The 72,089-nt window shown below is 37.0% G+C and overlaps 1 protein-coding gene across 1 annotated transcript; it reads right to left on the minus strand.

Moving 5' to 3' along the window:
• Positions 1-8,464: 8,464 nt before the first annotated feature.
• FERD3L (Fer3 like bHLH transcription factor) lies at positions 8,465-12,537 on the minus strand. The gene has a single exon (XM_089917702.1). It carries the CDS (start codon positions 11,340-11,342, stop codon positions 10,851-10,853), a length of 492 nt encoding a protein of 163 aa, XP_089773828.1. The 5' UTR covers positions 11,343-12,537; the 3' UTR covers positions 8,465-10,850.
• Positions 12,538-72,089: the final 59,552 nt, after the last annotated feature.

Genomic DNA, 72,089 nt, shown 5'->3' on the forward strand with positions numbered 1-72,089 from the left:
CTTCAACTATTCATCTGTTGATGGAAATTTGTTTGTTTCCATGTCTTGGCTATTGTGAATAATGCTGCAATGAACATGGGGGATGCAAATACCCGTTCCAGATAATGATTTCGTTTCCTTCAGATATATTCCCAGAAGTGGGATTACTGGATCATATTGTAGTTTGATTTTTATTTTTTGGAGGAAACTTCATACTGTCTTCCATAGTGGCCGCACCAATTTACATTTCTACCAACAGTGCATGAGGGTTCCCTTTTCTCCACAACCTTGTCAACACTTGCCATTTAACAGGTGGGAGGTGATAACTCATTATGGTTTTGATTTGCATTTCCCTGATGATTAGTGATGTTAACCACCTTTTCATGTACCTGTTGGCCATCCGTGTGTCTTCTTGGAAAAATATCTATTCAGGTCTTTTGCCCATTTTTAAATTGGATTATTTGTGTTTTTGCTAATGAGTTGTATGAGTTCCTTATATAGTTTGGATATTAACCCTTTACAGACAGATAGTTTGCAAATATTTTCTCCCATTCCATGGATTGCCTTTTCATTTTGTTGATTGTTTCTTTTGTTTTATGTATTCATACTTGTTTTAAAATAATTTTGTTGTTTTTCTGTCTACAAAAGGATGATAGAAAGCTGGAAAAATACAAACAAGTACAAAAATGACCAGTTCTTTTATAGCATGTATAAAAAGAACATTTATATTTATAGATAAAAGTATGCTACATACAGCTTATATATTTACACACATTCCCATATGAAACAGAAATGAAATCATGTCTCGCATATTACTTTCTTTATAAAATACTTTTCTACTTATTTATGTTAATAATCTTTCTATGGCACAAACTATTTTGTACATCATCCTTTTAATGACTGCAACAATTTAAAATAAGTACTCACATTTTTAGACATCTAGGCTGTTTTCTATATTTTGACATCAAAAACAATACTGAGATGCATATTTGGTAGTCTAATCTTTGTACATAATTTTGATTATTTCCTTAGGCTAAATTCCTACCAGTGAAATTTCTGTAAGCAAGCCATAAGAATCCACAAAATGTCCTAATGTTGTAAAATATGGCTTAGATCTTCCTAACCAAGGAGCCAAGGTTCAGAGAGCATTCTTGAATCCTTTCTAACTCCTTTCTTGATATGGTAAATTACCTGAACTTCAGATACTCTTGAATCACTCCAAGAGGAAGTAGCTCTGCTTCCAGGGAAAATTCTGTTTTTCTCATTGAGTCAATGACCCTCATCTAATCAATGAATGTTCAGTAGGTTTGCTGAATGGCAATTCCAGACACTTTGTTTTCTACAATTGGCTGGCAGCTGGTCTTGGTAATTATATTCAGGCCTGATATTCCTACGTGGGGCCAATGCTCAGTCAAAACCTGGAGTAATTCTTGGGCTTGTTTTCAATATATGCAAAGACACTGATACTTAAATACCTGTTTTAGTGACAAGTGATGGAAACATTAAACAATCATTAATATTACAACATACGAAGTATTCAAGAAAGCGATGCCAGTTAGTAAAAAAAGAGCAAATCTACCAGCGTATGGAGGAAAAGAAAGAAAAATAAAACCTTTTTAGAGGTTTGATCTGGGAGTAAAAAATTTTTACATATATACCATCCATTCTAATATACACGTGAAGGTATTCTGATGGAAGTAATTTTGTATGTATGCATGTTCATATGTATGTGAATCATACAATGGAGAGAGGGGTTATAGGTACAGAAGTAGAAACTTTGAGGCTGTCCAGGGTAAGGTCCCTGAGGTATGGTATATATTTTCATGTGGATGTAATTTGGGAAGATTTTTATTGCGTTTTGTTGTGTAATGCTTTGAGTTCTGGGCATTTTTCAGCCTGCTTCATGTTAACTGTAGAAGTAGTTGATTGAATTTGATGAAATATAGTACACTAAAGTTTAATTTGTAGTTGTGTCATCTTGAAACAAAGTGGCACCCAATATATATATTTTAACTGAGCTCATCTGCTCTAATTTTAATGGGCTTCAGTGAGATTAGGCAAATGAATAGTGATGAAAGAAATGGTGTGGCATGTTCAATAAGATCTACAATTAACAAAACCACTACTTGTCAAATGCTTGTTAACTACAGTCACCACATTTTTTCTGGTCAAAAATATGAACCCATGGTGAGAATATTTGAAACTGGGTATGTTTCCCAAGTCGGAAAAGTTTTAGTAAAGTTCAGAGGGCCCTTCAAATAAGACTCTTGAAGTTGAATCAAAGCATTTAAAAGGAACAAGATATTTAATAATTATCCTTTTAACTTTCTATGCAAGGAGGCAAATTTTTCATATAAAATAGTAGATATAAAAAAAAGTTACCTATTTTTAAATGTTGAGAAATTATGTGCAAGTTAAGGCCAACTTTATCTTTTCAAAAACTGATGTTTAAACTGCAAGTAAATCTAGGCCAAAGCTTTTCAGAGATTTTATATAGCTCCACTAGTGTCAGAGTGAAAAGGAACCCGTGTGAATATAGAAGATAAGTCCAGGTGCCAAATTTTCAAAGACTGTAAATGGCAGAAGTAACACAGGATGTCCAAGGATGCATTTTGGAACCCGACATCCCCCTCTGCTGCTCCAAATAGGGGTCTTTTCTGTTTTCTTCCTGACTCCTCTCTGTTGCAGGTGGCAGCCACTTAACCTTCCTGGGTGCACAAGGACTCCTATGTCCCTCAGAAAACCTAACACAAAGTGTGGCCATGCTACCTCATTCCAGTTGACTAGGCTGAGTGAGTCCCAGGTTTTCGGATTTCACATCAGCCATCATCAGGCATGCATAAATGCTTCGTACATGAGGCAGTCCTACTTCTCAATTACTTTCACAAATACAGCAGCTTTCAAGATGAATTTGCTCAGAAAAAAAATTACTAGAGGATTTACCAACTGAGCTATCGCTTTTTCATATGAAAGCTTTTTATGCAAAATTCAGAGATTATTTTAGGAATGTAGGATTTACAGTGACCTTCCTGGCAGACCAAAGATTATAATTATGTATGTCATGGACCAGAAGCCTTACCCTTAAATTTTTATGCTTTTAAAACAAAACTAAACAAAAACACTTTATTAGGGCAACAAATTGGGCACAAAATACCATGCTAAAAGACTAAGTCTGAAAGACTTTGATTCATTTAGGAGAGACAGGACAACTATTTAATGTTGCTTTTATATGTGTTCTCATGAGTCCTTCTTAAAAGGCTGAATTGTCATTTTGCTCTGCATACACATTCAGCATTGAAAGGGCATAAACAACAATTACAATTTTGGCTAAATATTTATTTTGCATGAGGCACGGTACTAAGCACTTTACATGATCTCTTATGATACTTTTAATAATGTGTTAATTATTTCCACTTTACAAATCAAAGTATTAAAGCCCAGGAATTTTAAGTGAGTTATCTAAGTTAGTAAGTAGCACAATTAGGATGACAATTAGGATGTGAAGCTCCTCACTACTATAAATCCATACCTGAGAATGTAATCTGGCCAAGAATGTCAACATGGACCAAGGGACATAGAATCAGATACTCAGTTCTTGACTATGACCTTTAGGGGTACAGTACTGATTTTTATTCCAGGACCCACACAGTACCATGCACAAACTTGGTTTCACTTTATGGAATACTTAAAGAAAAATTGTAGAGCATTATGTGTATCAAGTGTATGTGAATGTCTCCCTGAAATTAATGATAATTTACATTTATAAGGTGCTTTATAGGTTCAAAGTAATGTCAAAATAATTATCTATTTTTTCACTTTTTATTTTGAATTATGTACTTATAGACTCACAGGCCATTACAAAGATGGTGCACAGAGGTTCTGTGTACCCTTCACTCAGTTTCCTCCATTAGTTAGATTGTATATAACTAGAGTACAATATCAAAACCAGGAAATTGACATTGGTATGAAATAATACAGTTCTATTTCAGTATCACATGTGTATTAGTGTAACCACCATTGCAATTAAGATACAGAACTATTCCATCAGGAATCAGCTGATTTGAATAAATCCACACTGATTTGGAAAGCATATATTTAATATAATGTCTGGGCTGCTGACAAAATAGAACTCCTTTGAATGAATTTAGTTCATTTTTTTCAGATTTAAAGTCACTTCCTTTTTATATATGTTCTATTACAGTAGCAGATTAAATTAGGAAGTTTTGGAGGTATATTGAGGGTTTACTGCTCCACTTTGAAGGATACATAGACTAGGACTAAATGCTGACAATTAAATATTCCAGGAATAAGAAATTTGGGACGATAAAAAAATTCATTTCATTTTTTTCAGATTATTTTAAAGCATTATACAATGACCGCTGCTCTTTATATATTTTATGCTTTCATGTATTACCATTGGTGGTGAAGTTGATGTCTTATTCTTTGAGTTTTCATTGTCATAGAATTGGAAGGGATATAATAATAATTATAGTGATGATGACGTGTATTTTAATAGTAGTTACCATTTACTGAGTGCTCACCCTGCACCATTTAGTCTGTATACATATTTCAGTCAACTCTCATAAAAGCCCTATGAGACGAGTGTTATTATCTTTAAAGATGAAGAAACCGAGGGTCAACAAGGTTAAGTAAGTTGTACTAGCTTTCACAGCATTATGCTATGTACTTGTGATTCAAACCCACCTCTGTCACATTCCAAAGCTTGTGTTTATGTTCATCAAAAGATTTTTTCTCTTCTCTTCTGGCAGGATTGCACTGAAGCCACCTGAGGAAAGTCGTGGCTTTAAAATATCCATAGAAGATTAGTTCAGAGACTCTTCAAAAAATTCCATCGGTAGCCCACCTTCCCCATTCCACTGCAGCGATTAAATCCCTCCGCATGATATGCCCATGCCTACATTTCTGATCATCAGTAAAGATGAAGAACATTTACTAATTTTTACCACACTATTTCTACTTAAATACAACAATCATACAATCGTTCAGAAATAAACTCAGCCCCTGAGAGTTTGGTCTCTGAAATCCTTGACTGTGTGTAAATCTTGGCTTCACTATTTATTAGCTGATTAACTTTGGAAAGTTATTTAACTTCTTTATTCCAAAGTGATTTCATCACTAACAGAGTAATAATCATGTCTATAGCCTAAAATTATTGTGAGAACTTTAATAGTTATCAACATGTGCTGTCATGTAAGTACAGTAATTAAAGTACATGCAATACAGTAATTATAGACATTACTAATTATTATAGATATTACTAATTATTATAGATATTATTACTCCATTCAGACCTAATAATCCAATTATTCTCTTGTTCTCCTTTAGACCATTTCTAGTTTCTCCAACATTTCACTAAACTATGGGATTAAATGTAGCCAACATTTTACTAAACTCTAGGACTAAATACAGTCAATCAGTTTAAGATCTGACCAGTAACAAATACAGCCTGTGCAGTTTTGAAGAAGTTACAAAATTATCTGCAGTAAAATAATTGTGTAATCACATTCATCATTCATTCATTCAAATATGTTTACATGACAATGTTGTCTTCTATTGTTCGCCAACTGTTTGTTCTATTTCCATATTCTCATAGATATTTTCCTCCTTTTTGAAGACTGGAAATCATAAAAAGCTGTCCATAACAGCTGCTTTGAGATCATCTACATTTGCTGGCTGCAGGTGGAAATCTCCTTCACAGAGCCTTAAATAGAAGGTTGTAAAATGTGGCCTTTGAGGGAGCCAGACTGTACCAGCCTTTTGTATAATTTATCATCCACAGAGTGTGTTAAGGTGCTTTTGATCTTGAAGGCAATATCTTTCAAAGAAATGTGTTGCTTACATGTGACCATTGGCCCTTTATAGGAATCTCAGTATCATGCTGATTTCCATAGGTGAATGAATTTTTAAGATGGTAAACTGATGCCTCAATTTACTTGAGAGACTCTAGATCTTGTTGAAATCCATTCAGAGGGTCAAATGAAAGAAAGTATGCGAAGGGTGCTTTGAAAACAATAATGTGCTAAGTAAACATTTTATTATGATAATTATGACATTTTATTATGATAATTCGCAGCATATTTGTCAAACTCTTGACTTCACTGAATATTAAAAGTTCTTTGCCTTCTGCAAAACTGAGTGGAATTCTACCAAATATTAGCTGTAAAGAATGTTTAAAAATACATTCATACTATTCTTTGCATTTCCTTACACGTCCTTACGGAATGTGTTTTAGGCACGGAACTAAAATTTGGTATCACAGAGAACATTGTGGAAATTTATAGGCTTTGGTTTATAGACACTTGAAGAAGTTTTTCCATCTTCCTGGTATTTTATTCCTGTCAGTTTGCATTGCTTCTTTCCTTTCTTTCTCTTCCTTCGCCAGGTTTGGTTTTAAGCTTTGGATTCAAAGAAACCCCAAAGTCAAAACAAAATGGTCAGAACTGCTGACTCTTGTTTTGTAACCTTTTTTAGTCAGGCCTTCACAGGAAGAGAGGGCGCTGACCAGAAACTGGGACTAACTTCACCCAAAATGTTGGGAAAGTTCAGGAACCTTTAACTGAACTTGGGCCAAGATATAGATATATACCAACACTTTTCTAACACATTTAAACTATAATTTAATCAAGTAATATCACCCAATAAGTAAAGTTAGTACTTAAAGTTCAATATTAATCTGCCAGCTATTTTTGATAAAAATAAATCTAAATAAAAATAATCTAATTTATATTTTGTATTAAATAGAATCTCTTGGTTTTTAAAGTTGCAGGTACATTTGGGAACCTCACACGTGAAGTATACCTAAGTGTCTTCATTAACTTTGAAATTTTCTTTGAAGATTTATAATTACAAAAAAAGTTATGCTAAACTGTGCTTTATCAAGTTTCATTTCAAATTTTTGAAGCTGTTATAAACCTTTCACAATAGTGTTTTTATAATGGAAATGCTGACAAATGCAATAATAAACACAAATCCCAGGGTCTTAATTTATGTTCATGCAGGAATTATGCATAATAGCATCAAATTTGGTTCAGTTTCCAGTGCTAATTTTGCCAAAATCTGTTTTCACATTGGGTAACTGTAAAAGATGATCAGCCTGAATGGCTGCCTGTTGATGGCAAAGGCTTTTGATTATTTTTACTTTCCTTGGAAAGCCTGATTATCTTTCAAATATGATTTCATTTAGATCTTTTTTTTGGTTTACATATCTGAATACTAATAGTAACCTGATAGTTATGGGGAACTTAGTTTGAGACCAAAAGGCAGTTTTCAGTCAGTAAAGAGTGTATAAATAAATCGCCTCCAAGCAATGTCTAAAATGGTATTTACATTCCAAACGTCCAAATTACTTTAAGATTTCAAAAACCAATTATTACAATTTTCCAGAAGTAATTGATACCCTTAGGATTTTTTTAACTGTTGGAAGGTATTGAAAAAACTATGTCTGCTAATATTTCTACCAGTGTTGGTTTAGGAGGTAATAAAGAATAAGACAATTTTAACATAGGATGTGTTAAATACTAAAATCACTTGTATTAAAGAGTGCACTGAATTTATGGATCTAACATGGGAAAACTAAAATTATCACGTTGCTTAGAAAAGTTGAGTGTCAAGACATCGAGGTGTGTGGATTCATGTTAGAAATGCAGATAATTTTGCTTTATCTCTATGGATGATTTGGTATAAGGAATAAGTCAATCCATTTTTTTCTGTATTTTTTTTTTTTTTTTTGTCACTCCGTGCAGCATGCGGGATCATAGTTCCCTGACCAGGGATCGAACCCATGCCCCCTGCACTGGGGGTGTGAAGTTAACCACTGGACTGCCAGGGAAGTCCCCATTTCTCTGTATTTCTGATCCTTATTTGGTTTCAAATTACTCAGTTAGTACAATGATTAAGAAATCTTAAGAGACTTTACATTTCAGAGCAGCTTCTAAGCATATAAAAAAACAAAGAACGAAGCATTTATGAGCTGTAACAGTTTTAAGAATCATGGACATAATTCTAATAATAATGGGAAAAACCTTTTTATTTAGAGCTTCTTTGGGTATTATTTACTATACTGAATAAGAAGTATTCACTGTAGGATACCATGAGATTACTAAGAATATAACAGAATGGTTCAGAATATGAGGGAGAGCATTAAGGATGATGGATGGTTGTATTTACTCTTCAGGACCCGATGATTTTGAGGTCCTTTGTCTATGCAGTTTTTAAAAATTTCTTATTTTCAAAATTGGCTCTTTCAACAAAATATTAATGATTCCTAAAGTTGAATCTTTTTAGAAAAACTTATTTATCACTTGCAGATTTAAAAAAATGATGTTTAATTCTCAGGAGAACTTTAAGTGGGAGAAGGAAGGGAGCTTCTATAACCTCTTTCAATTTTGAACCCATTCACCCTATATGTAAAACGTCAACACACCTTTTTAATTGAATGAATAAATAACTGGATAAACATGAGGGATTGATGGAGCCACTTGCACTACAGAAGAAGTTGGGGAGCAGAATACTGTTTGATGATGAGTTGAGAAATAGTTATTTTTCTTTGACACATTAAAATGAGTAATTTTAAATGTGTCTTTAAAAATACACATATGCTAGTCTGAGCAGTCAAAAAGTTGTCTAGAAAAAGAGGAGAAAATGAGTAATTTTATTTTATAAAACTGATACAGAGGTCATTGTCCAAACTTCAGTTTATTTTAGTAAAGGTGCTAGAGAATTAAAGAAAAAAATACACTCCCTGGTTTTGTTGTTGTTTGGTTTAGTTGGTTACTTTTTTTTCTTTTACCTGTTTATCCTGATGTTCTTATGGTAGAGGTGGAAACAGTCCTGGTGAAAAGATACTCAAAATAAGAAATCATCTTTGCGAGGGTAGTCATTTCAGAGCTAATTCAGTTCCTATAGATAGGAGAACTAGGAAAAGTTTTAAATGAAGGTGTATGAGAGACAAGAAAATCGCTGTAATTCTGGTGGGAGGGAGTGTGAACTGGCAGATCTGCTTGGAAGGCAATCTGGCCATTTGTAGCCACAAACTTAAATGTTCACTTGATGAAAAAATTTCACTTCTAGTTACCTAATATCCGGAAATTATCAAAGGCAGAGAAGACATTTATAAGAATGCTCTTGCATCATCATTTATTTTTTTAAATAAGAAGATATCTTAGCTATCCACTTGTAAAGGATTGGAGTTAGGTTGTGATACACGGATATAACAATAAAATACAATGATTAGAATTACGTTTGAATAATATTTAAAGTCAAGGGAAAAGTGCTCATTCTATAAGTCTGAGTGGAAAAAGATACATTCCAAAACTATCCCAAATTTGTTAAACACATTGAATTTATTTCTGTATAAAAAAAGACTGGAAGGAAATAGATAAAAATGCTAACTGTGAGGTAATGAGGAGTGATTTAAATTTTATTTCTTTTTTAAACTTTTATTTTCCAAACTTTTTGGGATGAGTATATATTACTTCTTAATAAAATGAATTATATTTCTAAAAGTATGATAGGGAGATTTGTGTGTGTCTGTGTGCCTCCGCGCAAGGATGTGAGAAGTGAGAGCAAAATAAAGTGTTGGAATAACAGGATTTATTTTTAGGATTACGGACTTTACAGTTAGATGGGCATTATTCATTCCGCTTTCTCTCCTCACTTACCTACTCCTGTCTGAAGAACCCCAGTTCAGGTGTTAGCAGGTTGCCCAGAAGGAAGAACTGTGGAATGGTAGACCGTCCAAACTCGAGGGAGCCCCTCAGCATGGTCCTGCTTCAACCTCATCTCCATCGCACACATTTTGGCAAAGTGGAAGAATGCAACTCCTCCTCTGACGTTTTGTCTCTCCTGTCCCTAGATGCGAATAGAATAATAGCTATCTTTCCCTACCTTCAGCTAAAAATTTGAAAGTGCGCACTCAGGTGTCGCTGCCCCTGGGAGGACCCAGCCCTTTTCCCCCTATAGTAGGCGACAGGGGAAAGCACCCGCAGGCGGTAAAGGCTCGGGGCGCCCAAGACACCCTGTAAACCCAGGTGCACCTCCAGCTCGTGGGCCGGAGCAGTCACCTCTGGGTTCAAGCGTCCATAACAGGGTTGCTGTTCTGAGCCTAAGGGGAGGGAAAGGGAGGGGGAGGGAAGGAAGGGGGGGATAATGTTCCTTTTTAGAGGTCGCCCGTCCCTTCGACTCCCCTTCCTTTCTCATCTCCTTCATTCTGCCTGTCGACAAGCCTAAGAGGACCGGAGGAGAGATCCGGAGCCCCTTGGCCTCTCAGAAGACCCAGTACCGCACTCCTCGCGGGTTTCTGGTCCAAGGCCTCCCTAAGAGCACGGCCGGAGCGCAGTGCCTGCCTGGGATGGCTGAGCACCGATTCTTGAGGCTTAAAAAAAAAAAAAAGTAGGAATGCCTCTTTTATATTTACATTAAAACACACACACACACACACACACACACACACACACACACACACGTAAGAAGGAGGGAGATATGGGACTCCATAGAAGCCCCCGAAGTCTTCCTTTTCGGAGAGGATTAGCGTCCCACCCGCCTGACAAAAGCTGCTTTGGGGCGTGGGCCTCGACTGCCCCAACTCCTTCTTAACCAGTCCTAACTTGCCCCGCCCGCTCCTGCCCCATACTCCGCTGACAGCGATCGCGTATATATTAACTCTACGGCTTCCACGCTTCTCGAGGGCTGTGGGAATTTTATAATCCAGAACCAAGCTCCCGAAGGCCAGACGTTCTGTCTTGGAGCGTCCCTCCTGGCCTTTCAGCCACACCCACTGCCGGGTCCCGAAACACCCCAAACCCGCGCGCGCCCAGGCGAGGAGGGGGCAGACACTTTCATCCCACACTGGCTCAGCCGGTTTCCTTCTCGAAGCTCTCCAAGAGCTCGGTCATGAAGGAAATGTAGACGATGGCCAGGCGTAGGGTCTCGATCCGAGACAGCCTCTTCTCGTAAGCAAAAGTGGGTACCTTCCTCCGCAGCTGGTCGAAGGCCTCGTTGAGGTTGAACATCCGCTTCCTCTCTCGGATGTTGGCGGCTTGGCGCTGGGCGTACGTGATCACTCTTTTCCTCTTGGGGCGGCCCAGCAGGGAGGCGCCTCTCCCGTGCTCCTCTTCCTCCTCGTTTCCCCCCTCTTCTACCTCACCCTCCTCTTCTTCTGGATCGTCCTCAAAACGCGCCAGACTCCTGGGTCCTTCCTCTCGGAGCACAAGGTCCTGGTGGTCTCCATAGGGGACCCCGGGTGCGAAGTCGCAGAGAAGAGGGTGCCCCGGGGAGGCTAGGGACAGGTCTGCGACGAAGTCCAGCACGGTGGCGTCCACGCAGCTCTCGGGATAGGCTGCCATCGCGTCGGCTTGGCCCTGCGTCTCATCGGTTTCTCGAAGGGAGGGGCGAGGTTGATGATGGGCTTCCTAATAGCCCTGAATCTGATGGGTCACCATCACCGAAGGACCAGGGGACATTAATATTTATAACCAAGCTGATAACAGGATTAGTTGCACCGACAGGGAAGGCTCTGACAACGTCGCTCCTCTCGAAACTGATGGAAGAAGACAAGCTTGAGCACGCATGGAAGACTCAAAGGGACAGGCCTCCAATTCTGCGATCCTTTTTGCTGTGCCACCTGGGACAGTTCCTTCTTGGCAACAACTCCCAGCCCTTACCTGCTGTGCTTTTTGTGTCTCTCCACACCCCCGCAGCCAACTAATATTCTTCAGGCTCCTTATCTCACGTAGTTCTTTAATTTAGCTTTGGATTTTCAAAGCAAGGATGTTTTCCACCGCTCTGGCTTCTCCTTGGCTTCAGAGTAGGAGTTCTGAATCTTGCCACCCTAGGCTGCCAGTGGGTGTGAAACAACTGCATGTGCTTTTAATGATGTCCTGAAGAGGGGCCCTGTCTGCCAGGGGTCGAGGGGAGCTGTTTGTCTGGTATCCCAGTGCAGCGGCTACTGAAAGGCAAGATCTTCCATTAGCTTAAGTAAGCACGGTAGGGGGGCCGAGAGTGCATTCCCCAGAGTCGCTGTTGGAACCGGCTTTCTCTTTCCACTGGGTCGTAAACAGCTCTCCTTTCGCTTTGCCAACCCTGACTTCTAAAATCTGTTTTGCTGTAATCGGTCTAACAATTGAGGTACTTGACTTTCCTTTCCTAACCCTATCTCCCACCCAGGTAAATGATTTTACTTAGAGGGCAAAAGTTATGACAATAAAACGAAAAAGGGAAGCTCAGAATATTTCCACCCAGTGTGCTTTACTGTATAATCCCAGCATGGGAGGCAAAGTAAACTCTCCCCCCCAAATAAAACAACTTCAGTCTCTTTTCAAAACTGCGATTCACCCTTTGATAAACCAATTGGTCGATCAGCTCACCCTCTGTTGAGAAGTCTTTCAAATTTTAAATTGCTGATCAGTATTCGTGAACAAAGAATAATCCTGACACTTCTATCTGGTTTGTTTCCCTCATTACCAGCCTACAGGATTTAAGAGTGGAAACTATACTTTACTGCATTTTATTTAAGAGAGATTTTGGTTATCTTTTTTTTTTTTTGAGATGAAAAAAGACTTAAAATTTGGATAGCGAAAATAAAATTTTACTGATTTCATATTATATATATCTATATATATCTAACAAAGAAGGGTTCATTTTTCCTTCTTCTTCCTTTTTTTTTTTTTTTTTTTTGCCAGTAGCTATCTTTATTTAATTATTCTGTGTAGGGATTTTTAAGAAGACATGGTGGGGCAGCAGAACAACATGGTAGAAAATCATTTTAAAGATGTGTTAAAAGAAATAGCCTAAAAAGATGAGTACAGAGATGCCTTGGTTCAAGGGAGAAATACCTAGGACATCAATTCCTATTAACAAGGTAAGTTGTGACTATGATGGTTAAGTTAGTACATTGGACAGCTCCCAGAAGCCGCTTATTTCTAACAGGTAAGTACAATTCCTTTTCTTTTTCCTAGCCTTCCGGTGAGTACTCCCAGATACTATTAAAGCAATATCATCTTGTAGTCTTCTTTTTGCTTTCTTCTTCTTCTTCTTTTTTTTTTTAACCCATTTGTGTCTAGGTTCTCCCTTGCTCTTTTGTCCTTTAATTAGTTTTCTTTTCTCTTGCTTGTGTTTACTCTTCACTCTCCAATTTGCATTGCGATAACTCAGGCAGAAAAGAAACAAAATTAATGTTCCTGAAAGACGTAATGAGAATGAGATCTTTGATTATGATTACCTATTTGGTTTTTACTAAACTTCTCTCAAAGAGAAGACTGAAAAATTTAAAAAGAATTGGAATTTCAACAGTGGCTAAGGAAAAAGTAAGCGGGAAGATTAATTTTTGTTTTGACAAGCAGTAACATTCTTTCTAACTCTTGTTTAACTTAATGCATTGTTAAGCATTTGGATAAATTTTATAGTTGATTTGCAGTTGTTGAATGTTTCTCATGACTTATTTTTTCCTTTTAAATGCATACATAAGCGGAATAAATACCTCACCTAGTGAGAATCTAGTGCTACATCAAACATACATTAGGACATTTAATGAAGGGAAATATGGTAGAAATTTAAATTTAAAATTTAATAAAATAAATGTCAGAAGCTATCATGAGACTCTAAGAGACACTTTTCTTGGACTAAAATTCTTTATGATTTTATCTAAGGGAATGAATTTTTCAACAATCACATCACAAAAGAAACTGTAGAAAAATTAAAGGAACCAATACACAGGATTGGGTTGAAACTGGGTTGAGATTCTCTATTAAAATATTAGAGAATTTATTAAAATGTCTAATAGGCATGCATATAGCAACTATTTAAAAATACTTTCTCTTCAATTTTATCACAAAATCCCAAGATAAACATTTCTGTTTGTACCACAATAATTTGTTTATCTTACAAGGTTCTAATGGTGACATAATCAGAGAAAAATGTTAAAATCTAAGTTATCATGATTGAATCTACTTTTTGTTTATAAGTATAATTAATTATAGAACAGAAATAAGTGAAATTGCTTTCTCTGCTTATTTTGAAACATCCACATTATTAAAAAAAAAAGGTTTTTGTGGATATTTGGTTCCACAGCAAATATAAATAGTAAATGCAGTAAACTTGTAAAGTACGATATGGTTTAAAACAGTTCATTTCACTGGAAGGAACTATTATTTTCATTCCTAGATTTGAAAGAAGAGAGAAACATTTTTTAAAAACCCAACTGAGGATTAAAGGACATTAAATTCAAACTTGATTCTTTTGGGTTCCAGGCTTATAGATGTTTTATAATTATTCAGTGACCTACATGGAGGCTTTTGGAAAGAGTTTGATAAGCCCTCAACAAATTTTGATCAAGATGTTTCAGGAAATGATTACGAAATGACAGTTTTGCTTAGTTTATTACCTGCTTTATCTCTGTTGGCCATCCCACTTAAACATTAAACATTTTGTGTGTACAGATGGTCCCTGATTTACCGTGGTTCGACTTCAATGGTTTTTTTGACTACTATGGTGCAAAAGCAATACACATTCAGTAGGAACTGTACTTCAAATTTTGAATTTTGATCTTTTCTCTGGCTAGTGATACGCTGTATGATATGGCTCTTGCAATACTGGGCAGTGGATGCAAGCCACAGCTCCAAGTCAGCCATGCTATGGCAAGGGTATACAACCCATACACATAAAACCACTCTGTACTCATACAGCCATTCTGTTTTTCACTTTCAGGACAGTATTCAATAAATTACATGATATTCAATACTTTATTATAAAGTGAGCTTCGTGTTAGATGATTTTGCTCAACTGTAGGCTAATGTAAGTATTCTGAGCATGTTTAAGGTAGGCTAGGCTAAACTATGATGTTCAGTAGGTTAGGTGTATTGAACACACTTTGACTTTCAATATTTTCAATTTATGATGGGTTTATCTGGATGTAAGCCCATCATAAGTTGAAGAAGAGCTGACTATTATCTTGTATTCAGAATCAAAGCAGAAAAAAACAAATGACCAGGAATAACCTGAGCAGTAACTGCTAAGGGGGCTGGAGCATGGGATTAAGAGTGTTAAGGAGAGAAAAGTAGATAAAAAAGTATCCAGCGAGTAAAGCAAATACCTAACTCTCCCAAATTTATTAAAACTCTTCCCTTCCTTCCCTTCTTCGTGCCCCTTCTCTTATTCTTACAGATCATTAAGCAATTTTCGGGAAAATGATAAAATAAAACAAAGGTAAATGTTTGTCATGATTGCAGGGAGAAAAGTCTAAGAAACACTTCCTTAGCTGACATAGAGACAGGGGCCTGCATTCTCTTCTTAATCCATTTCAAATTATGCATGGTTTATGGCCTTGGCTGATTTTAGAGTTAGGAGAATGTATATGCATCTCTTTTATTTTTCTATTTTAGGTAAACTATTTTTTTTAAGTTTAATACATATACTTAAAAATTCACCAGTCATATATGTGCAGCTTAATGAATTTTCATAAAGTAAGCATACTCATGAAACCTCTGCCCAAATTGAGGAGTAGAATGAACCACTGAAGTTAGAGATTATGTAAAAACAGGTAAATATTAAGTATATGGCTTGAGACTATTTCAACCTCTCCCACAACATCGTACCTATATCGTGTCACAGAACACTCTCCAAAGTATTATTCTTGACTTCCAAGATTAATTTTGCCAATTTTTGAGCATTATATAAAAATAAACTATGTGTACTCTTTCATGTCTTTCATTCAACATTTAAAAATGGGATTCATGTATATTATTCTCATTGCTGAATAGTATTTCATTGTGTGACTATATCTTCTACTGTCTATGGGCATTTGGGTAGTTTCCAGTTTTTATCTATTACAAATAGCAGTGCTATGGCTATCTCTGTACATAACTTAGGTGAGAACATTTAGGCATTCCTGTTTTTGTATACACCTAAAGTAGGTTATGTATATGTTCAGCTTTAGTAGTTATTGATAAATTATTTTCCAAAATGGTTGTAACAATTTATACTGTCACCAGTGATGTACTAGAATTCTAGTTTCTTCACATCCTTGTCAACAGCTGGCATTTTCAAGCTTTTCTGAAGATGTGCATGTGTATCACATTGTGGGTTTGACTTGCATTTCCCTCATGAAAAATGAAATTGAAAACCATTTCTTATTGGCTAATTGGGTACTGGCTCCTTAGTAAAGTGTCTGCTCAACTGTTTTGCTAATTTTTATAATTATTTATTTATTTATATATCTATTCAGCTATGACTCCTATGTCATATATATGTATTACAAATATATTCTCCCTACTCTGTGGCCTTTTTTTTCACTCTTAATGATTGTCTTTTGATGAAAAAAAATTTTTATTTATTTTTATTAAGACAAATTTTTTAGAGCAAAGTCCATAGTTCTATCTTAGGATTCACTTTTGATGCTGTACATTTTATGGGCTTGGATAAATGTATAACAACATATATCAAACATTATAACACAGAGTATTTTCACTGCCCTAGAAATTCTCTGCGTTCTGCCCATTTATCCCCCATTACCCCCCAGCAATCACTGATCTTTTTATTATCTCCATAGTTTTGTCTTTTCCAGAATGCTATATAGTTGGCATCACACAGTATATAGCTTTTTCATATTGGCTTCTTTCACTTTGTAATATATATTTGTTTTCTCCATGTCTTTCATGGCTTTATAGCTCATTTCTTTTTTGCACTGAGTAATATTCCCTTGTCTGGGTATTTATTTATCCATTAACCTACTGAAGGACATCTTGGCTGCCTCCAAGTCTTGGTAATTATGAATATAGCTGCTACAAACATGCATGTGCAGGTTTTTGTGTGGAGCTAAGTTTTCAGCTTCTTTGGATAAATGACAAGGAGCATGACTATTGGACTGTATGCTAAAAGTATATTTAGTTTTATAAGAAACTACTAAACTGTCTTCCTAAGTGGCTGTACCATTTTGCATTCCCAAAAACAATGAATGAAAGTCCCTGTTGCTCCATATCCTCACCAGCATTTGGTGGTGTCAGTATTCTGGATTTTGGTCAGAAGTTTTTAGATTGAATATAGTCCAAATTATCATTTTTTTTCTTCATAGTACTCTTTATGTCATGTTTAAGAAATCTTAACCTATTCCAAAGTGATGAAGACATTCTTTTTTGTTTTCATCTAAAAGCTTTTTTTTTCTCCCTCTCACATTTAGAACTCTAATCAACCTAGAAGTGATTTTTCTATGGTATGAGTAACAGAGGTGGTGGCCAAGATTTATTTGGTTTTCAATTGGATATCCAATTAACACAGCAACATTATTGGAAAGCCCATCCTTTCCACATTAAACTTATTCATTATATGAAAATATTTCCAAATAAAATGAGCGCCTTTTCTGTCTTTAGAAGCTCTAGGAAAAAATTCAAGAAATGTAAAAGAAAATCAATTCTATGATTTGAATACATTTAGAGTTAAGAAATTCTTACTTACATTCAAATTAACACCTTTAACTAATATTCTAATTAAAATCCTGAGTTCAAATGAAAGTAAGGGCTCCCCAGAATGCCATAGTTCAGAAATTGGCAAACTTTCTTGTTAATGGAAAAAATAATAAACAATTTAGGCTTTTTATAGGTCATACAGTCTCTGTTGAACTAGTCAACTTTGCCTTTCTAGTATAAAAGTAGTCATAGACAATACGCAAATGAATAAGAATGGTTGTGTTCTCTAAAACTTTGTTTACAATATTTGGCAGTGGGCTGGATTTAGCCCTTGGACTTTAGTTTGCCGATCCTCACTCTGGTTAATGAGCCTATCTCCACATTCCCTGTGACTCCTAATATGGAGACTTGCTAAGATAAGGCACTCAGAAATATAAGTGAATATAAAATTGGTGAGCATATATCTTGTTTATGTGTGTATATGTGTGTGTCAGGGAGTGTAAAAATGCTCCTGAAGCAATTCAATCTGTAACTAGTGTCTTTGAAATTATACTGAGGTGCTATAGAGTAACAAGAAGAGGCTGGATGGGAAGCATACATACCAGGTTAAAGTTACCACTGCAGAGATTAAAGACTTATCTCTAGTCACTGAAAACAAATGCTCTGCTGATGATCTGCTCTTTAAAATATTAGTATTGCTAGGCCGTGGGTGAAATACATTTAACTAGGAATAAGTAAGGAAGAGATAAAGTTCCTGGACAGAGCAGGCTTCTACTTTGTGAATCGCTTCTCATTGTCAAAATTCATTCATTCAATGAAGAGGGCAGCTGTTTCAAGAGGCTTAAGCTTTCCATCCTTATTTCCATCTACATACCCTCTTTTTGCCATAGATAACTTGTGGCAGAAATTGCTCATTGTTCTCCAGTATCTACTTAACCATTTTCCTTTTAGTAATAGACCCACCCACACATATTTTAGCTGAGCCCCACTAAAATTATGCCAATGGGTTAAATCAGAAGTGATATATGCAAGTTCAAGTTGGTCTCTTGAAACCTTTGCATTCTACTTTGTCCTTTGCCTTCTTCCCACAGCCTAGAATGTGGGTGCTTTGGTGGTGAGCTAGCGTTGACCATATAGACAAGGACATCACCCTATGGCAGGGGTTGGAAAACTTTTTCTGCAGAAGGCCAGATAGTACATATTTTAGGTTTTGCTGATCTCTGTCACAACTACTCAACTCTACCATTATAGTGTGAAAACAACCATAGATAATACACAAATGAATGGGTGCAGCTGAATTTCAGCAGAATTTTATTTACAAAAGTAGATGCCAGGCAGAATTTGATTCTCAGGCTGTAGTTCGCTGACTCCTGCCCTAGAGGATGGCAAAGCAACAGGAAACTGGGACTTGAAATGATTCAATGAAGCAGAGCTGAACCTCTCAAATACAGATTAACATGTGAGAAAAAAATATATTTTCAGTGTATCTCAGCTCTCTTTTTTATAGTGGTATTTTCTGCTGGCACCTAAAAAACTAGACCATGATTTGAAAGATTAGACAGATATGTTACTTTATATCTATTTTTAAAGTATCATACATAAAAACTGCTTAAAATTGGTTATTAGTTTTTTTGCCCCAGGTTTTCCCTCTTCATAGGAAATAATTCCATTTCAGTTAGCCATTGGAATAAATGTATTTTCCAGATTTTTGAATATATTAGTTCTTAAATTAGTTGTCATTTGAACGCTCTCCAAATTCTTAACTTCTTTTTGAAAAACGTGGAAAATTAGAGAGGTGTGAAGGCAAAAATATCCCTCAGGATGTTATAAAATACTACCCCTAAATAAATTCCTTTCTTTCCTCATTTCCTATACTATATTTTTGCATGTCATTTATTTATTTATTTTTTTGCGGTACGTGGGCCTCTCACTGTTGTGGCCTCTCCCGTTGCGGAGCTCAGGCTCTGGACGCGCAGGCTCAGCGGCCATGGCTCATGGGCCTAGCCGCTCCGCGGCATGTGGGATCCTCCCGGACCGGGGCACGAACCCGTGTCCCCTGCATCGGCAGGCGGACTCTCAACCACTGTGCCACCAGGGAAGCCCTGCATGTTATTTTAATAGTAACTTTCCTTTGTAATAAATGTTAGGAGTTTGACACTCATCCTTAAGTCCATAAGTTCTCTGTATATTTGGAGATTAATACTATATGTGTAGTTTTGCAATTTAGTAATTTTTCAGTTTTTGCCATTATACTATTCATTTATGATATGGGGAAAATATTAGTATTTATTAGTATTAAATTGAAACATATGTAACTGCCAAAAATCAAACAATACTCTAACCTAAGAAACTGAGCAATTTAAGTTGGTTCCATGTAATATATTCAGACTCCTACTTAATAAGAAAATGAAATTAAATATATTAATATAATGAATGTACTAATCACATCAATACAAATTATAATCTGTTATTCTATTGCATACTAAACTTTATTGCACACCAAATTAATTAAATTAATTAATTAATTTATTTGGCCATGCTGGGTCTTTGTTGCTTCATGTGGGCTGCAACTAGAGGTTGCAGCGAGTGAGGGCTACTCTCGGTTGCGGTGCGCGGGCGTGTCATTGTGGTGGCTTGTCTTGTTGTGGAGCAGGGGCTCTAGGCATGAGGGCTTCAGTAGTGGCAGCACGCGGGCTCAGTAGTTGTGGCACGCGGGCCCCAGAGTACGTGGGCCTCAGTAGTTGTGGACTAGGGGCTTAGTTGCCCTGCGGCATGTGGGATCTTCCTGGGCCAGGGATCAAACCCATGTCCCCTGCACTGGCAGGTGGATTCTTAACCACTGGACCACCAGGGAAGTCCCAACTGCACACTAAATTTATATATAATGTTTTTCAACAAATTCTTATTGAATGCCTATGATGTGCCTGATCCTTGCAGCACTAATCTAAGGGTTTGGAATACATCAGTGAACAAGATAGGAAACACAAAAAATTCTTTATTGTGTTGAGGGTGGTAAGTGCTATGGAAACAAACTGCTTAGTGTAAGTGGAATCATGAGTGCTGAAAGTTGGGGACAGGTTGCTCTTTTAAACACGGTTATCATGTAAAAGTCTGATTGGAAGGTGATATTTGAATAAATACTTGAAGGTACTAGGGAGATAGTTAAGTGCACGTCAAGTGAGAGAACTGACATTTCAGAGAAGATAGGCTAGAAGAATGCCTGGGATATTGGAGGAACATCACAGAGGCCATTAGCCAGAATTGAGGGAAGGAAGAAAATTAGGAGATGAGGTCAGTGTGGTAGTATGAGGCAGGGTTTAAGGACCCTTGGCTTCTACTATTTAAGGACCTTGGTTTCTACTTTGAGTAAGATGGGTATCCGTTGGAGCCTTTCGAAGATTTACTTACTGTTTAAAAGAATCCCTTTGGATAATGTGTTGAGGATAAATTCTACAGGGAACAAGAGGGAGATAGGGAGACCTGACCAGAGATTCTTACAGTAGCCCAGGTTAATAGTGGTCTCTGTAATGTGCAGTGGTTATATTCAGGATATATGCTGAAGAAAATTCAACAAGATTTGCTGATGAATTGTACATGGAGTATGAAGGAAAGAAGAGAGTCCAGGGTGATCCCAAGGTTTTAGCCTGAGCAATTGGAAAGTGTTGTGACAATTGAAATGAGAAAGACTCCAGCAAGAGCAGATCTGGGGGAGGGTGAAGATCAGGAAATCAGCTTTGAACATCTTAAATTTAATGTATTTATTAGACAGTCAAGTGGAGACACTGAGTAAGTTTCTACCTCTCTCAGGGTAAAAGTCATCACTGTGTCTTAAAAGGCACTATTTTACATGATACACTATTGTCTCACCCCAACACCTGTGAGAACTTGTCTCTTGTTATTTTCCCTCCTCCCTCACACTGCGTTAGCTACGCTGGTCTCTTTGCTGCTCCTCAAACATGCAGGCACATTTTCTGCCTCAGTGCCTTTGTATTTCTGTTGCCTCTGACTGCAATGCTCTTCTCTCAGACATCCACATAGCTCACCCCATCTCTTCCTTCTGGTCCTTGGATAATGCCAGCTTATCAGAGAAGCACTCCCTGATCACCCTGTTATAAACTAGTACTCCCCCTCCTCTGCCTTGCACTCCCTAACCGTCTCACCTTGCTTTATCTTTCTCCATTGCACACAAAGTAACTGACACAGTATATATCTACTTTTTCACTTGTTTTACTTTCAGTTTCCCTCATTAGAACATGAACTCCAAGTGGTAACCATGGCAATTAACTGCTTGGATTTCTCTTTTAACTGTAGGGATTGCAATTAGTCAATATTATCCAAAAGCAATGCCTTCGGCCATGGCAGCATTCAAGGTGAGGCCATACTCTTTCTGGCCAGCCTCAGCACATAAGGCATACTAGGGCCTGGACATTTCTGCCCAGTGGGGGACTTCTTCAATAGAGAATATTTGCTCTAGAACTCCCAACTGTGTTTGCTGAGCTTTTGTCAGCCCCACATCATAGTTTGAGGTTCTTCTTGTGCAGTCCTCATTCCTCTTATCTTTTTTTTCTTCATAGCTGTCAGATCAGTATTATGGTCTCAAGCTCTTCTCAGCATAATTCTGTTTTGCCCGCTTAATCTTTCCCAGGAGTTACCACCCTCCTCCCCCAAAACCCAACCACCACCACTACCACCACCACTACCCTCTTGCACTTCAAACTCAATCTCAGTATCTCCTTTCTAGAGGATCTAAACTGACGGTTGCTACTAAGAGTGTTCTGAACAAGTGGTAAGTGGGATTGGAATTTGGGGAGTGCATCACTTGCCATCCTGAGTGGTATGTGAGACACAGTTCCTGTACAAAGTGGTGGTCCATTTGCTAAAACTTTCACTGGTAGAGACTAGGAAGGATATTCTAGTGGAAGGGATTACCCTGGGTAGTGTAATGATGCAGACTTTTGAAAAGTATGAAGGATGCAATGCATCGAAAGACAATGAAATTGACTGGCTGTTAATAAGCTGCAATGATATCGTAGTGAAAAAAGGATAATAAAAATTTCAATCAGTTTACAGATGACTTAAAATGAAGTGGGAAGGCAAGAAGTTCTTATCTCCAACAGTGGGAGAGCAGAAAAGTTTGGAAACCAAATTTAGGACTCAATTCTTAGAGTTGTTGAGCTTCAAAGACAGCAAAGGTCTTGCTGAATTACAAGCTTTGGTGCCATGTGGACCTTTGGAGTGCTCAGGGATCAGCAGATATGAAGCGCAGTCACTGTCCTCTGATGAGCAGGAGGAAAATGTATGGAACTCAGGTGATCCACTTCAGTACCTCTTAGCAATCCCTTATCTAATTTTGAGTGAGGAGGAGATTACCAGACTCAGACTCCTGGAAAGAGAGCCTGAGTTACATCATTAGATAAGCCTCTAATACTAGCAGAGATGGTAGCTGAGGGTGGGAGGAATTTAGAATGGAGAGTGGAAGAGGAAGAAAAGGAGTACCCATTGCAACCACAAGAAGAACTGCAGTGATGGGGTTATAGTTGGTTCTATTAATCTCTCTCTTCCAAATTTCTGCTCAAAAAGAGTTCAACTGACACCCTGGAGGAGCCACCACTCAACACACGTATGGAGAGGTGAATCCATGCGGCACAGAGTGAACTGTGGTATCCATGGAGATGCAGTGCTCAGATTTCCCTTCTAGAAAGAACATATTCAACTCTGAGGAGTGCAGTTAGCTGACAGTCTCCCATCGCACTGTAACTCCCCACTCTATGGACTGAGACACTGTCACATCTGCATCACAGTCTAATGTTCCCTCTACTCAGTTCTGCTTCCTCACCTCTTTCCTTTCATGAGTGCCTATCTCTGCCACAGTCTGAAAGCTTTCTTGCCAGTTCTGCTTCCTCTCTCTTTATATTAATATTTCACAGGCAATACAGCACCCACCCCCTATGCTCACACACACACACACACACACACACACACACACACACAATTAGCCTTTTCATTCTTAATTGAGCCTCAGCATCTGCTCCTGAAGGATCCAAACTGACTTATTCCATGAGGACAGGATTTTATCTTTTTGATTCTTAGCTGAATCCCCAGGGCCTTGACTAGTATCTTCCAAGTTGTAGGCATTAAATAAGCAGGATTTTGAAAGTTGTAATCCGAATTACACATAATTATCTCCCTTTTCATTAGACTGTAGGCTTCTTCAAGACCAGAATAATAATAATAATAATAAATGTTGTTGAATACTTACTATGTGTGAAGTGCTATGCATGCATTATCTCATTTAATACCACAACCTTATGCAGAAGATTCTCTCATTTTTCCATTTTCCAAATGAGTCTTAAAATGGTTGTGATCACAAATGTGTGAATGCTTACATTAAGATCAAACAGAGGTCAGAGCCCAGGGGTTTGATTATCAAGTCACAGTATTTCCCACTAACTCACATTGCAACCTTTCTGATATCAGTACATAGCAGAGAGTCTAACTTAATATTTCCTCAACAATTTTCAGAGTCTTTCTATGAAATTTACACCTTCAATTTTATTTGCATTTTGTTTGGAAGCTTTTGTCACCTTTTTCTTCAATGAAGAATAGTGTATTGAGCTCACTAGATATTTTCATTAAATAACTTTCTTAAAGTAAGGATACCAAGGGTATCATTTAGATTTATTTCTGTCCTATATTATCTCTTCTAAATTTAAGTGATTTACTTAAGCTTAAAAATGCTGGCTGTATCAGAACTAACAACTTTGAAGTGAAAGGCTCCCTAACCATTTTCCTGCTTCTTGACTCACCAACCTTCCTTGGGCAGGGTTTTCCGGTTATCCTACCACTGTCTTTAGCCTTTTTGTGGCTGCTTATGGCTATCATTTGAGGATTATGGACTCTCCATACTGGTTAGTATCATGAATGGAGAAAACCATCATCTTGGTGGAAGCCATTACTGTCATTATCTCTGTGGGTCCTGAAAGATGATGACCCTCCAGAGCATTCTCACAAGTGTCGCTCTATGCCACGAGAAAATTCTAATTTTCAAACACGTGTCCCCTCACCCCATCTAAGTGGCAATTATGTCATATCAGTCATCGTATTTGGCAAAGTGGTTTGTTACACACTTTTGTTACTCTCTTCTTAGACCTCTTTCACTATATTTCCTCAGGATATCACATAGTTCTCAGATCCAAATTTGAGCCTCTCCTGCTTCCGTCCTTTAGAGCCACATTGGCTCACCCACACTCATTAACTTAAAGGATGTTTAAAACTAAGTTGCCACACCCACCAGTGGCCACATCAATAGAACTATTTTCAAGTCTGCTTACATCTTCTCCCACAAACGTATGCAGTCTCATTTTATTTCTCTATCTCTCCAGGCTTCAAAATGTAGTCTCTGTTACTCCTACCTGGATTTATGATTACGTTCTGTGGATATGATCTGTTATTCCTCTCCATGGTCCTTTGAAATGGCTCTTGGGACCATTACCTCCAGATTGGTTATCTTCAGTCAGAATCCACTAGGAAGAACATGATAAATTTCTTTCAGTTCATTACAAGGTGGAGTTACAATATGGTAGACACATTGAAGATAGCAGAAATGATTAGATACTATACTTAGTTTTAAGATTCTGGAGAAGAATGGTCAAATGGTTTTTTAGTTTCTGTCTTTATTATTCTGAATTTATCATTAAATTAAATTTATTGTGAATTTATTTGTACTTTATAGGTAAAACAAGACTTGCGAGATTTGTTTTGTCCTAACACTAGCTCACAGTCTGGTGACTCTGACCTTGTTTGGATATCAGGTTGGGACTTGGCATGCTATGGAAACGAAAAACTGTTTAGGGAAAGTATGAGCTGGCTCAGTGCTGCCCTTGTTATTAATAAAGTAAACCACATTGAAAGCAACACCATAAGGTTGTTCGCCATTGTCAATTTGCTTTCTCTCATCTTAGAATAAACATCCCGAACACATACAGTATTAGAATAGAGTAGGCCTCTGGTGCCTTAGACTCTTCTGGAGTTCCACACTGGGCCTTTTTTCTCACTCATATTGCTCCCTTTCATTAGGACATGCACTGTATCCTAACTGGTACTATAATATGAAGCTTAAAAAGGGTCACCTGGAGGTTACAGCCCAGCTGCTGCGTGAGCGCCGGAAGCACGTTCTGCGCGCCTGCGCATGCAGTCTTCCTCGCGCTTGCCTTGGCCCGAGATGAGAGCTGTGCGTGCGCAGGCACGCACCCACGGGAAGAGCGGAAGAGCGCTTTGTCCACCAAGAGTGCGCTGCTCCGGCGGAACAGGTAGGCCAGGTCGCTGCAGGTGCGGGCGGGAGCCGGGCAGGACGCCGACCCACCTGGCCCGGTACAGGCTGACCAGGATGGGCCTCGAGTGGCCGTCTCGGGATTGAGGAGTTTCAGAACGGGGGCGCCTGACGTCCCTCGTCACCGGGCTGGCTCAGGGCGCTGAGTGGCTGACTCACCCCCCCACCGGTTAGTCCCTTGGTTTTGGCCGCAGTTTTTGGAGTGGCTTTGGGGGGCGGCGTCGCCGGGGTTGAGGTGGGCCTGGGACTTCCGGGTACGGCCGAGGCCTTCTGTTAGCCCGGCCTGCTGGTTGGGCGGTGGGACTGGCAATATATCGGTGTTAACCGTGCACATGCCGGGTGGGGTTGGCAGCGGGAGCGCGGGGTGGGACTTGAGGGGGTTGTCAGCGGGTCGCGGCGAGGGACCACGAAGCCCTCCACGTCTTCGGTTGGGTCCACGGTGCCGGGGGCGGCAGGCTGCCGGGGTCTGAGTCGGACAGGGTGGTAGGGACTCGCTGACGGACGTGGGCGACGTCTTCTGGGCCTCCGGAGCACCGGCCGGCTCCTGGGACGTGGCAGTGTTGTCTTTGGAGCTGCCGAGGGACGGAGGTGCTGCGCCAGGCACAGGTCTACGTCGTGCATCGTGCGCGTCGGCCGCGCAGAGGGAGGTGCAGCTCGGCCTCTGTGGGGCCGTGGGAGGTGGCGCAGCACCTGCGGGAAGGAGGTGGAGAAGGACTGTCCGCTTCCGCGGAGTGTGGGAGCCCCCCTCCGTGGGCAGGGAGGGCGTGGTTACTGTGGGATACAGTACTGTTGACTTCTTCGCTCTTTTCCTTATAGGCATGTATTTCACACCAGGTATTTCCTTTAGTATGTCTCGGCCCAGACCAAGGCATTTTCTTGCATTGAAATAATCAGTTTTGCTTTTCATCATGAGTACCCAGAGGGAGCAATTCTTTTTTTCCGATAGGATGTGGCTATGGTTAATACCTGAGTAAAGCAGTGGATTATTTTATTACCTCAGTAAAATATTGGCCTGTAATGTTCTATTTCAAGGTTCTCTAAGGAGAGTGGGTTGATTTTGATGAATGTCGTAATCATTACGGGGTGAAGTTTTACATTTTACAACCTAAAATATGCCACCTTTAGGGTTTTAATTTATTTAAAGTTATGAAGAATTAAAGTTCATAATGTGCTACTACAGTCCTGAACAAATCAACTGAAATTTTTTGTAGTAACAGTAATTACACTGGCCTTTGGGAAGAGCACAGGGCCTCTCTTTAGTCTTCCCCTTACTTCATTCCCTAGAAGTAATTTCTGGTGCAGGTTCTAGGACATTTTATTGGACACAGTCCTAGTGGGTAAAACTTGCACAGGTGGAACTTCTGCTCACCTGAGTATTTTCTTCTTATTTATCTTCGTTAGGTTATATGAAAGTTATGAGAGTGCTGGAGCCCTCACATGTCAACTGCCCTCTGATCTTGCTCTCCTTCCTGACTCTCTGGGTCTTTTTTCCCCTCTGGTACTGGGGGCTGGGGGGTGTACTCTAGACAGACCTTAATAAACAGAAATTGGAAAAATACAAAGCTTGGTTTTGAACTCAGGACAACAATTCTCATTTGACCTGCAGACCACCTATCTCAGAATGACCTGCTAGCTAAAGGGTAGATTCCTGGACTTATCCTAGAGTTATGGAATCAGAATATTTGAGGGTACATGGAGGTTGACCTATCTGGGACATTGTTGTTTATGTTAAAGACTTTGATTCATGGCTTAAGTCTAACAGTGGTTCTCGATCCTGGCTGTGTATTAGAATCACCTGTGAATTGAAAACTATTGATAGTGGGATAATATTATGGAAAAACTAAATCAGCATTTAAATTGAATTCCCCAAGTGATTCTAGTATGCAATTACAGTTGAAATTTATTGATTAGGAGAGCGGTATTGCCTAAATAGTGAAGTCTTTACTTTGATTTTCCTTTCTTTCTGACCTTATGGTATATGGTTTAATCAAACTTAGATTCCAAAGAATCAGTTCAGTAAACACTTCCAGGAAGAAAGATGAACTGCATTTAGAATCAATAATAACACAAGTAGAATATTTGTGTTGCTCTACTAGCCTGTGAAACTTTGTTTTATATAAATTGTAAAACTAAAAATACAATCATATTAAAGTCAAGTTAGATAGATTTTATGCTAAAAAACGGAATAGGTTTTTAGACGTATTTCACCAAAGATTGCCCCCTGAGCTTTGAAAGAAAGTGATTAAAGTATCACTTAAGTTGAAAAGAAAAATCTTTTCCAGCCATCTTATCCATATTGTGGAAATCCATATTGCGGTCAGTGATGGAAATCTGATGCATAAAGTCCTGGTTACTGCAGCTGATGTTGAGTGTTTTCTTATCACTCTTATATTGCCAGGATATAATCAATGCTCAGATCAATGTTCTGTTGAATAAGTTTGTGTATCAGGTGATCTCCTAAGTGACTTCCTGGGGTTCTTAGGTATGCCGCATCATTTCTTAATGGATTCTAGCTTCAGTATCTCAAATGCATATATGCACATGCACACACATGCACACGCATCCACACACAGTGTGCCGAAGGATGTATATTTATCTATTATAGTTACTGAATTGTCATTTATGAATTTTAAGTCTATGGTGATGATGATTTCATTGAACCTGAGTATTCATTTCACTCATGTGTTGTAGCCTTTTTTTTTTTTTAATTAATTAATTTTGGCAGTGTTGGGTCTTCATTGCTGCCCACCGGCTTTCTCTAGTTGCGGTGAGTAGGGGCTACTCTTCGCTGCAGCACGTGGGCCTCTCATCACGTGGCTTCTCTTGTTGCGGAGCACGGGCTCTAGTCACGCGGGCTTCATTAGTTGTGGCCCACGGGCTCTAGACCGCCGGCCCAGTGGTTGTGGCGCCCCGGCTTAGCTGCTCCGCGGCATGTGGGATCTTCTTCCCAGACCAGGGATCGAACCCATGTCCCCTGCATTGGCAGGCGGATTCTTAACCACTGCACCACCAGGGAAGTCCCTAGCCTTTTGGTTTTGAAAACAATAGAAATGATAATTTAGAGGGAAAAATCGATAGTAATTTCTATAATACAACTTTTGGATCAAGTGGCCAAAACCAAATCTGAAATTATGGCACATAGAATATATTTTCTTCATCACAGAGCTCAATTTCCTAAGAATCTTTTCTATAAAGGGAAGGGGAAATGTACATGCATCAGTCTTATCATTCTGTCTTCACTGATAAATAATGATAACCATGAAGATGTTAATTTGTTAAATTTGACTATTAATCTTTTTATTGCCATTAATCTATTAAATGCTTAAACAGGCTGGTATATAAATCAGTGGCTGGATCTGGTTTTTATAGTTAAAATGTTAAGCTTAATCAAAATTATATGGGCTGAAATAATGCTAAATGTAGTCAGAAATTATTTGCATAATACAGAAAATATTACAGAATGCTATACAAAGAGTACTTAAAATATATAAAACATACAGGGCTTCCCTGGTGGCGCAGTGGTTGAGAGTCCACCTGCCGATGCAGGGAACACGGGTTCGTGCCCTGATCCGGGAAGATCCCACATGCCGCGGAGTGGCTGGGCCCGTGAGCCGTGGCCGCTGAGCCTGCGCGTCCGGAGCCTGTGCTCCACAGCGGGAGAGGCTACAGCAGTGAGAGGCCAGCGTAACGCAAAAAAAAAAAAAAAATATATATATATATATATAATATATATATATATATATATAAAACATACTGAGGGCTAAATAATATTTTAGGCTCATAAGAGACAATCATCTATAAATAAGGCAGAATTGAGAAATTAGGTAGTTTAATGAGTGCCTATGAATAAAATTTGAGGCTTTAAAACCAGATAAGGAGATTTTTGTTGTGATTTCAGTTCCCATTTTCACAAATCTGTCGCAGTCTTGTATTGCTTTCAGTATCAGCAATTATCTCCAAATGTCCTTGAAACTGATCTTCATCTCTTTTAATCCATGGACCATATTACTATCAAACTAAATAACTTCTCTGATATTTCTGCACATAAAACCTTAAATTTGCTCAATACTTAATTCTGTTATTCATATGATGTGAAATCCTTTGATTACCATTAAAGACCTTCCCAACTTTCTCTGTCTTCTAACTGACCATTAAATCTCACATGCTCTCTCTTAACCATGTCAAGAATATACTTTCTCATTCATGATTATTTGCCTTTGGTCATGGTATAACTCGCATCCTCCACCCGTGACTTACATTATCTCATGCATCTGCCCGAAATGTTTCACATTTCCTAACTGGTCTCTGAATGTCTTAACCCACAGTAACACCTTGCATTTCATTCTGATTCCATTCTTAGGCTGGAATTAGAAATCTGTGATATGATATATGAGGTCTTCAGTAATCTGATCTCTGTCAACCTCTCCAGTTTCATCTCTTACCTTTTCCCTTGTTCTAGACATGCTTGGGCTTTTAAAATTCCTGGGATAGGCCACAGCTACTCTCCAGGCCTTCTGACATGGGGCATTCTCTGCACCCCTAGTGGTATACCACATTCTTCTGGGTTTTTTCCCCAGTTCTCCAGGTAGGAAATAAATACAGATTGTGTAGCTAATGCCCCTAAAAAAAGATAGGATTTTAAAACAATTCTCAAAGTCTTTCTGTATCATACAACCTGTGATTGTAACTTTGGCCACCTAACTAACCACCATGCATTTCTTCAGTGATACCACTTCAGTAAGTTGAATTTTATGTATATTGAGACAAAATCAAATGCTACTCAAAATGGATCTTAGGCTTAAACATAAAACCTGAAACTATAAGATTTCTGTATCAAAACGTAAGAGAAAATCTTTGTGATCTTGAGTTATGCAAAGATTTCTTAGATATGACTCCAAAGGTATGATTCATAAAATTACTAAATTGATAAGTTGGACTTTATCAAAATTAAAACTTTTGTTTCAAAAGATACTGTTAAGAGAAAGAAAAGAGAAGCCGCAGGCTAGGAGAAACTATTTGCAAATTGCATATCTGAATACATGGGAAATGTATTTAGAATATATTAAAAATACTTTCAAAACTCATTATAAGAAAGCAAAAATAAAAAGCTGGGCAAATTTTTGGACTCTTTAACAAAGAAAATGTATTCTTGACAGTAAGTACATGAAAAGAAACTCAACATCATTAGTCAGTACGGAAATACAAATTAAACCCAAAAGATAGTACCACATACCTATCGGAATGGATAAATTAAAAAGACTGACAGTACTAAGTTTTGGTGAATATGTGGAGAAACTAGAACTCTTATGCTCTGCTAGTTGGAATGTAAAATGGTATGTCTACTTTGGAAAACAATTTAGCACCTTCTTAGAAATTTAAACATAACACTTACCATATGATCTAGCCATTCATTCTTAGGTATTTACCCAAGAGAAATGAAAATATGTGTATTGTACATAAATGTTCATAGCACCTTTACTTTAATAGCCCCACACTGAAACTATCCAAATGTGCATCGTCAGAAGAATAAACAGTGGTATATCCAAACAATGGACTACTAGTCAGTAATAAAAAAGAATGGACTATTGATACATACTACAACGTAGATGGATCTTAAAATAATTATGCTGGGTTAAAGAAGACTGAGCAAAAGCAAGTACATATTTTATGATTCCATTTATATACAGTTCTAGAAAATGCAAACTAATCTAAAATAACTGGTTGCCAGTGAATGAGAGTATGTAGTTGGGAGGGAGGAATTACAAAAGGACATTTGGATACTTGATGGTGATGGGTATACTCATTATTTTGATTGTCATGATGGTTTTTACAGATGTATACCTATGTCAGAAGTTACCAAATTGTATTTAAATAGGTACAGCTTATTAAATGTCAGTTACACATCAATAAAGCTGCTTTACCAAAAAAAAAAAAAAAAGAGTATTCCTAATAGGCAAAACTTTCCTTGAGGTATTTTTCTAGCTTTCCTGAATTGGTGAGAGGTGTGATTACTCAGAAGACTGTGGTGCACAGCCAAAAGTGAGAATCACAAACCAGGAAATTGGAAGAGTGTGGCTTCTAGTGGCTTGAGGGTAGATCTGAGTTCTTGAGCTACAGATGTGGGAATTCTCAAAACCTTAAAAGTTATCAGGTTAGAATTCTGGTCCATGATCCAATTATGCATTTTTTGAATTCAGTCTCCTTGTTTTGTGCCACTGGCGATTCAGTGAGATGGCTTTGTACCCTGTTGTTTAGATTGTACCTGTTGTTTAGATTTTATATATATATATATATATATAGCACTTAATGCAGATAGAGTGTTGTGGAATCCAATTTGTAATGACCTTAATTGTTTTTAGTAACTCTGGAAAAGGCCTTCATATCATAATTTTAAATCACTGTTTTAGTGGATCACACATATTGAGCATGCTTTTAGAAATGTCTTGGTTACATTTATATTCAGTATATAACCTAATGCAATTCTTATCCTAAACTTTGATGAAATTTAATGTTGATTTTATTATTTTTAAAGCTTGTAAAGCCTCTCTGTGTGGAAAGCAATTAAGTGTAGGACCAGTGGTTTTAGTAAGTAGACTAAAAAATATGAAAACCACATAACCGAAGTAGTTATATAATACTAAATAAACTTTCTGAAACATATTTTTCAGGCTATATTCAGTCCCCAAAGCATGGAATCAGCAGTTTTCTCATGGATTATTTTTTGATGGTTTAATATTCTGGTCCTTACATGACTGAAATTATAGTTGGAGATCGTTGAAATTTACATTGCTGTGAAAGTCCCTTCCTTTTCTGTTCAATGAGTATTGTTTATGATTAATATGACGGTCTTTAATCTGCTTCATGTTAGGAAGATTATTATTATTGATATGGAAAAATGCAAGTAATTGCATTTTTAGACACGTAGAACAAAATCAACTAGTATTTTTGACATAAATAGTATTAGATATGTTTCCCATCAAACATGAAATCAATATTATTATAACATTGCTCATATAGGCAGTATTAGGTGTTGTCTTCTTAACAATCAATAATGAGATTCTCTCTAACTTTTATTAATTTGGTGGGGCCATTCTTTTTTTAAAATTTTGTTAATTTAACATCTTTATTGGAGTATAATTGCTATACAGTGTTGTGTTAGTTTCTTCTGTATAACAAAGTGAATCAGCTGTATGTATACATATATCCCCATATCCCCTCCCTCTTGCATCTCCCTCCCACCCTCCCTATCCCATCCCTGGTGGGGCCATTCTTAATAGGCTATAATGATTAATCCTTTTTCTAAGGAGTATAATAGATTTCTAAGTAGGAGATTGTTTATATCTGAATATTTGTTACTTACCTGAATTCACATTATAAAGTTAAAATACCGTTTTATCTTATGGTTTCACTTGTGCTCATTTATGCTACTTGAATCCTGGGCTAGCAGTTTGTAAGGAGTAAACAAATAAACCATTTTTCCCTCCAGATATTCATATTTTGAGCATGACTGCTTACTTGTCCTAATTGGTATCATTTTCAATATCACACTGGCCTTTAAAAACATATTTATTTTGTATGAAGACTGGCTTGCCAGTTTTACTCTCAATTTTTCTGGGGGTCATATCTACCTCTTTATGTCTATTCTTCTCTTTAGTTCAGGTGTGGGAGGTAAACCATCTTTCAGTGGAATAAAAACTCTAACCAATCAGGTAAGACTTTCCAGAATTTTCCAACAAAAATCTTTGAATCTTAGTAGGTAAATCATATTTCACTACCATTCAGTAGGTAAATCATATTTCACTACCATTCTGAATTTCCAATTTAAGCACTCTGTCTCGTGTAGCTTGAAAAGATTTTTAATTCTTAATTTTGTTTAAATATTTAAATTATTGTTTTCAAGATTTTTTTTACTACTTGCTCTCTCCTTGTTTTTTCTAGTTATATGCTCTAGAGCATATAAAATCAACATAACGCAAGCCACATATATACCTATACCCTATAGCAGTTTGAGTCCAATCGGGAGACAGAAATCACATAGTGATTTAAACAGGGGATGTTTAATATAAAGAATTGTTAAGCTAAGAAAGGAGAGTAAATATGAAGGTATAAAGAGAACTCTACAAGGTACTCTAGAGCTGAGGGAGAGTACTCAAGGAAGGATAACCTTGGTGGGAGGGGAGTGCTACTCCAAGGCTGAATTTCAGACTCCCTTGGAGAAAGTGTGGTTTCAGCCCACTGGATGGCCAAGAAGTTTCCTGGGTTTCCTGGGCCAGAGGTGGCCCATTGTCTTTGAGCAGCAAGAAGCAATCCTTGGAAGTATTACAGAGCCACGGTTGGTAGGCAGATGCTCAGAAAGAGTTGAGGCACTCTTATGGGTGTGAGAAATGGAACATGCAGTGTCTCTATCTGAAGGGAAGGTGATCTGAAGGGAGGTTGCTGAGGGACTGTGCACTCTGAATATCTATCTAGAGCAGAGTGTCACCAGGTGTCCTCAAACATCCACACTGCTGATGGCTGTTCAGTGAGAGCAAGATAAAAGACAAAAGCTCAGCAGTCAGAATCAAGGGGAGTCCACTTCATCCTGCAATGTTCCTCTAACACCCTCAACTTAAAAGTATGTGGACAGTAAAGGCAAAATGCTTTAGGAATGCAGTCCGTTATCACAGAGCAAGTCCTGAGAGTGTATTTGGAGCTCAGAGGCAATAAGTTGATAACTGACAGATTGCCACATATAAAAAGAAGCCAGTGAAATTAATTTTAGTAATGTATTGAATATGATATATCAAAATATTACCATTTCAACACTTAATATAAAAATTATTAATGAGCTTTTTACATTATTTTAGTACTAAGTATTCAAAATCAAATGTATATTTTGCACTTACAGGACATCTCAGTTTGGACACAATTTTCATCGGATGAACTTGATCCATATTTAAATTTCATAAAATTTACAGTTTAAAAAGAAAGTTCATATAACCAAATTGTTCCAGATATACTCAAAAGTTTTCAAAAAAACTTAATTGAGAACCCTGATCATTTTCCTTTAAAATTCACATTTGTGAAACTCATCTATTTTAGAGGAATTGACGTGAACGCATACCAGTTTCAAACCTGTGTCTAAGTTAAGAAAGTTCACTAATTGTTGTGTTAACTCAGTATCAATATTGAATTCAAAAGGGTATTACAGGGCTTCCCTGGTGGTGCAGTGGTTGAGAGTCCGCCTGCCAATGCAGGGGACACTGTACGTGCCCCGGTCCGGGAAGATCCCACATGCCGCGGAGCGGCTGGGCCCGTGAGCCATGGCCGCTGAGCCTGCGCGTCCGGAGCCTGTGCTCCGCAATGGGAGAGGCACAACAGTGAGAGGCCCGTGTACCGCAAAAAAATAAAAAGGTATTACAGAATTGAAAATTAACTGAATTTATCACTATCAACAAAGTTTTCTTCAAATTTTTAATAGGTTTGCAGCCAATTTACATAATGCTGTCAAAAACAATTAAAATCTGTGTATAGAAAAATATATAAAAGCGTTATTAGTGATTGTATTATGCAGTTTCAGTTTTAAAACATAAATTCTCATACCTGTCTGGTTATGTCATAAATAAACTTTTCCTTTACTTGGTGATTCAGCTCTCATTCATTCATATGCAATGTGATATGGATTATAACTTGATAAGCAAGAAACCCACTAGGCTTTTAAAGAAACTATACTAACTTGAATTTAAGGAACAGAGTAATTTTATAATGAAAGGAGGTCTCTGGGTCTTCAACCTTCTGCAGACGTGAATCAGACAGAGAAAGTTCTTCAGCTGTAAACTCAAGCCAGAAAGCAGGGCCAGTGGTCATGGTAAATCACTCTTAGGCAACTGGTCTGGATTTAATCAAGGAATTGGAAATGTGCATTTAGCTGTATTTCAGAATTGTAATAGATCTGTGATTGATATGAGCCTTCCTTTACCCTTCCTCCCTTTTTTTCCTCAATTTTTTTTACTGTGGTAAAATACACATAACATAAAAATTACCATCTTAACCATTTTAAATGTACACTTCAGTGGTACTAAATATGTTCACGTTGTTGTGCAACCATCACCAACATCTCCAGAACTCTTTCCATCTTGCAAAACTGAAACTCTGTACCTGTTAAACAATAATTCCCCATTGCCTTCCTCTCCCAAGCTGTCGTAACCACCTTTTTACTTTGTGTCTCTTTGATTTTGACTACTCTAAGTACTTCATATAAGTGGAATCGTACAGCATTTGTCTTTAGTGACTGGCTTATTTCACTTCACTTAATGTTCTCAAGGTTCATTCATGTTTTAGCATATGTCAGAATTTCCTTCCCGTTTAAGGCTGAATAATATTCCATTGTATGTATATACCACATTTTATTTATCCATTCATCCACCAATGAATACTTGTTTAAGCTATTGCGAACAATGCTGCTATGAATATGTGTGTATGGATATCTCCTCAAGGCCTTGGTTTCAGTTCTTTTCGGTATATATGTAGAAGTGGAATTGCTGGATCAAATGGTAATTCAATTTTCAGTTGTTTTGAGGAACCACCATATGGTTTCCCACAGCAGCTATATTATTTTATATTCCCAATGACGGTACAAAAGGTTCCAATTTCCCTACATCCTTGCCAATAGTTGTTATGTTTTCTTTTTATGATGGTAGCCATCCTAACATATATGAGGTCGTATCTCATTGTAGTTTTGATTTGTATCTCCCTAATGATTAGTGATGTTGAGCATCTTTTCATGTGCTTATTCACCATTTGCATATCTTCTTTAGCGAAATGTCTATTCAACTCCCTTGCCTATTTTCAAATTGGCGTGTATGTTTTGAGTTTTAGGATTTTCCTCTATATTCTGGATGTTAATAAATTATCAGATATGTGATTTGCAAATTTATCCTATTCTGTGAATTTCCCTTTTAGTCTGATGATAGTTCTTTTGATGTACACCATTTAAAAATTTTCATGAAGTCCAGTTTGTCTGTTTTTTCTTTTGTTGTCTGTGCCTTTGGTGTCAAATCCAAGAAATCATTGCCAAATCCAGTGCCATGAAGCTTGCCCTATGTTTTCTTCTAAGAGTTTTGTAGATCTGGGGCTTGCAATAATGAGCAGAGATACTATAAAAATGACTACCCACCTCTTTGCACCTCTTTGATTAGAAGTAGTAATCAGTGGTCAGAGCACAGATCCCCAACATTTGGAGGAAAAGGTCCTTTTAACCCACTGTGGGTCTTGCAAACTGTGCCCAAGCTGCTTCTGGAAAGTCTGCATGGCTGCCTGCTGTGGAGCTGGGAGTTGGATTGGGTAGCTGTTATTGTGCTAAGAGCTGAAACTGATCAAAATTAACTGCGATTTACTCTCCAACCCTTCTCCTAGGAGTTATAAACCCTCAGTAGACTGGAGTGCCAGAGTAGTTATGTCAGACAGTATCTACTAGCACAATTGTCTAGATAGGGAAACAGATTTCTTGGGCTTCCTACCCCACCATCTTCGCAGAATCCTGTCCAACTTAATATGACTTTTTGATCAGTCTCTTGAAGTGATTGTTTGGACATAGGCCAACATTTAAAATATGTTTTAAAGAATCCATTAACTTGAGCTGGAAAGGTGAATAAATCATGGAAGGCTAGCAGGCGCTTTTGATTCCGTCCTAAAAATTATTATTCTAATATAACTAATTTTTATGTACAATGATGTTCTAATAGTTTTATTTGTCCAGTATGTCATTTAACCAATAACTGGTTGTATTTATCAATCTCTAGATTTCGTGAACAGGGCCAAGTCAAACATAACTACCCAGTTTATGACAGATTATTGCCATTGGTCTGTGAAAAGTTTCTCTGTTTCTTTGTCTGTTAAAAATTATTCCATTTTATCTGCAGTTTCCCTCTTATATCCTCACCCTTATGGGCAACCTTAGAGCGTGTTTGAGGTGTATCCTTCTGTTTGTATTTATTCTTATTAAAAACTATATTGTTGTGTGGATTGTTAGTTTACATAAATTGTACTGTTATATAGATCTAATTTTGTTTCTTGTTTTTCTCTATTCAGCACTTTAAAAAAGATCTGTTACTCCTTTTATATCTATTCAGTATTTTCCCTGTTGCCACACAGTAGTTTATAGTATGCATTTACACACTTTATCTGTCTTATTTCCCAGTGGCATACTCAGAGATCTCCTATTTCTTATCATCACAAACAATCCTCATGTACTTCCCTTATGGACTGGGTCATAAATTTTATTCAGCATAAAACAGCACTGTTAATGCTACATTTGAGATAGCCTACATTCATATATGTAACTTTAAAGACTCATATCCTATGTTTCTCCCTGGGAATTTAAATTAAAGGCCATAGGAAGAAACCTTTTAATCCCAAATTAAGGGGCCACTGATTTTCCCACAGACTTACTAATGAAGTGAATCAAACTATTATGGTGTGGTCTAAATTCTGTGTGAATATTGAGTATTGTTTAAATAGTCATTAAAAAATACTTATGGAAAGAAAAATTCTCCCATGGAAGTGTATGAAAATTGTTTATCATTATAAAGTCATTTGAAAGGAGCATATTTTTGCTATGCAGTCTATCATAGTTTCTTACTTTAAAAAATAATTTTAAGTACTGTGAAAGAATTGCCATTTTTCCCCCTATAATCTTGAATCTGGGCACCTTTGCCAATTCATCTGGGCTGAGTTGAATTTATGATCTATAAATAACACCATCCATTAGATTTTCGTACTAGAGGCTAACATAAATAAGTACGCTTGGAACACTGGTCAACATTATGTACTCTAGTGATTAGCTAATTAAAACTTAAATTTCTAATGGCAAATAATTTCTAACTATGGACATGATTAAGCATATTGAATTTCACTGCTTTTTTACTTCTTTTAGAAATTTGGGAAGTAAATTTTTGTTTTCAAAATAAAATTTGAGATTAAGGATTTATTTCCAGGCGGGAGCTTAGTATTATAGACTGAAGGTGGTCACGGATTATTTGACCTTTCTTCCATTGAGATGTAAGGTCTCTTCTGCACCTCTGTGATTTCTTTGATTAATAGAATGTGACAATGTGACCTTGTGTCTGTTTCCAAGCCTAGCTTTTAAGCAACTGGCAGCTTCCAATTATAATTTCTTGAAATGCTCATTCTGAGGGCAGCCAGCTTCCATGTAAGAAGACTAATTGCGCTTCATGAACCATGCTTAGAAGAAGCCCAGGTGACCACATGGAGAGCCCAGTGAAGGTTTATTTTGCCCCTAGTTGTTCCAGCTCCCTTAGCACAGGCATCACACATGTGGGTGAAGAAGCCTTCAGATGCTCTTTGTAATCCAGTGAGAGACCCCAAACAAGAACGACTTCAGCTGAGCTCAGTCAGCCCACACGGAACAATGTAAAATAAATAACTGTTTTAGGCCATTAAATTTTTGAGGCGATAGGTATGCAGAATTAGACAACAGGAACACTTGATCTCCAAATTGTTGCTCAGGCTTATGGGATGTTATGGCAACTGTGTGAAAATGAAATGTGTCAGTGGGGTCATGTGTGCTCTTTTTACTAAAATAATTTACTTATATCTATGATAACTAGGACAAGTAGCAGGAGATAATGAGTAGTTTCTCAGTGTAAGGACTGGACAAAGCTTGAAACTTATTATTGCAGTGATCTATTGATCAAAGAAAACCAGAAAGAAAAAGAGACAAATGTGTTTGCAATTGCAGATAAATTTGATAAGCCTGAAAATGACTTAATTCTTGTAATGTTAAAGAGTATATTTCCCAGAAATTCTGTCATCACCCTACAGGGAGCATTCACCATTTCTCTGTGGGACTCTATAGATTTGTAAAGTTTTTATTTTGTCAGATTAATTTTTATTCCTTTCTCTATTTGGGACTGTGTATATGTTATCAGAATATGTGAAATTTTAACACAGCCTATTCGTATATTTTCAAATGATTGAATTTATTTTTGCAGTAATAGTGGTGGTGATTTCCATTTCAAACATGGATGTTCCCTTAACAAACATTAAGACCATGTCACACTCTATAGTATTCCAAAAAGGAAGGTGAACTGTTTTCAAAGGTAATAAATAGCTTTAACAACAAAGGATGTAAACACCTCATGAAACAAAAAGTCTCTAGTCATGTGAATGACTTGTGGCTAAATATTTCAACAGGATCAACCTTTGTTTCTTTGATCTTTAGGTTTTTACTTTTGAATATCCACACCTGGCATGTGCAGTAAAATACACAGCATCTGGATTACAGAATGCAAATAACATCCATTCAGGCAAACCTTTAAGAATATATGCTTTGGTATCTGCCTCACGCATTAGAAATAAATTGATTTGGACTGCAGTAGGCACTTTATATGATTTGTGGGGTCAACTTCTAACATTTTTTTTGGACAGACCTATTATGTCTCCCTTCTTGGTATTGAATACCATCTTTTACTCTTCTCAATATCATTTTAGTACTAAACAATACTAATCTAGCATATTTGGTAAGAATGATGAGTTTTGCTTAAGTTTCTGTGTACCATTTCTGCTTTAAACAGATTTGTAAAACTCAAGAGAGAACCATTCATTAGCAAGATACTTAAACATTCCCCTTATTTATTGTCTGCAAGTTTTAGGTACCTTGGAAATATGTAAAAATTTGAAACAAGCCAACAGATTTTTTTCCCCAACTGTATACGATTATGACTTTTTTCCCCCCAAAGTTTAATGGAAGTAGGGTTAGAAAAGTGCAGGGGCTGGCAAAAACAGGGGAAGGCAAATATTAATTGTTGTGTATAATTGAGTAATGTGCCTTAGAGGCAAAATGTTTCTGGTTCACATTTTATGTTAAACAGACAACATTGTGACAGTGCTTCAGGAAAACTTGTAGATCATGTTCTCTTTAAGTGGATTGTTAAACTTATATATAATAAGAGCGATTGTAGGTTACTCAGGCAATTTATAGTAATAACTTTAAGGTCTTTTTAACTGAAAGCTGTTTGGTTATTATGCATTTACATGTGACTGATGCAATTGGGTTATGAATTTTTATTTCTATTCTAACCTGGCCATTGTTTAAAGAAGGTATGTTAAGAAAATATTATATTAAAAGTGAATAATATTATATACAATTAAAATCTATTCATTCAGGTAATGCTTTAGGTCTTGTCAACTTTCCTCCTATCCCTATTCATCTACATATCCAGATGTTTGATGTTACATGTGATTGTATGAAAGCTCTGATCTGAAATCCTATGGCTTACTGGATTACCCTTTGCCCACATGGTTTAAATTAATAATAAAAAAATGAACCAGGGCAATCTTGCAACAAAAGAACAAGACTTTATTGTATAACAAAATTGCAGATGTGGAAAGGTGCTTATAATAAAGACAATATTTCTGTTTCATAGAGCATCTGGAATGCTACAGGATCTCTAAGTTATCAGGAGCTAATGTTAGATAGCCTTGGTTTGTGATTAATTTAATATTCAGAGAAACATTTTTTTAAAGCCTTGTGCCATTCATCATCATAATGTCATTTTTACAATCCTAAAATGGTTTACAAAGTCAACTCTCCCCCCTAATTTCTAAAACAATATTAAGACATCAAAAAGTTTCAGATATAACTTCAAAGGACAGCCAAATCAGAGATTACTGGCTAAGACAGTTTAGATCATTTAATATCCTCTGGTTTTCCTAGGATTAAATTACAGCCTATAGAATTCTTGGAATCTGGCTAAGGAAGTATTATATAATATAGCATGGCAATCCTGGGGAGGCTGGCAAAGGACTACACAGAGAAGGAGATGCCATCTTTTCAGTTTATCAACCTTTCAGCGAGTGCTTGTGAAATGTTAGGGGTAAGAGAAGTTATCGCAGTGTGAATAACAAGCTCTGATAACTGGAGAAATGTTTGTATGTAAGCTCAGGATGACATTTATTTGGGGACACTTACTTTCTTCTTTGTAGTCATCACACTACAAGGAAGCTTATATTCAAGGAGTGAAGTTACGGCTCATGAATGAATATCTGAGGCAGGAACCAATAACAGGAACTCATTCTGGCACAGCCACGAAGGCAGTTCTTCCAAATACTGTGGTTTTCTAGGGACAACAGTGAGTGCTGGTTGCTTGTGTAGTGCTGTGACGTGGCATGCGAGAGAATCACACCACACATCATTCTGGCTGCAGGAACAACCTCATATGTAACCACTGGGTCTCTCTGAGGACATTTAGCATTTTCTAAAAGAAAAACATTCAGCTTGAAGTTGAGCTGGTAAAAGAAAAGGTCTGTAAAACAAATGTTAGTGCTCTTAAGTGAACTAAAATATAAGTGATTGTTCGGGGAAATAACCTGTTAGGACTTTCCACCCCAAACACATGCCTCCAGAAAGGTGAGCATGTTACAGGTTGTGATGTGCACAAAAGCAAACTCAGTCACTCTTAGGATAATACATATTTATAAACAATATTTTGGTGACCTTAGTCTACACTGTTGGTCTGATAATCAGGTTTGCTTCTATGCCTTAAGTTGGCAATGAATTGTACACACAAAATGCACTGAAATTTACATGATTTAGAGAGAGAGACTAACAACAACAGAAAAAGATAGACAATTACAGGAAAAATTAACAGAAAAATTACTCCTCACAAGTTTAAACTGATTTAAAATTTAAATGTACATGTATTATTCCTAACTTCAATGTTTTGTGCATGTGCACAAGAGCATCAGTACCCTTAATCCACAAAAGCATGATTTAAAGTGATTAAAGTTTGAGATCTGCTTAAAATTCAGTGCATGTAAACCATAGTCTTAGGAAACCAGAGTTCACTTTGTAGATATATTTCAATTTGGCATAACTAAATAGATCCAAACCCTTATTAGTTCAAGCTGCATTTTATGCTGTTCCCAACATGTGTTGATCCCCCCAGTTTATATTATTTGCACTTCACATTCAGATATGTATTCCATCAGAATCTGATTACTCTTTATTTTTTTTAAAGGGTTGAGAACATAACTCTCTTGTTTGCTTTAGCATAAAGTCTTGTGTAAATTGCTCTGTGTCATATTTTGGGGTTCATTTTTTCCCTTGCATCCTTCCATGTAGTTACTTACAATTTCTTTGTGTGTGAAATGGCTAAAATAAAGGAAACCATCACAGAACATTCAAAATTGCAATAGGGATGAACATTACATCAGTATCACTTTTCACATTCTTTCTAGAGTAATTCTTTTTATTCACTTTAAACATAAATGAAAACTGGTAAAGAGGGAGCAGGTAGGGAATGAAAGCACAAGTAAATTAGAAAGCAGGATAGAGATACAAAATGGGGTTAAAAGACCCAATAAAAGAGAGGTGGCTACTGAGCTATGGTTGGAGCTATGCCATATGCTTTCCCTAAAGGTATTAAAATTATGATAATAGAATAAGGGTGGGTAGAGAAGAAGCAGGCATATAAAATTGGATGTGGCTTCAGGGAGTTCATCAATGATAAAATGTTACCCTCTTGCCTTTAGGTTACAATCCTCCCACCAGTTTCTTATGTATCTGCTAGAATCTAGATTATTTTATTTTATTAAAAAATTCATTTTCCTCCTGTTGAGGTCACACACTAATGCCTCTCTGTTGAGGTCACACACTAAAGACCAAGAGGAAAGGATAAACATGTCCTATTTGTAATTACATATTTTTAAGCAAGATTTTTGAAATCTTGGATTAAGGAGGCACTTGTTCTTTTTAAAAGGTGCAGCTTGTGCCTCAACTCTGTTTGCTGCTATGAGGGACTGTGAGGTCTGTGTAGCTGTAGCTAACTCCTCACGTGTGAATAAGAAAACAAAAATGTTAGTTTCTTGTTATTAAAAAATACAGTAGAAAATTCAAAAGCATATATACGTTTTTAGTATTATGCAGTTTATTCCAGATATCTTCAAATCAAGGGCAAACCGAATTAAATCACATGGTAACATCGTAATTTTCTGCCTGGATATAGAGACAACATACAAATTCCTTTTTTTTTTGGAAAATCCATCCTTTGGAGGATGTGGAACCAAATAAGATCCTAGATTCCAGAGTGAAAGAAATAAGACCTCATATTTTCTTGATTCTGTCAGTTCTTCTCATTTTGTCAACTCTCTTGAGGATTGGCTGTCACACACAACTGAGGGACATTAGAATACATCTTGTATATGAATTGTCTTCCACTGTCTGATTTTTTAAAAACTCATATGTGTTATTAAAGCAAAAGGATATTAATTCCAATGATTACATTAAGGTGGTTTCTAAGGCGTTGCTGTAAGTCCTCTGAATTTACACAGGTTTCCTCATAAGCGTATGTCGTCAGGTGTCTGAATTCCATTTAGATTATGTTTCTTAGAACCGAAAATTCATTGACAAGAACATCTGTGCCAAATGCAAATATTTGATTTAAAGGTAGGATTTAGCAAGATTTTCTGTGTCTGTTTTGCAGGAGATTACCTGTGAGATGGTTCGGGAACATACCTTTTAAAAATCAATTAGGAGCCCCTTGATAGAGCCTAGGTAATGTTGTCTATCAGATGTTCAGCTGGTATGTGTATTTGTTGGAAGTTACTTGGACCTAATGAATCACACAGCTTCTAATATAAGGAATCTCTACATTGTTTTAGGTTGGACTACTTTTTTTTTTTCCAATGAGAATTGGACCTTTTTTTTCCAAATCAATAAAAGAATTTTATGATAAGGAAAAATGGTGGTGACATATGAAATGTGGAAAGACCACAGCAAAGTTACCTTTCAGACTAAATATGTCTCCTTATAAGTCTTCATCAAATGTTAATTTTGAATAGAGCCCCATATAAAGTAAATTTATGGCCCTAACCAGATGGTTTTAGGTTTTTCAAGTGACAGGAATGAATTTTCTTTGTACCTATGTGCCTTTTTGGTTAAACATAAATATATAGAGGTATATATGAATTAATACAAATGACTTAGAAGCCAATAAATCTCTCCTTAATTAAAATAAATAAACCTAAAGAGGCTAGACAACTTAAGATTTGCTTAGACTCCCCAGTCACTATTCACAAGAGAAGATACAGATATTGGTATATTCATTCTCTCCAAAGACATGTGTTACCCAAGATGACGTAACATTGAAGACCCTTTCTTTGTAGGTAGTTGCTGATGTCTAGGTTCGACTCTTGTGTTGGGCAACTGCAGAGGCTTCTCTGGACCCTGAGTTTGTTTGTGGGGAGGTGCCAAAGACCACTGCACTGTGCTCTGTTTTCCTGAACAACATTAAAATTCAATTTCAGAATTTTGTTTTAATAATATATAGGAGGCCAAAGAAGGGTGCCAACAATGTAACTCATTTGAATCAGATTATCTTAGGCAGGTCCACACTGATGGAGTTGCCTTCTAGACATAGCCTTGCTAATGTCAAGTCTTTTCCCTTCTTTTGGAGCTCTCAGTTGCCTTCCCTTTGCAACCAGGTCTTTTACTTTTTAAGATTGATTGTCTTCCTCCTTTTTCAAGTGGCTTAGTGGTCAGTGATTCCTTGAGGAGAGCACCAGGGGTATCTATACCTGTAAAGTTTAGTAAAAGCTTTGAGGATTTCATGAATTGTAATAGTGGGATCTTTGACAAACTGAGGTTTCTGTGTAGACTTTCTACTTCTTTAAAGGAAATATGTTCCAGCCTTCAGAATCCCTGGTGTATACTGCTAGTGACTTTTGAAAACTAAATTTCTTTCTTAATTAAATCCTTGCTTGGAAAAATTAGAATTATTTATTTATTTATTTATTTGCGGTACGCGGGCCTCTCACTGTTGCGACCTCTTCCGTTGCGGAGCACAAGCTCCGGACGCACAGGCTCAGTGGCCATGACTCACGGGCCTAGCTGCTCCGCGGCATGTGGGATCCTCCCGGACCGGGGCATGAACCTGCGTCCCCTGCATAGGCAGGCGGACTCTCAACCACTGCGCCACCAGGGAAGCCCAGAATTTTTGTTTTTATGTTAATATATGTTTAAATATGTTAAGTGGTATTATGTGCAAAATAATATTATATTTATTCTCCATCTACTTTGCTTGGCTAGATGTGTGTGTGTGTGTGTGTGTGTGTGTGTGTAAATGTTTTTCTACATTGTAGTAAGTATGATTTCAAGACATTTTTTCCATTGGACACCTTAACTGTCTTAGGGTCTACTAGACAGTGCTTCTAAGAGGTTCTTTAGGCTTTTGATAAAGTTGAAAAATAGAATGCAATTAGATAAGGATAATAGTGCTAAGCTGTATTCCATGGGTATTTCTTCTAAGGAGGGGAAATGAAAACAATCTTCTGGAGCAGAGAACATCTGTTATACATGGTAGGCACATAAATATTTAGTGGATGGCAAACTGTTGCTGAGGAGGAATTGTAAATTAGGATAGAAGGATAAAAGGAGGTTGACAAGGATCCACATTTATCCTTTATGGATACCTCTGTATCTCTCTCTTAATTTATTTAAAATAGCTTCCTATACTTTAGGCATGGTGCTCTCTGGTCAGCAACAATCACTGTCTCACTTCTTCCTTCACGCACTTGATTCGTTTGTTCGATTCTCCTCATTCTCGTTTTGTTAACTTTGACATGGTACTGCTTTTGTTGTTTTACTCAACCTGCTCCATAGTGGTCATTAAGAAATTATGCAGAAACTTTGTGCGGTGGTGGGAGAACAGGTACTTAAGTCTCCTTTCAGGCAATCTGGAGGTTAGGAAAGTTGTCTAGAAGGTAGATCTGAGGAATAGCAGTATGTCCATATAATAAATGTGCAGAGTTTCAGATAAAGTGACAATGAGATATAATGGCAAAAACATTGACTTGGAAAGCGGGATTCCTGAGATGTATAGAATTGGATGTTACCACTGTGTGGTATTCAAAAAGTTTGTAATATTTTCTAGCCTCACTTCCATCCTCTATAAAATGCAAAGGTTGGGACTTCCCTGGTGGTCCAGTGGTGAAGAATTGGTCTTGCAATGCAGGGGATGACTGTTCGATCCCTGGTCCGGGAACTATGATCCCACATGCTGCGGGGCAAATAAGCCCGTGCGCCACGACAGAAGAGCCCATGTGACGACAGAAGAGCCCATGTGCCGCAACGAAGACCGACACAGCCAAAAAAAACAAAAAAAAAAAACCCAAAAACATAAAAAAGAAAATGTAAAGGTTTAGTTAAATGGTCAGTAGGGTCCCTTCCATTGTAAAATTTATTCTATTATTTTAGAATACAACCTTAGGGAGTTGAACATCTACTACTAACGTAATTATTTGGTGGATTAGGAACTTACTATTAGTTCACATTTTGTAAATTAATTTATCCGACAGGACTCCCTAAGGATATCTGTTTAATTAATTTTTAAGAATCCTGGAATTGCCATGCAATATGACTACTGAAAATTCCAGGACTCATTAATAGAATGTATGTGTTTTTAAACACCATTGAGAAAAGTATGAAATTGTTCTCATTGCTATATCTCAGTATCTACAAGAAACAAACTTTCTTAGAGTCATTTAAACTCACTTGTTTTTTGAATTTCTCAAAAGATAAGAGTTATATGTCAATTTCTTTTATATAACAACGATTTATTATTATTGATAGCCTTCTTCACATTCTATGAATTCACACCTCTGGCTCTCTCTTCTCTACACTAAATAATCTTTTAAAATTGTATTAGCCAATTTAAGGCATTTTCAGTGAAGCTAAGTGATCTAAAATGAATGTTTTGAGTAATTGTTACTTAGTGAACTTCACTGTATCACAGGGCGTAAAACAGAAATATGATCTCCTTAATTTTGGTTCTGTTTTCTACATGTTCCTTAACTTCCTCCATCAATACAACTAAAGCAGCTGAAAGTTAGAAAACTGTGGTACTTGTCTTCAAATCCCTTTACACTTAGGTAGTGGGTGTGAAAACAGAAATGTAAGAAACAGAACATGTGTGATATATGAATCAAAGTGTAGAGGCTATTTGGTGTGAAACAATGTGATCCTTGTAGCTCCTGCTAATGCATCATTCAGCAAATGCCTGAAGAAGACAGGGTTTTCAATGGCAAAAACAGTCTCCTGGAAAGAGACCCTTCATTCAGTCCCTGGCATGAAACTTTATTGGATGAAAACAAAGGAATATCTTTATCTCATGAACTTCATATAGGTATCTGTAATTGGATACATAATAAATACAGGGAAATGAATTTGTTCACATCATTACTCGTTTTTCTGCAAAACTAGCTGCTCTCCATTTCAGTTAAAATTCTTAACAAGTTAAGGTGTCACATGTAGCACATGGAAACAAATAAATGTGGCTAAGGTATATTTTTAAAGGATGTAAATTAACTGGTTTTGCTTACCTTGGGCTCCAAAATATGATTATAGTAATTAGGTAGCATTCATACAACTCCAGACATCTGAACATAAATACTTGGAAGTGTTTTTTAATCCAGAATTGATGAAGGTGGTATGCTTAATTGGTGAGAATGACCATTTGTCATTATAGTATAAGTGATATAGATTTCTATTCAGTTAACCTAAATATTATTATATAACAAGTTACAGAGGAAATGCTGCAGATCTCACATCATTTTATTCAGTAACTGGTTAAAATGGGTACGACTAAGAGAAAGCATGGATAAAAGAATTAATTGTTCAGTTTGGGTCTTTCACAGGTATTTATGATCTTTTTCTCTGTGTTCCCACCTTGCTTATCTTCTGTTCTTGTATGCCTGGTTGTATTTTTTGTTTGTTTGTTTCATCGACCCTGTTTCTATCTGCAGAAAATTCTTTATACTACTGTAATTGCTCTAAGATCTCTAAATACTGATTAATACCATTACTGTGGAAGTGTTTTTGTTCTCCCCTCAGTGAATCCTGCAGAATATCCCAAGTCATTTATTACTCCAGCATTTACTTTGCTCAGCTTGTTCAGCACCATAGGTCAACTTTCTAACCCGAGCATCAGTGTTCTCTGCTTAACACCTCTGGTCATTGGAAAGAGTCTGGAGTCAGAATGTTCTATTTCTCCTGATTGGGGCCAGAGGTGAAACTACATCCTTCTTTGGATGGTCTCATGAAACAAATTATGTTATTCAGTTTAACAAAGCTCAAACTCGCCATCCTTCGATATCATCCTTATCTCCCACCTAAAGACTATCAGAAATGTCACTATATAACAGTTTCACCACTTCTGGTCCCCCACATTTTCCAACCTCCTTTCCCATTGCCAGGGCTATGAACTACCAAGTCCAGACCTGTTGACCTCACTTTTGCATTTATTGTTTCACTTTCTTTTTCTGGGAGTGTTTTGCTTGTATTTCCCCTAGACTGTATACCCTGTGTTCTTTCAGAGAGCCTTTTCAATTCCCCCTCCATTGCTCTTTGTATCCACAGGCTGGTTGCAAGAGTAGACAAGTGGTGGAAGCTCTGTTGGAATGTTTTTTTCTTTCTTCTACTTATGGATAATTTGAGTTTGGAGTCTTGTCTATCTAATGCTGAAGCCATAGGTCCTGTGTGGGTTTTTTCTTATTCTTGTTGATTTTATTGTTTTGGAAGAGTGAGGAGGAGATTCAGAAATGGTCACCCTGTTCTCCAGGCCTCCAATGATTATATTTTTAATAAAGATATCATATGGACTTCTAAATATTGTTGGGCGACTACATGATATCATGGATGTACAGGTTCAAGCATTCCATCTAGAATATAGGTGCTTATTAGATGAACAAATGCTAGTTTTCTTCTATCTTGTAGGGGACTTTTTGAGGACAATATGAGGTAATACACAAGACGTATTTTGTAAGCTGCATGGGCTTCATAATTGGCATTTTTCATTATTACCCATTCATGTGTTTACTTCTTCTAGGCCCAGACTTCGGCTTCACACCTCTAGCCAAGTCTAAGCCCTGATTCCTTTTTATAGAGTGAGATGCTGTTCCATTAGGGTTTTCAAAACTGATATTAAAAAAAAAAGATGGAGTAACACTTTCAGAGATTGCATATGATTGGGACATGCTACATCTTTTTATAAGCATGAGAAGAGTCCTTGGCAGTTAGAATGCCTCTGACTTTTAATCTCAGCTTCACTTCTGAACAGCTATTCATGATGGAGAATATGTGTTTTGTAAGCTTTCCTGAATTATTTTTTGGAACAATATTGTGTATAACATGAGCAAAGAAACACAAAATAATTAACCAGCTTTTTGTCCTTTTTTGGGTGGGGATCTATACTAACTGGTGACTAAACTTACAAACTCTTTAAAAACTTTAGTTTAAAAAATCCTAGGTTAAAAAAGAAAGTAAGTAGGTTTCTTTTACCTCAGGATTTCTCAGGGCCCTTGGTTAGTTCATGTGTTTTGTGGTTTCCCACAAAGGAGTTATAGTATGAGTGATTGCATTCATTCATTCATTCATTCAAGAAGTATTTTTTAGTGTCTTCAGTCTGGCAGGCAGTGTTCCCATTTATTCAGACTTAAGCAGAGAAGGAGAAGGCAGAGTCTGTTCTCCATGGCATTCTCTTGTACATGGTGTTCTCCATTGACACTGTATTTTTTTTCTTAGGAATATCTCCTGGTAATAACTATTATTCTGCCCTCATTATTTAAGTTAATTTTATATATTTTCCCTTTCTTTGTTTCTGTTTTCACTCTTATTTATAGATACACAACCCCCCCAATCATTATCATAAAGGCTAACAGCAAGTATTTATCGAATACGTATATGCTAGTTATCATACGTAAATAAATGTTGAGTTCACGAACTAAAATGACAAGGCAAAATGGTACAGCCCTACTTATCTCTGACATTATTTTTTTCCTAATACACTTTTCCATTATTTTTCATTGTATTTCTAAACTTCCATTAAGCTTAACATTTACACAGTCTTGGGTATGTATTTTCTTTTAAGTTTCTAGTCACTGGAGAATTACAGGAATGCTAGACAATTAAGGGTTTGATTATTTTGGTACCTGATCATCTTAAGAAATGATTTTGTGTTCCAAAGCCAAGTTTGGCCAAGAGTGGAGACCAATAGCATGGCTTATTTGGAGTCTTGAAAAGTCCCACAAAGAAACTATTGCTTGAAAATAATGTAGAACTGAGAGTAGAGGTGCTGGACCAAGAAGATGTTTCATCACCAGAGAGAGATACAGGTTCCAAACAGTGGCGGTCCGAGGAGAGTTGTTGATGGCCATTGTGTCAAAGTTCTCATTCTTACTTTTCATTGACAGGGAGCTGGCACGCATCTCAGCTGTGTCAGGAAATGTGTTTTTGACATTTGAGAGGTGAGAAGAGAGCCAGGAAGGAGACTTTGGGACCTCTTAAATGATTATACAACTTAAGCCAGATTCTTATTCTATAGAAATAGTCATACTGAGTTGTAAGTATGAAAATCTGGCTCCACTGTTTTATATTCTCTAAAGAGCTTAACATTTCATCTTATTTTATCCAGCAGCAGTAATGTGCTTCACCTGCATTTAGCGTTATGAAGTAGATATTTAATAGGATTAAATAGCTGGGGCTTTTGTGCTCTGATACAGCCTTTAATAATTACAAAAGACTTATCATTACTATTTTGGAATGATTTTACTCTCTTATCATCAGTATTTAGCTAGTCAAAAGACAAACTGTGCCTCTATCCTTTTATTTCTGGATTCAACACAGTGTTGTGGGATAAAAAAGCATTGAGTTATAATTCTGTTAAGGTTGGGTGCTATTTCAAATTTAGTTTATAAGTACTTTAAAAATTAAAACTACTTCAGAATTAGGTCAAGCTATTGTGCATTTGTTTTTGTGCAGTAATTTCTGCTTCTTACTCACTAAAGGGTTGTGGGGTTAGTATATGTAATCCTTCCCTCTCTCTCTTCATGCTCTGTGCTTAGGATATAAACAAGCAGGGTGTGTGCTGATTCAAGGAAAGCATTTTATCAAAAGGGCTGCTGCCTGCTCTGCCCCATCCATGTGGGCATCTCAAGATAGTGGCCACAATTTTGGTTGGTTACAACAGGCTGAGGAATTCTTTTCCCTAACAAGACGTGAAGGCAACACTCGATAGTAGATTTTATAAATTGAACAAAAAGACTAGTTTAAGATGAATTGAATTCAAGCAAAACAGCAAACAGTCTGGTATTGACTACCTGTGCACTCACTGGAATATTTGTGGCACACATGGTCCCACACCCTCTCCAGTCACCAGCCCGGTTTTGGGTCTTCACTTCCACCATCTGTACTGGCCCACACAGCTCACAGACCTGTATCCTACTGATCACTTCCTTGAACCCCAGCCCATATCCTCATTGCAGAGTGCTTTGTTTATGTCTGCAGTTGGCTCAAATGCCATCTGTGAAGCATTGAGCTGTTGTGCCTGTATTTCTGCTGGCTCCAGTTATTTCTCTTCCTATTTTCTATGTGTAACTTTTGGGAAACAGATGTTTTTGCATTGTGAATGATTTTGATCACACTTAGCAAAAATTTACTTGCAACAAAAGGCCTTCTGAGACTTCCCTGGTGGCGCAGTGGTTAAGAATCCGCCTGCCAGTGCAGGAGACCCGGGATCGGTCCCTGGTCCGGGAAGATCCCACATGCTGCGGAGCAACTAAGCCCGTGTGCCACAACTACTGAGCCTGCGCTCTAGAGCCCACGAGCCACAACTACTGAGCCTATGTGCCACAACTACTGAAGCCTGTGCACCTAGAGTCCGTGGTCTGCAACAAGAGAAGCCACCGCAATGAGAAGCCTGCACACCGCAACGAAGAGTAGCCCCCGCTCGACGCAACTAGAGAAAGCCTGCATGCATCAACGAAGACGCAGTGCAGCCATAAATAAATAAATAAATCCAGTTCTTCAAAAAAAAGGCCTTCTGCACTTGGGGCAAGTGGGACTTTGTTGACCTCCTTCAATTTACGCAGAGAAAAGTTTGGTTCTAACTTGCATGTTACCTGGATGACAATTTTTTTCTTGTATTCCTTGCAAATTTTTGTTTCTTGGAACGTTTCCTACCTCTTGTTACCAAATCCACCAAGCTGCAGCAGAAGGGATTAAAATTGTTTCACTTGCTTTCTAGGCAGCAGTTTTGCTAGGAGGGTGGGGCTTGTGAGTATCCCTGTCAGGAAGCTGTTTATTACAGACTGCTTCAGAATTTCCTAAAGATTATTGTCGTTACCTAAAGGGTAACAGCGGGATAAATATTGGCTACATTTTTGTCCCCTGGAAATAGTTTTGGGAATATGTAGGGACAATGAGTTAATATATAAAGTACATAGAACAGTCTGTGATACACAGGAAGTGCTGTGTAATTGTCAGGTATTATCACTGTTGCTCTTTTTAATCTCTTTGAAGCTATAGTGGAACTACTGATGTAGTAACCAGAGAAAATGTATTTTCCCGTAAAATAGGCTTGTCATAGAAGAACTCAAGGAAGCAATTAGTGTTTCCACTGCCAAAACTTCCACTTGCCATTTATAAGACTATATAATTGTAAAAAAAACTTTCACCTAAACTTTTTCTTCTATATGATGATTAGAAGTACTTTGTCATTTTTCTTCACAGGAAGTTTTCTCATTGAGGCTTTTTAGATGTGGATTGTATCTCTCAAAGTACAGAAATGGTAATGTAAGGAATATGCGCCTGCTTTATAAAGGAAGGTAATATTTCAAGTAGGTACAACAGATAAAGGAACAATGGTGTGAAGGTTTTATTTGAGTCAGTGGCAACTTGAAAGGTTTATTAGTGACACAGCTAACACAGGCCTGGATTCAGAGTCTGAAGATCTGAGGATTGCTACTAGCTTGAGCTTTGTATCTGTCATTTAACCTTTGTTTCTTCTCCATAAAGAAGAGGATAATATTACTAAACCAAACCAAGAAGGGACAGAGGAATGTTGATATATAAGGATTTTGAGTGTCAAGATTCTCAGAAAATGTATTCTTTATTTTTTCCCCCATAGTATTTGAAAAAATGTTAATCTTTTCCTTGTTTTCCAAAGTTCTGGATTGTGTTCTAGTGGACCCCATCAATTATGACGCAACATTTTTTTTTTTTTTTGTGGTACGCGAGCCTCTCACTGTTGTGGCCTCTCCCGTTGCGGAGCACAGGCTCTGGACGCGCAGGCTCAGTGGCCATGGCTCACGGGCCCAGCCGCTCCGCGGCATGTGGGATCTTCCCGGACCAGGGCACGAACCCGTGTCCCCTGCATTGGCAGGTGGACTCTCAACCACTGCGCCACCAGGGAAGCCCGACGTCACATCTTAAAAAAAAAAAAACAAAAAAACTTCAAAATGAATATTATGAGGTGACAAGGTAATAAAAGCAGATAAAGCCTTCTAGTCAAGAATTTTTTAACATTAACTCTGTTTTGGTTTTGGTTAGAGTTTAATAATGTTCTTTAAAATACCTAGAGTCATAAATAACATATTTATGTGGCATTTTATTATTTTGCAAATTCTAGCACATGTTATCGCACTTAAACATCACAAAAACTTTGTGTGAAATTTCTTGAGGAATTTGGATTTCAGAGTGATTAAGTGTCTTGCCCAAGGACGCACAGCTGGTAAGAGGTAGATCAAAATATTCCAGCTTCAAATCCAGTGCCCTTTCCAAAATCCACCACAGCTTCATCAAAGACAAAAAGACATTATCCCTCAGACTTCTGTCTGATGAGCCTTATGATCAACATGTATTATACTAACACAAAACCTACATAGTGAAGTTAATGATAAAATAATGATCTGATCTCCAGACAGTCTTCCCAAACCACCTCTACCTCCACTTCCCCAACCCCAAACTTTCTATTTATCTTTAATAGGCAAACACGGTTCTTAATTTACTTGAACATTTTTATTTGCTCATGCATTATAAATTTGTGGCTTTTATTTTTAACTCAGTCTAGAATTGGTACTTTTTTACATGATGTTCTCATATATAACAAAACAAATTCTCAAACACATTTTGGCAAAGAAGTGGAGGAGTGATTTGAATTATAATACAGCTGGCAAAACTGTAAGCATCATTGGTAATTAAGTCTAATTTGAGTCAATGTTTATCATTCAGTGCAAGCAATGTTATCTGATCCAGTTTCCTTAGTTCTTGATATTTTACTGTGCTTCACCTTTTCGTTCTGTTTGCTGGCATTTACTATTAAACACTTGAGCTCTTTAAATTGGGGGAGATTCTGTTTAGCTATCTCATACCTTTCAAACATTTGCCTGTGAATTAACATGTGTGTTGTTCCTAAGAGTTATGTTAATAGAAAGAAATGAAATGGCTGCCTTGAAGTCATGTGTGCTCTGTGTTTGACCCTTATTCTCTTTTCTTTATCTGCCTTTAGCCTTTTAAATTATAAAAGTGCCATGATAACATTAACTGACTTTTAAGAAAACACATAAATTTCCGTCCTTCCACCCTTCATACAATGGGTTTTCTTTTCTGGTTTAACTTTTTGTCTTCATTGTACTTCGTACACTTAACGAGTGGACAGGCAGTTCTGGCTTAGCCCTTATTAGAATACCAGTTGCACTGCATTGTAATTGGCTATTTGCTTACTGGTCTCTCCTTCTAGACTGCAAACTCTTGCAGGAAGAAGGCTTTATTTTGTTGGAATTTTTACCCCCAGCTCATAGAATGATGTCTGGTACATATAAGTTAATCATTGAATGTGAGTAAATGAATGACTTTCGAGGCAAGTGAACCGTGATAGTATTCCTATTTCTTCCATTCCCTGACTGTTTTCCTTTGGCATGATACTGAGTATCCATCTATAAAATGGAGGCAGTGATATTATTCTTAGAGACTACCAAAAGAGTTCATTAGACCAGCTCTTGAAAGTTTTTATACTGTGAAGTATTCTTCAAAAGATGATTATGCTAATTATCATAACTTTGTATCCGTGTGTTTTACTTCTCATGAATATACCATAAATACTTTTTGCTTCAGTTCAGGTCTGTGTTATTGCAATAGCAAGGTAACTAGCCTCTGTGTGCCTCGATTTCTGCTCTTTATTCCACACTGCATCTAGACTAAGCCACTGAAAACATAACATAGGGTTGTCAGTTCTTCACTTCACACCCTTCAACAGAGGCTTGTCTGTCTTGTTCATCCCCACATCCCCAACCCCCAGGCCAGTGCCTGATATCTGTGCCTTTGGTAGTTGTATATCAAGCATCTGGAGGCCTCCAAAGAAGGGCATAAAAATCTATTATCACATGCCTCTTGCATATCTCTCCAGCCTCCATACTCACTCTGGCAAGACTTGGACACATATCCAGGAGTGCAGTAGTAAAGAACAGTAGGGTATTTCCCAAATGGCCAATGCTTTTTCACACCTCAGTGCCTTTGAGTATGCTCTCCTTGTCTTCCTAGAAGGCAGTCTCCCTCCCCCACTGAGGTATTTGTCAAATGTTTATCCCTTACAGTGCAGCTTAACATTAGACTCCTCTTCAAAGCATTTCCCTTTCACCTGGCAGAGGTTTCCTGTTATTTGAGCTCTCACAGCACATTGCTTGTAAGCATATCTATACAGTACGCAAGTAATCTGTAATAATTGTTTGCATGTGTTTTTTTCCTAACTCGATGATGAGCTCTTTGTGTGGAGCCTGAAATGTAATGCCTATATTCCTTGCACCTAATGGGGTCCTTGGTACTCCATAAGCACTCAATAAATGTTTCTGGAATAAATTATTATACAACCTTTTAAACTAAAATATTTCATGGGCAACATTATATTCTACCATATTCTTCTACTAGAATTTGCTTTATTATTCTCCTATTGTGGAAATTTTGGAGATTACCAATCATTCTGCATATAGATTCTCATTTCAGTTGAATTTTTCACTTAGGGTAAATTCTCAGGCAATATGAATATTTAAAAATAGAGTTTCTGATAAATAATGCTTTACAATTGTTAGGTTAAATTAGAAAGAAAAAAATACTTTTATAAGCCTATTTTTCAGGCAGGTTCTTTGTATAGACACATACATAGTCAGATACTTAAAATGCTTAGTTATCCATGTAAAACATGAAATTTATGTGCATATGTGACTTTAATTTATATAATGAGTAAAACAGGAAGCAAAATAGCAAAATGGGTAACTAGCATGACTGGGCAGTTCACAGAAGGGGAACTATGAGTGGCTTTCAAGTGTGAAGAAATGCTCAAACTCACTAGTAATGTAAGAGATGCAAATTATTATATCAGTAATCATCATTCACTTCAATCAGAATGGCAAAAATTAAGGAAGAGGGTATTTTTTTAACTTTTTATTTTATATTGGAGTATAGTTGATTAACAGTGCTGTGATAGTTTCAGGTGTACAGCAGAGTGATTCAGGTATACATATATATGTATCTATTCTTTTTCAAATTCTTTCCCCATTTAGGTTGTTACATAATATTGAGCAGAGTTCCCTCTGCTATAGAAATAGGGTATTATTAATTATTGGCGAACGTGGGAGGGCATAATTTTTGTGCACTGCTAGTCCAAGTGTAGACCAAAGTGGTCATTCTGGAAAGAAATCTTACAGTACTTAGCAAAATTAAGTCTACCTCTTACAGTATTATTTGTGGTACCAGGGAGACGAAGGAAGCCTAGATGTCTAATGCAAGCAAACTATATAATAAATGGGATGGATGCAAATTATTACAATGCAGCAGTTAGAAGCAAAGGGACTGAGTGACATACAACAACATAAATAAATCATAAAAACATATATTGAGTAAAAAAAGGTAAGAAATAGAATGCAATATATACTTACACTTTCTAATACGCCCTTTTCTTTCTCATGCTTAATGGCAGTGAGGTAATATGATTACAGTTTTATATTATCCTGCTAGCAAAGTGGAAGCTCCTGTAGTAGTGTTACATTGTTATGTAACGTGTTCCAAAGCTATAATTGTTTCTTGAAGAGCTAGATATTAAAATAAGTTTATTAAAAGAAAGTAAGATAGATATCCCCCCTACAGTATATGACTGTGAAAAGCTTTTCTTAATAGTTAAAACTATATTTGTTGGATTGCTACATTTTTAAAGCATTTTTCTTCTCTCTGAGAAGATATGGAGGGCAAAGAATTAAGGAAAAATAATTATAAAATATTTTAACTTCTTGATTTATTTAAGAAACCAAGAGATCGATTCTTTTCTTTTTCATGGTATTTTTACGTGGATTACTTTGGTAAATGTTTTGCACTTTCTGTTAGAATGTCATTTAGAGAAGTTGTTAAACTGTTTTTTGTTTTTGTTTTGTTTTGTTTTTTTGCGGTACGCGGGCCTCTCACTGTTGTGGCCTCTCCCGTTGCGGAGAACAGGCTCCGGATGCACGGGCTCAGCTGCCATGGTTCACGGGCCCAGCCGCTCCGCGGCATGTAGGATCTTCCGGGACCGGAGCACGAACCTGTGTCCCCTGCATCGGCAGGCGGACTCTAAACCACTGTGCCACCAGGGAAGCCCTAAACTGTTTTTAACTATTATAATGGTAAACTGGGTGGCAAAGATAGAGCATAAAAAGTAGAGGAGATCGCAAAGCAGAGAAGCTGACATTTAATTTTGTTGACAAATCTAGAAGTTTATATTATGATTCACTGTTTCTGCCCTTCACGTTGCTCCAGTTGGAAGTTATCATGGGTGAACGTGGTCAAAAGGTATAAATGTGCAGTTATAAATAAGTAAGTCCTGGGGACATGCTAAACAACATGGCGACTATAATAATACTGTATTGTATATTTGAGAGTTGCTAAGAGAGTATATCTTAAAAGTTCTCCTCACCAAAAAAAAAAAAAAAAAATGCATTTATGTGTGGTGACAGATGTTAACTACACTTACTGTGGAGATTATTTTGCAATATAGGCATACCTTGTTTTATTATGCTTCACTTTATTGCACTTCGCAGATAATGTGTTTTTTACAAATTGAAGGCTTAGGGCACCCTGTGTCAAGCAAGTCTATTGGCATCATTTTTCCAACAACATTTGCTCACTTTGTGTCTTAGTGTCACATTTTTTGTAATTCTCACAATATTTCAAAATTTTCCGTTATTATTATTATTTTCTGTGTGTTAAAATAATAAACAATTAATTATTAACAACAAATAATTAATATCAATTAATAAACAAATAAATAATTTATATAATTTTAATAAATTATTGATAAATTTATTTTAATAAATTGTTTATTTAATTTAATAATAAATTTATTAATAATAAAAATAAAACAAAGTATTATTTTCTATTGTAATCGTTTTGGGTCACCATGAACCACAGCCATGTAAGACTTAAAGTTAATCAATAAATGTGTGTGTTCTGACTGCTTCACCAACTGGCTGTTCCCTTATCTCTTTGCCTGTCCTTGGGCCTCTCTACTCCCTGAGAAACAGTAGTATTGAAATTAGGACAATTAATAACCCTATAATGGCCCGTAAGCATTCACGTGGAAAGAAGAGTTACGTGTGTCTCACTTTAAATCAAAAGCTAGAAATGATTAAGCTTAGTGAGGAAGGCCTGTTGAAAGCCAAGACAAACTAAAAGCTAGGCCTCTTGCAACCAATTAGCCAGTTGTGAATGCAAAGGAAAAGTTCTTGAAGGAAATTAAAAGTGCTACTCCAGTGAACACAGAAATGATAAGAAAGTGCAGTAGCCTTATTGCTGATACAGAGAAAATTTTAGTGGCCTGGATAGAAGATGAAACCAGCCATGACATCCTCTTAAGCCAAAGCCTAATCCAGAGCAAGGCCCTAACTCTCTTCAGTTCTGTGAAGGCTGAGAGAGTTGAGGAAGCTGCAGAAGAAAAGTTTGAAGCTAGCAGTTTGGTTCATGAGATTTAAGGAAAGAAGCCATCTCCATAATATAAAAATTGCAAGGGGAAGCAGCAAATGCTGATGCAGAAGCTGCAGCAAGTTATCTAGAAGATCTAGCTCAAATAACTAATAAAGGTGGCTACACTAAACAACAGAATTTCAGTGTAGATGAAACAGCCTTGTAGTGGAAGAAAATGCTATCTGTGATTTTCATAGCTAGAGAAGAGAAGTCAATGCCTGGCTTCAAAGGACAGGCTGACTCTCTTGTTAGATGCTAGTGCAGCTGGTGACTAAGTTGAAGCCACTTTTCATTTACCATTGTGAAAATCCTAGGGCCCTTAAGAATTATGCTAAATCTTCTCTGCCTGTGCTCTATAAAAGGAATAATAAAACCTGGATGACAGCACATCTGTTTACAAAATGGTTTACTGAATATGTTGAGCCCACCTACAGCTCAGAGAAAAAAATTTCTTTCCAAATATTACTGTTCATTGACAATGCGCCTTGTTACCCAAGAGCTCTGATGGAGATGTACAGTGAGATTAATGGTGTTTTCATGCCTGCTAACACAACATACAATCTGCAACCCATGGATCAGGAGTAAGTTTTGACTTTTAAGTCTTACTGTTTAAGAAATACATTTCGTAAGGCTATTGCTGCCATAGTAATACCTCTGATGGATCTGGGCAAAGTAATTGAAAGTAAATCCTTCTGGAAAGGATTTACATTCTAGATGCCAATGAGAACATTCATGATTCATGGAAAGAGCTGAATATCAACATTAATAGGAATTTGGATAAGTTGATTCTAACCGTCATGGATGACTTTGAGAGGTTTAAATTTCAGTGGAAGAAGCAACTGCAGATGCAGTAGAAATAGCAAAAGCACTAGAATTAGAAATGGAGCCTGAAGATGTGACTGAATTGCTGCAATCTCATGATAAAACTTTAACAGATGAGGAATTGCTTCTTATGGCTGAGTAAAGAATGTGGTTTCCTGAGGTGGAATCTACTCCTGGATGAAGATTTTTGAAATGACAACAAAGGACTTAGAATATTGCATAAACTTAGATGATAAAGCAGTGGCAGAGGACTGACTCCAATTTTGAAAGAAGTTCTGTGAGTAAAATGCTATCAAACAGCATTGCATGCTACAGAGAATCATTCGTGAAAGGAAGAGTCCATGATGCAGCAAACTTCATTGTTGTTTTATTTTAAGAAATTGCCACAACCACCCCAACCTTCAGCAACCACCATCCTGATCAGTCAGCAGCCATCAATATTGAAACAAGACCAGCAAAAAAGTGTGACTCTGAAGGCTCAGATGATGGTTAGCATTTTTTAGCAATAAAGTATTTTCAATTAAAGTACTTTTGGGGGATGTAATGCTACTACACACGGAATAGACTATAATATTTTGTAAACATAACTTTTATACGTACCAGGAAACCAAAACATTTGTGTGACTCACTTTATTGTGACATTTGCTTTAGTGTAGTGGTTGGGAATTGAACCTGCAATATCTTTGAGGTATACTTGTATGTACAAATATCTAACCATTATGTTGTATATCTGAATTTAATAAAATGTTATACATCAGTTATTTCTCAATAAAAAAGTTATGGTTATCTTCAACTAGTCTATTTTACTGACTCCTAGATTTATCCAAGGTTATTAAGTTATGTGGAGTCTCCCTTCTAAATCTCTTTCTAATCAGTCTCCTCTATTTCACCATAACATGTCTATTTAACTTCTTCCTTAGTTTCCTGGCACAGCTTTCTTGTTTTAGTCTCTCCTCACCGCAGTCCATCTCCCCAGTTATTCTTTTTCCATTGTCATTGACTTTCTTAAAGCTAGCTCTCCTGTTCCCCACAAGGTCAAGTCTAGACTCTTTGTGATGGCATCCAAGACCCTTTGCAAAATGGCCTCATGCTCACTTTCTGCTTCCAGACTCCAGCACACTTCCTCTGTGTTGCTCCCTGTGCCTAAAATTGTGCCATCATCTGGTGAATGTGCAGTGTGTTTAGCACCCAACAGAAAATGATCCTACCTCTGTGAAGCTGCTCCAAGGAAACTAGGACCCATCCTGTGAGTTTCCATTATGCTTTGTAAATGCATCTATTATTGCACCTATCTCTGCAAATTATACGTATTGTCATAGGAGTCCAACTTCCCAGGAAGAGCTCTACATAATCTGGCAGGGCTAGTGCAAGTATTTAATATGTATTTCTTTAGAAAATTATTAAGATACATATCTTCCTTGTAAATGTAAAAGAGAAAAATTACTAAGTGTTAGGAACCTTTTTTTGTGAGAACTGGGAGGGCTATCTAACTGTCTAACATCATTTTATCTCTATATCAGTTCTTTCTTCTGAAAAAAGAGGCCAGAATAGATGATGGAGGAAGATCCTTCAAAATCTTTTTCCTCCTACTTTTCCCCCAACGAATAAGTATATATCAGCCAGCCTTGAAGATGTGTCTGTGTATAAAACCTAAGTCACTGTATTTACAATGAAGAATGCTGTTATTTATGCCACAGATCTTTCACCTTAAAATTCATTCTATTATAGCAAAATTGGGCTGAGGACTTCTAAAGTCACCTAACCATAGATACACAGAATAGGAGTCAGACGTTTGAAAGTTCCTCTGAGTTCTCTTTAAAATACTGTGCTTGTGTTACTTTATAATGAATGTAAAGATACAACTGTCGGCATGAAGGAATGTCCTTACTATTACTATGATTTTGAAGTATAAACAACAAAACTGGGGATCAAACCATTAAATTGTTACATTTGGGTCCTTTTCTAGCTCCCTTTTGGGTATAAATAAGACATTGTTTTTATGTGGTTTGCAGAGTTCTCTATAACCTTAATGGGGGAGATTTTTTTTTCTGTCATTTGTTTAGACAAAAAGACAACTGGTAAATTTAGGATTTCTTTGTGGAAAGTCTCTGTAAATGAAACTAATGAATCTTGATTCAATAAGCTTGAATGAATATGTATTTTGTCATAGTTGAATGATCTAAGTACTCTGAAGTCAGATGTGCTTTCAAAATACTCCCATAAATGTAAATTCTTAATTATGACCATTTTTAGGGTATTTATCTGTCTCCTGGTGGTTGTTGCCGCTTTGCCTCTTTTATATGTTTTGGACAGAGAAGGAAACACAATGCTTGCATTCCTGTGGTTGCTATAGTAATGGAAAAAAACTGCAGCTGTGATTGTAGACTTGAAGAAAAAGACTGAGGTAATTTCGGCCAAATCTCCAGCGGCCCTGGAGACTTAGTAAATATTAATTGTGAAGAAGAAGGCTCTTGCTCTCATTCTCTGGTAGTTTTTAAAATTTTATGTAAGAGCCAGAAGTCATTGTACTGAGATAAATTGTGACTCATTGTTACAGCCTCTAATTGCATTCCTAAGGTAGGTTGAAACCTTAGCTGAAATTCTAAGCAGTAGAATTTTGCATGTGATTTAATGAATTCTCTGGCTAGAGCTGATAGTCTGTGATGCAGAAGAAAAACTTGTGGCTTGATTAAAAAAAAAGTTGTTGATGTAGGCTTCCTCACAGAGCAAAAAACTACAGTTTTTCCTCAGATGTTTCTTGATTCTTTTTTTTTTTTTTTTTTTTTTTACTGAATAGGTGTTCCATTTTAGAGTGCTCTTTGGACAATTGCATGGTCCATGCAGAGCAGTCTTAGTGCAAAATTCTTTCTGTATTGCATAGAGCCCAGCCACTATGACAGCCCAGGGTGACAAAGACTAAAATCTTAGCTGATGCTCAATAAATACTAACTCCTGTCTTTATTGTGGTTCTTATTATCATTGTTGTTTTTGTAGTGGCAGATGTTATATTGTTATTGGTTTTGTTCCAGGGGTAGTGATCTGAAAGGAGTTCAGGGGTCAAGGTTCAAAAGTTGAAGGTGAAAGTCAGCTGTCATAAAGACAGTACAAATGCCAATTGAGCAGACAGGGGTATCCGAGAGTGGTGAGCAGCCATGGTGTTTGGTGGGTTTTCATCACATATTTATTGTGTTTACCATACAATAATTTCCCTTCCTGCCCAAGCTAGGATCACAGAGGATTTTGGATTATATTACTATAAATGATATAGTAATAATAATATAACATTATATTCCTATGTATTAATAATAATATAGTATCACTATGTATAGTAATATATAAATAAAACATTTCTCTCTATATAAAATATATAATAATAATTAATATATAAATAATAAAATACTGTTGTAGCATAATTTGAGAAGCACCATGACAGAGGCATGTATAGGGTGCTACACAAGCACAGAAGAGGGTAAAATGGAATAAAAACTTTATAGAAACAGTATGAAAGCTTGGTGGTTGAGAATGGACTCTGGAGCCAGGCTTCCTAGGATTAAATCTCAATTTTGCCATTTCCTCCTTGAGCAATGTTGGCTATGTTATTTAATGTCTCTGTTTCCTTTTCTGTAAAACTTGGATAATGAGTACCTAGTTTACAGGATGTTATGAAGAGTGTGTTTGCTGTAAGTCGAGATGAAGTGAATATATGTCTGTCTATTTCTCTCTGTCTCTCTCTTTATATATATATATATATATATATATATATATATATATTACAATAGTATCTGGCATACAGCAAGTGCTATATATGTTTGAGGAGGTATTATGATGAAAGTTGGGCCAGTAATATTTCTGCTGTCAAACAGTTTGTTTATTTTAATAATGTTTTCATTTACTTTAAAAAATATTTATTTATTTATTTATTTATTTATTTGGCTGCATGGGGTCTTTGTTGAGGCATGCGGGATCTTTGTTGCGGCATGCAGGGTTTTTCATTGTGGTGCAGGGGCTTCTTTCTAGTTGTGGCACGCGGGTTTAGTTGCCCCACGGCATGTGGGATCTTAGTTCCCCAACAAGGGATTGAACCCGTGTCCCCTGCATTGTAAGGTGGATTCTTAACCACTGGACCACCAGGGAAGTCCCCCAAACAGTTAATTTAATACCACAGTCCTGGGCCTTCTGGTTCCTTGGCTTCAATGGGCACTGGAAGCCAGGAACAATGGATTGGAGATTTGGATGTAGCTCTATAGATGGGGGGTGGGTACCATTCTCACACTCTTGCAAGACACAAGTAATTTGACGTGCACTGTTCAAAAGTACCCTTAGGCATTTCAGATTAAAAAAATAAAGAGGTTATGTATAGGGGACTGAAGAATATTTGGCCAGTGATTTCAAGGCCTGATAAAGCTTAGTAGGGTTATTGCCGCTTAAGATTTAGTACTCTGTCTTTCAAGCCTTATAAAATGTTTTAGTTTTAGTATATTCTAGAGGCATTTATGTCACACTTAATTGATTCCATAAATTCAATTTACATGAGTCTAACTTATGAGTTAGAATGTAAATTTACTTCCCTCTGCAAAGGACTTCAATGGCTCCTAATTGCTTATTGGGTATAGTCCAAATCTGTCAGAATTCTTTGCTCTGTGATCTGACTCAAGCTACTTCTCAACCTCATTATTATTTTCTGTCTAAATTCATGACCTTCAACTGAAAGATAAGAAGATGCCACTTATGCCCTCAAGTGCTCCAGTTTTTTAAACAAGGACTTTAAAATCGTCAGAAATGTGTCTCCCATTTCTTTTGTGCTAAGCCTTCCTATGTGGGTCAGGCATCAGCAGCAATTGATAGCAGTTGGTAGGTTTGATTAACTAAAGATTGACTTTTATTCACATCTCGTATACATGGTCTAGAAACATATTTGATTAGCCATAGCAGTTCTTCATCATGCTGACCTTGTGTTTTTCAGCAGGAAGCTGTCAATTGCTAATGTACATCTCTACTTTTTGAGTCTGATAATGGTCCTCAGAGTTTTCAAGGGCTCAGCATTTTTTAATCATTTCTTGAAAAATGGGGTGTCATTTCTCCTATTGCAAAAAATCTAAGTGTAGCTTCTATGGAAAGAGTCTCAGATGTGTTGTGCTGCTGCAACAGTACAGGATAGACGTGTTTGTCTTTTTCCAGTCTGTGTCAAGCTCTTATTTTCTCTGTTGACTAATGCTTGAGACTGGCTTTGAATTATCTCTTTCTAGAATCTGTTTCTTTAATGTTTTTTTGTCTAAGTAATTCTTCTGTGCTGTTTAGCAAGTCTTCAGTCTCCTTAATGAGATGGAGTACATAGAAGCATTTTTCGAATTCATCTACTTTCCTCTGCAATGCATAGACCAGCCTACATGATTAGGGACCCATCTTCAAGCAGCAAGACGTGGTTCTCTTGGCAGCTGTATTGCTGGGACTCATGCTTAACAAGCACCAATTTACTAATTCATTCATCACTTATTCACTCATGCATTCAGACATTCACTGAATATTTCAATAAGGCAGTCACTGTGCTAGAAGGTGGCAGTCATCACAGAAAGACATTTTGACCACTGTGAAGAGAGGCCCTGATTTCAAGAGACAAATACATAAACTAATAATTATGACATTCTTTAAATACTAATAAATCATTTTGAGGGAATCCTTTGCAGCCTTGGGTATCAAGAATGCCTTCCCAGAGTAGATACTTGTGAAATAATTCTTCATGGATGAATGGGAATGTTTTTCAGTGAGAAGGGAAGGAGGGAATTGCAGGTAGAGCGAGAACAAAATATTTCAGAGCAGAGGAGTTTAATAGTGACCTGGCATATTAGGGACCTCCAAAGCGGTGGTTATGTCTGGAGCTTATGGATCAGAGATAGTGTGAGATGAGATAGGAGATGAAAGCAATGCTTGGCAGCACCATGTATGTCACGTGAAAGACTTGAAGCTTTGAAGGGTTTGGTTTTGAAGGATTTTAGTCTAGGCACCAATGATCAGTCCAGAATGAACAGTCTTCTTGGATACAAGGATATGAGGCAGGAAGTGATTGCAAGGTCCCTGTAATGACAGCCTTGAATAAAGCAGTGGCAGTCGTGATAAGGAAGGAAGAGATAGAAATAAGGGGTGTTTTATTGGTTGAATCGGTAAGATTTAGTGACTGACTGGATGTTGGACAAGAAGGAGAGGGAATAATGTGTGACATTAGGATAATGCCCAGATTATGGCTTGGGTATCTGAATGGAAGGGTATATATCCTGCAGGAGTGATTCTTTGTTCAAACATATGTCCTTTACATTTAAAAAAAATTAATGTTTTAAAATATTAAAATTATTTTAGTATGGCAGTTGCAGAAACAAAACTTCTGAGTATATTTGACCTCTCTGTCTTTTAAAAATGTTTAAAAAATCATGGGAAAATAAACATCACACAAAATTTACTATCATAACCATTTTAAGTGTACAGTTTAATAATGTTGAGTGCCTTCATGTTGTCGTGCAGCCAGTCTCCAGAACTCTTTTCATCTTGCCAAACTAAAACTGTACACCCCTGAACAACAACTCTGCCTCTCCCCCTTTCCCCAGCCCGTGACAACCATTCTACTTTCTATCTATTTGAACTTGACTATGTTAGGCACCTCATATAAGTGGAATCATACAGTATTTATCTTTTGTGACTGGCTTATTTCACTCCCCAGAGTATTCTAAAGACTCATATACATTGTACCACGTGTCAGAATTTCTTTCCTTTTTAAGCTGAATAATACTCTGTTGTATGTGTATACCACATTTTGTTTATCCATTTCATCTGTGAGTGGACTCTGGTTGCTTCTGCCTTTTGGCTATTTTGAGTAATGCTGTGGGAAACCTGGCTCTGTCAGTTTTCTGATCTTTAAAGTCCAGATATTGCACCTACCTCATGAGTTTTTTGTGAAAATCAAATTACTTGATTAGTATTTAACATAACAGTTAGCATGAAACAATTACTAAGTGATTTTTAGTTATTTTTACTGCATCTGGGTGAAAAAGATAGAAGTAAAGACCAGGAGTCGGGGAGGGAAGGATGCCTTCTGTGGTCTTGGTGCACGGGACTATAAGACTAATGAAGCTCAACTCGGTGAAACAAGATTGAAGCAGTCTAGTTAGGGCACCCCTCCATCCATTTCTCCCACTTCTGTTCTGACCTGTTTCCAAGCTTACCATATAGCAATTTCATTATTCATACTGCTTTTGATGTAGACCAAAGTTTAATTTTTAAGCTAAGAAGAGGATCACATTGCAAAGTATTTTGAATGTTGAGGAAAGGTTATCTTACATGAAATTTTAAGCTTTTTCATTTTATGATTCAAGCACATTAGTGGTTACTAGACCTGAAATAGACACATTTCAATGAAAAAGCAGCTTAAATGGTAGTTGCTTTCTGGCAGATAGGGGAGTTTTAGTTCATATCTAAATATGAGCTTTGTTTATTTTTATCAGATTACCAACTCTGCAAATTGGATTAATGTGTAATTTTAAACATGGCAGGCACAAAACTTCATAGAAGGGTTTTATATTTCTAGCATTTCCATCTTATTGAGTTATTTTTAATTTTTAAACTGATGTTGGGTAATGGCATATATTTATTCTCTTTCCAGAATTGACATATAAAATAATGTTATTTCTTTGATAGACTCCTTGAAAGAAATTGTCTAACGATCACATCTGCCTGAAATTTGCAGCTGACAGGAAGAGAAACTGAAACTATTAGGAGTTTGTGAAAAAAATAAGGCCTTGGTGAGGAGATTTCCTTGTTTTCCCATTCCCAAGCCCACATGATTTTAGATCTGTATTCAAGGTCACTGATGGACCCTTTAACTAAGCTCAGCTCTGGGCTCAAGGCCAGTGATTCCTGGGCCTCTTCCATCAGCCTGTCTTTTGGAGTAGGGAATAAAAATCTGAATTCAACATCTATGTAATCCCTTCCTCTAGCTTCACATGTCCCTCTGTAACTTTCCAGCTTTTCTTGTCATTCACATCTCAAAGTGACAGCTTTTGGCACTTCTAGGTCCCTCCACTAGTGAGGTGTAAAGGTGTAAGGACCATCACACATCTCATCCCTGCTCTCCAGCTCTTTAGTTTACAGAAATAAAGAAGTCTCTGGGGGAGAGACATAGTATAGCATAAAAAAATGGTTGCAGTAGAGTTTGGAAAACACAATTGAATGTGGTAATAGTATGTCTTTCCATGAGCTAGAGTTCGTAATTTGTTTTGGTTTCTAATTTGAAGAAAACCAAACAACATAGCACAGACATAACAAATAGAACCATGACATATATTTCATAGTGTGCATAGCTGATTTTATCCTGCTCCAGGCTGTATCACATTTCTTTGGGATGTTATATTTGAATGCTAGAGTGGGTACACACTGTGATGGCGACTTGTATTCTCTACATGGTATTCCATTGGGGGAGTTGTATTTTCAGAGTCTGCCACTAACTTCAAGTGTCCCAGGAGAAATTTTATAGGATTTACTTTAGTCAAAACAACTGATGTGCTTTTGTGAGACGATCACAGTCCTTAGATGATCTGAAAACTGTTCAAACATTTGTATGATCCCTGCTGACTCTAAGACTTAATTGTGCAGTTCTTTACTCTGGGATGCAGGTTAGACCTGGCAAAACGTAACCTATCCCTTTATAGTGGGAGCCTTATCAAATCTACTTGGCACAGGTTCTGGATGCAATCACAGGCTCTAGGAGCAACTTATTGTTAAAATTACATGGATGACCAAGAGGTAGACTCTCCATTTTATCAACAGGGAAGCCACAATAACTAGTATCAAGATGGCAAATTCACTGCGTGTAATTCAATTGTGATTCTGTCTATCAAGAAATCAAATTTACATTTATATTTCTTGTTGCAATATGTTGGTATGGATATATGAAATAATGTTTTATATTTTTGAAATCAATAAAGATTATTAAAGTAATGTTAAACAGCTGAAACTATCTGGAGCTAAAGAGCCTGACTAGTTTCCCATTCTGGGAATCAGACTTCTTATTTTAGCAGACTTCTGGCCTCAATTCTATGTACTAATATTCAGTCACAGAACATTTAGTTCAAGCTTAAAGGAGATTTATTAAAAATGCACAAAACTAGCCAGAGTGCCATGCACAAATTTTTCAGATAATTGTCTGTATTTAGTGTACCTTTACTGACTTTTAAGACCTTTTCAATGATTTTAAAGGCAATATTATGATTTGTTTAAAAAATGTTGATAAAAATAAGCCTAAAAATGATTATCCCATTAATTTTCTAGACATTATAATTATTATAATTCTAGAAAAATATTTAGCACTTATGTCTGTAAAATGCTTTATTCACTAAGTTTCTTTTTCAGCATGATTTAGTAATTATTCTCAGTATTAAAACTGTCTTATCACCACAAGGTAGCAAAGTGAATGTTAACATTCTAGTTCTGCAATATGTGTCAATCCTTTATATGTGCTAAACTTAATATTTCACTGAATTTGCACTCACTTTGCAAAAATTCTCCTATATATTTTTTAATTTAGTTGTTATTTTGGAGTATAGTTGATACAATGTTGTGTTGGTTTCAGGTGTACAGCAGAGTGATTCAGTCATACATATACACATATCCATTCTCCCTCAGATTTCCCTTCCCATATAGGTCATTACAGAATATTGAGTAGAGTTCCCTGTGCTATATAGTAGATCCCCATTGATTATCTGTTTTTTATATAGTAGTGTGTATATGTTAATCCCAACCTCCTTATTTATCCCTCCCCACCACGTTTCCCCTTTGGTAACCATAGGTTTGTTTTCAAAGTCTGTGAGTCGGTGTCTGTTTTGTAAATAAGTTCATTTGTATAATTTTTTTTCAATTCCTCATATAGTGACATCATATGATATTTGTCTTTCTCTGTCTAACTTACTTCACTTGGTATGATAATCTCTAGGTCCACCCATGTAAATGGCATTATTTCATTCTTTTTTTATGGTGGAGTAATATTGCATTGTATATATGTACCACATCTTCTTTATCCATTCCTCTGTCGATGGACATTTAGGTTGCTTCTCTGTCTTGGCTATTGTAAATCGTGCTACAGTGAACATTGGGATGCATGTATCCTTTCGAATTATGGTTTTCTCTGGATATATGCCCAGGAGTGGGATTGCTGGATCATATGTTAGTTCTATTTTTAGTTTTTTAAGGCAGCTCCATACTGTTCTCCAGAGTGGCTGTACCAATTTACATTCCCACCAACAGTGTAGGAGGGTTCCCTTCTCTCCACACTCTCTCCAGCATTTGTTGTTTGTAGACTTTTTGATGATGGCCATTCTGACTGGTGTGAGGTGATACCTCAACTGTAGTTTTGAATTGCATTTCCCTAATAATTAGCAATGTTGAGCATCTTTTCATGTGCCTCTTGGCCGTCTGTATGCCTTCTTTGGACAAATGTCTGTTTAGATCTTCCACCCATTTTTAATTGGGCTGTTTGTTTTTTTTGACATAGAGCTACATGAGCTGTTTGTATATTTTGGAGATTAATCTCTTGTTGGTCACTTTGTTTGCAAATATTTTCTCCAAAAATTCTTCTGTATTTTGAATTGGTTTACTTTAAAATTTGCATGCACATCTTAAGAAGATCAACTGATGAAACAATAAGTGAAGGTTAGCATTGTGAATATTCTATGATTTTTTATTATTCAATTTTATCTGACACATTTATTTTAATACATCTGCCTTTATTATAAAAGTAGTTAATATTTATTGATAAAATGAAAAAATGTATAGAAGAATAAAGAATAAATAAAAATCATTTATCACTTTAATTACCACATAATATTTGGTTAGAATTTAGATGTGTTTTACATATATTCATAAATAGGGTAATCTTATTAATATACCTGGCATTATATATATCTTTTCATCTATATGTATTACGGGTATGAAATTGCTAGACATCTAACTATACAAATATATACATATATTTTTCCTATTCACATGAATCTTGAGGCAAGACTACCTGCGTCTGTATTCATATAACATGACTTTTCTCTGTTCCTCTCCTTTCCACTACCAACAACATCACACAGCTGATTGGACTAGGGTGGGTAAATGGCCCAATCAGGGCCAACAAAATCTTTCTCTAAGGGATCTGGAATTGGAATGAACAGATTCCATCCTCATACTTCTTAGTCTATTGAATAGAGGAAAACCAAATGTTTTCTGACATATAGACCAGAAGGCAGAGGAAGTCAGGTGGCACCAGGATAAGAGAATAAGACAGGCCAACAGAAAGGAGCAGAGTCCAGAAGCGGGGAGAGGGTGCTAATTACCGTGAAGGCCATGACTAGTGTATTTCCAAGGTTTCGCTAAATTCCTGTCTTTGGTCTTCATGGTGCATTTTCTTTTTTGCATAATTGACCTGGGGTGTGTTCCATTTTTTTTAATATCAAAAAAACCTTAATTAGTATATTATTTCTACAAACTGCTGTTTCATTTAGCAATATATTATTGACATTTTCCTATCTTATTAAATATTTTTTCTGAAAATTTATTTTTACATTGTGATCATTTGCTTATCAAAATTTTCAGAAGTGCAGGTGCTCAAAGTGTATGAATATTTGTACAGCTATTTGTTAATGTTTAATAATTATTTTCCAGAAGGATTTATGAAGCAGTGAATTTTCTTGCAGTTTAACAAGTGCTG

Source organism: Delphinapterus leucas, chromosome 9 (genome assembly GCF_059928025.1).
Source record: "Delphinapterus leucas isolate spDelLeu-1000000601 "Yukka" chromosome 9, BTC_Dleu_Yukka2, whole genome shotgun sequence".
Taxonomy (NCBI): Eukaryota; Metazoa; Chordata; class Mammalia; order Artiodactyla; family Monodontidae; genus Delphinapterus; species Delphinapterus leucas.

Bases quoted from the DNA above. Each gene is read 5' to 3' on its own strand.
- FERD3L (XM_089917702.1), bottom strand. From the start codon at position 11,342: ATGGCAGCCTATCCCGAGAGCTGCGTGGACGCCACCGTGCTGGACTTC.